The sequence below is a fragment of the Malania oleifera genome, chromosome 6, assembly GCF_029873635.1.
Source record: "Malania oleifera isolate guangnan ecotype guangnan chromosome 6, ASM2987363v1, whole genome shotgun sequence".
Lineage (NCBI taxonomy): Eukaryota > Viridiplantae > Streptophyta > Magnoliopsida > Santalales > Ximeniaceae > Malania > Malania oleifera.
The window spans coordinates 2,839,472-2,904,136 of NC_080422.1; the positions used below are offsets into that span (position 1 = coordinate 2,839,472).

The window sequence follows — 64,665 nt, forward strand, 5'->3', positions numbered from 1 at the left end:
ATAAAATAAATAGTATAACATATATAAATAGATTAGGTGATAGGATATATATAACAAAAGACAAATCTATATATATATATATATATATATATATATATATATATATATATATATTGTACTAATAAAATAATATAAAGTGAGATATATATAAATATATACAAGTCTCCTAAAGCTTCAGAATCAAATTAAAATCAAATCTGAAGAACCTGCCCCCCCCCCAGGCCGTGAAGAACTCCTCTCTCTCTCTCTCTCTCTCTCTTCAATTTCTCGATATTTCTCGGCTGAATCAAAAAACGAACACCATATCTAGGTCCTAGCTCTGCTCCTGAACACTTTAACCGAAGTGGATTTGTCGTTTGGACGTTGTAGGCACCTCTCCAGGGTTAAGGTAGGGGGAATATATTTTGTCAGTTATTTCAAAAAATTTAACCGATTAAATTGTAATATTTAATTATTAAATTGTAGTATTTGATTATATCATATTTTTGGGAATATTTTGGAATTATATTAAACTGCAGGGATTTGATTATATTAAATTTTTGGGGAATATTTTGGAATTATATTAAGCTGTAGTATTTGATTATATCATATTTTTGGGAATATTTTGGAATTATATTAAACTGCAAGGATTTGATTATATTAAATTTTTGGGAAATATTTTGGAATTATATTAAATTGCAGCTATTTGATTATATCATATTTTTGAGAATATTTTGGAATTATATTAAACTGTAGGGATTTGATTACATCAGTCTTTTGGGGAATATTTTGGAATTAAATTAAACTGCAGGGATTTGATTATGTTGGATTTTTGGGATATAATGGAATTAAATTAAATAGGTGAATAAAATATATTTTTCTAGGCAGATTATTATATTATGAAATATTTACTCAAATGTGTGGCATGAGAAATGACTAAATGATTATGAATAGAATATTTATGATGTTATTCAGCAGGGTATAGTTTTATACCGATTTCAGAAAATGCTATGAATATGATGACAACATGATATGACAATTTTATACAGAAATATAACATGATGATTTATGCAGAGTTATGAAATGACGACTTTAAGCCGAGTTGTGATTGAAAAGTAAGGTGTAGTCGCAAGAGGGGGGGTGAATTGAGTTTTAAAAGTTTCTTTGAAGTCTTTCTATAAATTCTTTTCCCAACTCATTGTATGTTTAGCAATCACACAAGGATGGTTTGGATTTCGATTACAATATCAGCTAGGAATTAAATTCACTTTTAAATCTTTATGAAAGAGTATATCAATTTGATCTTGCAATAATTTAAATTAACACCCAATCAATAAGCCAACACAATCCACAAATTAATCAATTAAACGATGTATGAATTTCAGCAGTGCTTCCAAGATTTCAGCTTTTGAATATGTAACCAACTCAACAAGATAAGCTTGATTTCAATGTGAAAAGAAATAAAGATTCCAACCAAGTATCCAAAACTCATAAATTAAATAAATCGCTTTCAATATTAATGAGTCTTGGATGTTAATCAATCAACGTACTCCCTTATGGTTTCCGTAATATGTATTGATCAACCAATGTACTTCCTTTCGGTTTCCGCAATTCCTAAAAACAAATTAATTTTCAACAATTCAATATTCAATCCACACAGTTGATATATGTGCAGAAAATTAAAGAGAGTAGGGAAGAGAATGAGACCGAGATTTTTACGAGGTTTGCTTATACTCGCCTACGTCCTCGCCTTAGGCAACACACTTAAGGATTTCACTATACCACTCCTTTATGGGCGGAGCAAACCTTTACAACACTCCTTCAATAAGATATAGCCCTCCTTTTCAAGTGATACCCCACTCTTGGTGTAACAATTCAATAGCCCTGAATCGTCATGAAAATAATAAAACAAGAAAAACTTCTTGCATACAAGAATCACTCTCAAAAAGAGCAGATTAGTACAAGTTATAGCACAACTAAGAATACTTCAATTTAAATATCAATGAAGAATATAATTGAAGCTCAGAGAATATATCACCAGAATCTTTCTTTTGATTGATCAAAATCAGAGTTAACGCTCAAAGATAGGTGAAAAATACTCAGCAAGTCTCAGAAAAACTCCAGTAAGTACGTAACCAAAAAGGCTTTGGAAGAGTATGAGAATTATAAGCTTGATTGCTGTTTTGAATTCTTGATGTGATTTGTTTGTGAAATCATGTATTTATAGAGTTAAAAAGTCATATTTTTATGTTGCCCAAGTTACTTGAAGTGTTTCTCAAGTTTTGACAAAGTTTGGGGCACAAATAATATAATTTGGAAACTTTTAAATGTTGATTTAAAATAGCCATTAAGAGGTTTAGGCACCTAGACTCATCGGGGTCAGTCGCTTGGACTTTGAAATTCAGTGTAATATCAAGGTTAGAGCAGGGTCAGGCGCCTAGACTCACAGAGGTCAGTCGCCTGGGCCTATACTGTCTTCCTAATTTTAATTTAGCATAAATGTCAGTGACCTAACCAGTCAAGGGTCAATTGCCTAGGTAGTTAATAGCCTAGAGGTGACATCTAGTGGGGAGATAGAAACCTAGGTCTTGTAGCCTACTTAAGATGTGAAGGCTGAACCACCCCTAGAAGTATACTTAGTTCATGAACTACTGTTCGAGCTTAATTCGCATGGGTTGTATGAAGAAAACAAAAAAAAGTTTAATGATTGTCCTAATTGACCATGAAAAGAAAGAGATTGAAGAATGAGCAAAAAAAAAAAATAGAAATGCACCTGAATGGGGTGAAAGATTAATACCTGCTCTACACAACTACAACAAAAAGTCAGGGACACGACCCGTGTTCTCCACATATGAAGACTCCTCAACCACTTAATGCATTAGAAATATTCAAGGTTGGTGGGTGAATCAATTGATCTAGGGTGATCTGAGGTGGATATGACGAGTAAGAGAGAAGATGCTAGGGTGAAAGACCCGAAACCTCAAACATAGGTTGGATCCTTTCAGACTAGTCCACTCCATACATTTAACATTTGTTCCTTACAATATGTGAGATGTTTGATCATGACACTCCTCACATATGGCGAGTGAACTCATTATTTTTGAGTGTTTTTTAGGGTATACCAGTTAGACCGAGTCAAAACGATCGTTCTATAGGTGTCTACTGGTATCTTGGGTGTAACGAGTTATACACATTACACATGCTTTGAAATTTTCCTATTTATACTCGAAGTTATATGACTTCATTAACTCTAAATTGTAATTGCTGGAAAATTTTATGTGATTAGATTGTTTTTAAGGGTTATATAATGATGAAACTTGCAGGAATGACTTGTTTCGGAATTATGTGAATTGTGTAGGATTGAGTTTGTGTGTAATCTAGTGATCGATATTCCTGTATGTGAAATGATATATTTGGGTCTCATGTGCATTCATTTAATATTCATTGGAATTAGTGTTTGTGGGTACCGCCTTGAATTCATTCATGTTATTTGCTAGAGACTAGCAAAATGTTAGTTGGGGAGATGTGATTACACGTCAAAGTTGCGTAATTAAGTATTTAAATGTATTAATTAAATGTCCACTATTTTAATTAAATACTTAATTATGTCTCATATTTTAATCAGTGAGCTCATTTGATAATTTAAAGATAATTATCTTATTTGTTGGAGATTTACGAATATTCATGTTTAATTATCGTAGGATAGTTTTTTTGAAAATTTGGAGAGGCCATGCGTTCAATGTCTCGGGCCATGCATTCAATAACAAGGAGACCAGACCATGTAGAATGATGTAAATTGAGGCGTTGAGTGCAAAAACGAAGCTAATTGGACGATTATGGACAATTTCAACATTGCTTTGTAATCTATGCGTAACTCTCTCATCTGACCTTTGATTTAGATGATTCAAGATGCTATAGAAAGCTAAGAAAACTATCTACAAACTTTTATGTTTTATGTTTTGATAGATACTGGTTTTCATCAAGGTCGACATTGGACGTTGAAGTTGTTATACGCTGTCTTTATGGACTATTTCGACATTATTTTGTAATCTGGGTATAAATTTATCATCCAAGCTCCAATTGGAGTGATTCATGATGATATGGAAAGCCAAGAAAATTCTTTACAACTTTCATGTTTGGAGTTTTGAGAGATACGAGTTGTACGAAGGTCAAAATTGGGCTTGAAAGTGAAGGGCAACTGAAGCCGAATTGAGATGAAAAAAAACAAAAAGCCCATGTACCCTTGATTTGACCCGGCCATGCAAAAGACATGGAGAGAATAGCCGCACAAGAAGGCTCTGGGGAGTAGGGCTTATTTTAGGGGATTAAAATGTCTTTTTTTTTATTAAAAAAGTTGCTTTTATAAAGAGGCCTTTGTAGGGGTTTTTTCGGCTTTGGAGAGGAGGCAGCAAAGGGGGACGGCAGCAGGCTTTTGGAGAACAAGCTGCAGCTTTGGGGAGTCTCGTGCAAAAAAAAGCATCTCTCTCTCTCTCTCTCTCTCTCTCTCTCTCTCTCTCTCTCTCTCTTCCTTTCTTAGTTTCTTTTTCCTTCTTCTTTTGTTCTCTAGTTTTTTTTCCTTGCATTTAAATACTTGGCTAATCATTATTGTTAATTTTTAGTTGAATTTTAATTAAAGTTGTCAGACCAAGTAGTTAAGGGTCTTTCATTCCTACTATGTTTTGATGACAACAACCCATTAGCATTTTTTCAAGGCTACTAACCTTTCTCTCTAAGTCGTGTTCAACTATACAGAACGGCACCAGAATCAACAAGTCTCAAATCAGTCGAAGCAACTCGTGCCATGACCAAAAGCACAACCTCTCAAAGCTTTCATGGACGCTACACAAAGTGATCTAAAGGATGAGTGTGAAAATGAGAGAGAGACTATCTTGTAAATCCCTTGTACATAGAGTAACTCAAAATTAAGAGCAAGGAATGGGCATATCACACACACACAACAAAAACAAGTAAAGTTATTAAAAGTGTGTGAAGAAACCCCCAAACGGACAAGGACCTTCTTAGAACTTAAAAGAAAAATTCTAAAGAAGAAGGGACTCGTCGACGAACACAGGGCTTCGTCGACGAGTGTAACACATACCTTTGTCGATGAACACATGGTTCTCGTTGATGAAAAGAAATTCAGAGGCACTTGAATTCAGAACCATAACTCATCGACGAACACAGGGCGTCATCGACGAATGTTATGAAGAGCTCGTCGATGAACATAGGGTTCTTGTTGACGAAAAGAAACCGAGAGGTACCTGAATTCAGAACCAGTAACTCCTCGATGAACACAGGGCTTCGTCGACGAATTTACTAAAGAGCTCGTTAATGAATTTCAGATTTCGTCGACGAACGTCGGGCAATAGCGTTCATTAAATGCCGCAAAACGGCTAGTCTGACCCTTGTCTTACATTAATAAATGTCCAATGGCTCTCCAGCATTCCTCTCGTCTATTTGGTGTTTAAATAGGAGTTATTGCATTTACTCCTTACCAAGAAAGTTAATATTGTATCAAGATCATTTATTGGTGCTTTCATTTATAGGGTTTGCTCATACAATCACTTGCCCTCTTCTTGCTGCTCTTAGTTTTGTTTCTACTCTATTGATAAGAGGATATTGAGTGAGGATATTGTTGTGATACTCAGCTCAAAGGGAGCATTCAAATTCGTATTTATTTCTCATCTACTTTTTGTAAAGAAAGGCTCTTTGTGAGCCATCGTAGGGTGTCTCTAAGTGAGCACCTCGTTGAAGCTCTTTATGAGTAACTGTGTGTATTGGCTTCTCCGCCTGAAGGAGGATCATAGTGGATTTTGGGAATCCTTGAGTTGGTCTCAAGGCGTGGACGTAGGCGGGGTGCCGAACCACGTAAATATCGTTGTATTAAGTTTCTCTTCTCTCATATCTCTTTTATACTGTCATTGTGATTTCCTGCGTCTTTACACTGTGATTTTATGCACTTGTTCTTGATAAGATTTTTCTGTTTGTATAAAGTTTGCACATCCGTGAAAAACGTCCATTCACCCCCCTCTAGACGTTCAACCGGGCCAACAAAAGTTTTAAACTTTTAAATTCTTGTTGGGTTGTTATTATTAAAGTCAATTCATTTTTTTTCTCTTCTTATTTAGTATCATTATTAGAGTTAATTTTGGTTGGGTTATTTTTCATTGTTAAAGTTCGAGTTGATCTCTTTAAAAAAAATCTTCTTTAGGATTTAAATTTTGTTGGGTTTTATTTATCTTAAGTTCAGTTTATTTAAAGTCTGGATTTTTATTGTATTTTAGTTTATTGTTAAAGTTGTTAAAGAGTCAAGTTATCCTTTTTTGTTGGATCTGCTTTAATGGTAACTTAAGTTCTTGATTGTTTTAAATTTTAGTTTTTTTTTTTTTTTTTTTTGTGTTTGATTGATGATTTTAGGATTGCATGTTTCAGTTACGTGATAAAGTTTTCATTTTTTAGGCGTTGGTCTGAAATTTTTAACATAGGTTATATTTCTTGTCAGAATGGTTTAAACGTAGGATTATTTTTTTGTAGTTAATTTTGTTACCATCTATTTTATTGTGCTTGTTTCCTGTTTCTTGTCGTTAATTTAGTGCGTGTTAGGTTTATAGTTTAGTTTTTATGTCGTTTCAATTGCATAAAAAATATCTCAAAAATCTTATAAACCAAATCTGAACTGTTCAATAAACTTTTATTTTCTTAATTTCTTTTGGGATTATACAAAGTTTGAAATTAAACTGCATTCCCAGAGTAGACGATTTGGCCCTTGGGCTAATTATTACACGACTGAACTCCTATACTTAGGATAGCTTACGAGCTGCTCATTTTTAGAGTGAGTTAGTATGACATCTGAATTGAAGGATCTCTTAGTGCAACAAAGGTTTTTGCAGAATTTCAACCAGATAGCATGGATGCAACGACTTGGAATGAATTAGGTGCAATGATTTTTTTTTTTTTTTTTGCTAAGGACATGTTGTATCACGTCATGGATGAGAATTCTTCGGCATTAGTTTGGTGAAAAACGAGAACGCTGATATATGTCTAAGGGTTCGTCAAAATCTGCAAGTGTAGTGGAGGAAGACTCAAAATGTAGTGTTAGAGATATGCTGCATGTTTCATCGGGTTCGGAGTGCCTCACGGGTGATTCTTGGATCTTAGATACCCGGATGCTTTTATTCTAAAATGGTTTGACATCTACAGGTTAGTTTATATTGGTTCTATTTTGATTGAAAATTATATTTCATACAAAGTGTTTGTTATTGTAAATGTCAAAATCAAAATGTATGGTGATGTTGTAAGAACCATATGTGATGTAAAGCTCAAATTGAGTCTAAGGAAGAATGATATTTCATTGGGAACTTTAGACTGTAATGGATATTGTTACGAGTCTGAATGTGGAGAAATGAAAGTGTGTGAAGGTAACTTGATAGTGATGAAAAGGAAAAAAATAGCGGGAAATATCTATGCACTGCAGGGTGTTACGGTTGTAGGTGGAGTTGCAATTGTTGAATTTGAGTCAGGTATCCTGTGGCATATACGGTTAAAGCATATAGGTGACTACATGTATTTAGATGTTTGGGAAGCAATGATGATAGAATCAGGGGATAGACATATGTATTTCGTGGGATTATCACGAAGGGTCTTGGTGTACTTCATGCAGTGGCTGAGGTGGAGAACCAGATAGGAAGAGAGATTCTTAAGTCAAATATTGGGATTGAGTACGCTGGTTTCATTCAAGACGTTTGTGAGCAGGGTAGATCATATGCAGAGCTTGCATGGTACTTCTTAATGAAGTCAGTGAGTATGACGTGTTTCTCATGTGACTGATTGCCAAAGGTATCGCTAGATGGGAAAGTTGTAGGTGAATTGTGGGCAGGTTTTGCGGTAGACTGCTCGATTGTGAGTGGATGTCCACTAGTGCACTATTCTAGTGATGGAGGATCTAGGCTTGGTATTATCTCTAGATAATACATCTTTTTGGGTTATAAAAAAGGTGGGTGCAAGCTGGGTGATCCTATGGCAAACAAAGGGGTGATCGAGGACATGACTTTTGGTGATAGAGTCATGGGGCAGCATACTCAGGTAAAGGAAGAAAAACAAATGCTAGAAAACTACGATAATAGTAATCATGTTATTCAGGTGGAGTTAGAGACTCAAGGCAAAAATGTAGGGAAATCTATCTCGGGTTAACAGAATCACGGTATGAATGGACATGTGATATAGGTGGAGCAACAGACTAAGGCAGAGATGACATAATTCACATTGCAAGGAGTTTCAGTTTGGGAGACCAGTAGAATCACGGCGGGCCCATGTGCACCATCAGACCACTACTCAAGTGAGTTGGTGAGGCTTCCAGTTTGGAAGAGGGTGATAGGATGTCGTGGATTGATGTATCTGTTGTGTGTGAATAACATGTTATTGGCTGAAAAGTCTTTGATTGAGGCTGATTAGTTGGATACTATGTTGAAAGGTTTTGACATGAATGTGTTGGGTACGACCAAGATGGGTCTTGGTTTGCTGATTCGCATAGACAAAACTACAAGGAGATTAGTATTATCTCAGGGTGGTTTTGAGGACAAAGCTTCAGGGGGATTGGTGTTATCTGAGGGTGGCTTTTTGGACAAAACTGTAGGGAGACTTTATTTGCTGTCTCAAGGGGGTTCTATGGAGAATCAATATGGAATGTCTACTGTTTGGTACCCAAGGATGGGTTGTGATGTTTGTGATATGTCAAAGGTCCTCCATGATTGTTTAATGGAGTGTTTTAGTAGGCAATAAAGTGGACCATCAGTTGTTAGTTTTGTTGAAGACTATGCAGGGGGCTTTGGTGATATAAGAGTTGCAGCAGCTTTTGTGTTTATTGTTGTGGGAAGGTCTTATTAGAAGCCATGGGTGAAGTCTTCGGGTGTTACATCTACAGCTGTATCGGGGTTGATGGTAAAAGATGAAACTGCCATCGACAAGTTCAATGTTGCTTGGACAAGGTGCATGTCTCCAAGTGCTAGAAGGAAGATGGTCCCAATCGAGCATTCCGAGTTCAAGGTGGAGCAGTCAGATATGTTTTTTGGGTTCTCCTAAGGGGCGTATAATTGCTAAGGTGGAAATTGTTATTTATGGTGTGGCTCTTATACTTGGAGTTTATAAACAAAGAGAGAAAAACATATGGATGAGTTCTTAGTGCAGGGCAGCAGCAAAGACTTGTTGACGACGAGGAGATACCGAGAGCCAGAAAATCTTAAAGTTCAAAGACTCTTCAACAAGTGCTCTGTTCTCATCGACGAGTGGTTACTGGGCTGTGAGAAAATATTTAAATTTTGAATGTAAACGGTGTGATGGTTGAGGATTCGGAGGGAAACCTCTGAGGGCTTGCTATATATTGTGGGCATATTTTGACAGGTAAGAGAGTGAAAGAGGGGTGAGAGAAGGAGAGAAGGAGAGAAGATCATTGAGTGCGTATCTTTGATTTTCATAGTAAAATCCCTTGCCAATTGTTTCCGTGGATGTAGGTTTTGCCGAACCATGTAATTCTTGGTGTCATTGCCTTTATTATTACTCTCTTTATATTTCTATGATTGTGGAATGATTCTATATTTCACCATTTGATATTGTTGCAAGTGTATGTGTGATCCTTTACAACAATTTTGTCATTCTACTGCACATTGTTGGAAGAGGCCCTATTTGCACAACATCTTCTAATATTTCTCTTTTCACCTCCTTTTCCTCCTTCCTTCTATAATTACTACAATTCTCACTATTCTATCCTTACTCCCCTGACAGAGTTAGTATAATGAGGATTTGTCACTTGGATGAATTATTCTGAGTTATGCTCATGTGGCAGAAGCTGGAACATTTTTTTTCTTGCATGACCTTTTCTTGATTTTTTTTTTATTTTTAAATTTGAAATATGTAACATATCTATATGATTGTAGAGATTAACAATATTGTAACATATTTTGCTTGAAATTTATTAAATGATTTGAATCTTTCAATATTTCCAACTATTTCATCTTTTAATTATGTTCAAATAATTATTACTTAATTTCTTTATTCACTCTTCACTTTTTAATTTAAGTTACATTTGATACTTTCCACAATTTAGTTATAATTACATTTCCTTTTTTCAATATATGTTTTTTCTAATTTGTTTCAATTTAACAATCTCTCAAACAAAATTTTCATTTGGAAATACAAGGAAGAATTTTATTATGTTAATACCTTTTGGTTGGAGCACTCTAATAGTTTTATTTTTGTGATCACTTAACACTTCATCTGCAAAGTATTGTATCCTATCTAATATTGAAATCAACATCCATTCTTACATTGATTACTAGCAGAGACTGTACGATATGCACAAATTAAAAATGCAAATTCTAAAATTAACTTATAAATTTAAATATATAGCAAAGTTACTCTAGGATTGTATTGAAAATAGATTTTTTGTACTGCAATTAGACATAAAGTTTAGAGTAACTTAATATAAATTCTTACTCTAGAGTTTTGATTGATGTGCTTAATTCTCCCTAAAAAAAAATCAAATAAAACAATTTATTTGGTAGTATTTCAAATTATACACTTAAATTTGTAACACATGTAAGTGAAATCCTTCCATTGATTTGTGAAGTAAAATCTAATAATAAAAATAATTTTTTTTATAACCACCAATAATAATGTATTAAAACATTCTATAACTGCTAATATTAATTGTATTAATTTTTATAATTGCTAATAATAAATTTATTAAATTTCTATAACTGTTAATATTAATTGTATTAAATTTTCGTAACCATTGACAATAATTGAATTAAATTTGTATAACAAGTAACATTAAATTGATTAATAATATTTATAACCACTAATATATAATAATTGATTATTCATTAAACAAATAACTAATAATTTGTTCTGGTAGAGACTCACTTATTGCATGGAATATACCTTCATAAATAAGCTTAAAATTGAACTATAATGATCTACCCATCATAATATCCATTAAAGAGTCACTAAAATTAAAAGTTATTCATCATAGGTACAAATATAACTAAAACAAAGAGGACATAAAGTGTAGTACTAGGGTTTGCCAATCTCTAAAGTTTACCCTTAAATGCGAGTGAAAGTTTAGGGTTTCTGATGGTTGCTACTCACAACATGAGAAAGACAAAAGAGAGGGAGAGAGGCGAAGGTGAATCAAATAAAAGCAATATTCCTCGTATTAAAATTAGTTTCGTGTTCAAAGTGTGAATGAGAATGACCATGAAGTGTCCAAAGAATTATGCGACTTGCCACCATAATTTAGGAAGCAGAGGATTTGTGTGAAGATTTTGCAAAATCAATTGAATAGATAAGAGTATTTTGTGTGTGTGTGTGTGTGTGTGAGTAAGCAAGAGGGAGAGAGAGAGAGAGAGAGAGATTTGCAAGAGGGATTCGGGTGACAGATAGAGATAGAAAGAGAAGGCAAGGGAGATTTGTGTGGGATAGAGAGAGATAAATTGATTTGTGGGTCAATAGAGAGATTGAAGATTATTTATTTTTAAAAAAACATGTAGCCAACAACATTCAAGAGAAAAATATCAACCAATGAGAGATTAATTTAAAATTTTAAAAATAAAAAATTCTAGAATTTAGGAATAAGAGTTTGGAGGCTTCTCGAGCCTCAATGTTTTATTTTAATATGTCAACTAGTAGAGATCTGTGACATGCAGGAGAAGGACTTCAAAAATAAATAAATAAATAAATAAATAAATAAAAATAAACAAAGTTCAATTGTGAAGTTTAACTAAGGCGTGTGAGTAAGTATTTTCACAACCAACATTTCATAACTTTTTAACACATAAAAATTGACATTTATTGAATAATGCATAAATAATATGAACTTTCAAAAAGACACAAAATTTAATAATGAAGTTAACTAAGTATAGAGTACAAAAATTCGATATCGCCCCTTTCATATCTCAAGCATTCAATAAGATATTTAACTAGCAAACATCTATATGAAATTATATATAATTTTAAATACTATCCATAATATTCCCATGAATATAAAATTCCCTTTCAAAGTTTTCTAATACCCATATTCTAGTCTTTAAAAACAATTATTAAAACCCAATATAATATTTGAATATATCCGTCGTTAAATTGTTTCAAAAATCATCATTCACACAAAATAAATTTCAAAATCAAAAGTCTCGATCATATTAATTCTTCCCACTTTCTCTTCCTTTCTTTTCACTTTTTTTTGTTCTGTATTGACCACTACCCACTAACCAATGAATAATAATAATAATAGTAATAAGTAATTTTTCCAAATGACGTAAATAAAATAAAATAAAATGAAAGTATACTTTGCAGTAAATTATCATGTTTCGCTTAGTTTATTGTTGGATACTGCAACTATTTCAATTATGCTCCTCTGCTCCATAATCCATAATCAAAATGCTTGTGATGATATAAATATATAGTATTAAAATTAATTAATTAACAGAAATCAAACCTAAATATCATACGAACAAATAACAAAAATAAATATTTTTACTTGTTTTTATCAACGATAAAGTAGGACTATGGGTTTATAATCAAGACCTAAAAATTGATATTCAAACTCATATTGCAGGTATTAAATGGAGGAGAAAATCACTTTCATAGAAGAAGAAAAGTGATGAAGAATAAAGAAATTACATACATGAGACTTCATTGATTAGAGCGGGAGATCCATTGTGAATATTATGTGCTTTGTGCTTTCAACGACATGTATTCATAATGATTTTTTGTTTTTGTTTTTGTTTAAGGTGATTTCATTTTTGAAGGTTGTAATTAAGGCATTTTGAAACTTTTAAGACCGCAAAATAATGTTGCATTGATGGATAGAGAGAGATTAGGGAGCATACCTTACTTGTTTAACATAGAGAGAGACAGGGATGGAGAATGTGTGGAATCAAATATACGAGCAAATAAATTAACTAAACTGTTAAATAAACCGTTATAGGAGTCCAAAAGTTAAAAATCAATCAAGATAATTATATTATGGTTTTTGAGGTATATGAGAGCAATGAGTCTGACTTTAATATATAAGTATGTTTTTTTAATTTATTTTATTTTTCAAATACATTGTCATGTGAATATATGTTACGCCATCTATTTGAAAAACTTCTTAGTTATACTACATTCGTATAATTTTATAATATTATATTCGAGTTAGTCTATCAGAATTTTATTATTATATCTGCTTCATTAAATACTTAGTACCTTGTATTTATACGAAACACAATAGAGTTATTGAATATATCGGGGCATGTTGCATTAAATAAGAAAATATTTTGAAGTTTAGATGAAACTCATATATTGATAAAATATTATTATTATTATTATTATTATTATTATTATTATTTCATTCATAACATTTATAAATTGAATATATTATAAAACTTAACTTATTATCAAAAATAAATTATTTAAAATATAGGTATATGATATATATATATTTTTATCTTGTTCAATTCCATTTGTTAAATTATTTTCACACTTCATTTTGAATATTAATTGATGGAGGAATTAAGTCAAAATTTATGATGATCAAGCATGTGAAAAAAGTAAGTACAAATAATATTAAATTTTGAAGTAAGTGCATTTTCAAAAATACAAGAAAAGTGTGTGCCTATTTTCAAAAAAACCTCGGGCATGTTTTCACTATTTACAATTATTCATTATATATATAGATATATATAGATCGGTGGTCAACGGTTCGACGACATCACAATGAAATGATAAATCCTCGAGAAATTATAAGGGAAAATAGGGCGCCGTGCGGATTACAGAGAGATCTCGGAGTTGTTCGGGATTAGTATGCGAACCGGTTTGCCGATCGGACAGGGTGGTTTACCGACGGCGTTAAGAGCGGTTACCAGACATGGGGAGGTTGGGGACCGGCCAGAGGAGCTATTCCGTGAATCCTTCGGACTACAAGCTTCTCGAGGAGGTCGGTTATGGCGCCAGCGCCACCGTCTACAGGGCGATCTATCTTCCTCTCAATGATGTTGTTGCCATCAAGTGTTTGGATCTTGATCGGTGCAACAGCAATCTGGTTCGTGCTTTCTTATATTCTGCCGATGCATTGCATGCGTTTTTAAATTAGACTATATGGATGTTCTTGTATTGGTTGATTAAATGGAGTATGAGCTGAATTGGTTAGATTCGAGAAGCGGTTGAGCGATTTTGTCTGCTGCTCGGTTTGTGATTTGATATGGTTGCTTAGTTTGTTATCTCGTTGTTTGCTTTGCTTTGATCGGTTTGATTGACCGTTTCGTGTGCGAATTGTGCGCGGATGAAATCGTTGATTTGATTCGTGAAGTTTGAAGCTTTGGTGATTGAGATCACAGAGTTATTTTTTATTTTTATTTTTTCAGTTGGAAGCGACTCATTTCGGTGAACTTGTGTTTAGGGGAGTCCAGAATCCCCAATTGTCTCTATTGATGAACTATAGCGAATACTGCCTGAGCTAGTGAGGAACTTATGTGTCATAGTGCGAAGGGTTGTGTTCTTGATTTCATAATATCTAGAAATAATTGCAAGAAATAATCCTTCTGTGTTCTAGAGCATTAACAGTCTTGAAAGCATGCCCCCGGTGGAGCTGAAGTTGATGTTGTGGAGAATAGGTGTAGAAGCTGGAGGAAAATGGGTTTTACCGACTGAAAAATATTCCATTTTTCCTAAAACTATTTTCAGACCAAACAGCTTTTAAGCTAGCATACTGGAATTATTTCACAAAATGATAAAGACTTTCATCTCTCAGCATACTCACCTTTCTTCTTCTTTCATGGAGACTTATTTATGCGTACTTGGGTACAATCAAAATTGTTTTGTACAATTGGGAGCTTTAAATTTATTCAAATCTTCAGTGTTGTAGTTGCTTATTTATGTGGAGGTATGCCTTGATTTTGGAAGTATTTTTTTTCCCGCCCGGGGGGGGGGGGGGGGGGGGGGGGGGGGGGGGGGAAGAGTTGCATCGGTACACTGGGTGAAGGTAAGCTTGCATCTATAAAGGGGTGGTGCCAGTTCTTAATAATGACTTCTTGGCAAGAAAAGGAATGGTCTGGAAAGCATACAATTGGTGGATTTTCCCCCGTTGTTATTTCATTAAAAAAATATGATTACCTCGAACACAATAGTTTATGGTCACACCTAGAAGGTTCTAAATTCTAGTATAATGCCTATTCTATTTTAGTGAATCAATTGTTATTTCATTAAAAAAATATGATTACCTCGAACACAATAGTTTATGGTCACACCTAGAAGGTTCTAAATTCTAGTATAATGCCTATTCTATTTTAGTGAATAAGTTTGTATTGAATTTTATTTTATATGATCTGCAATAGTCTCTGAACCAATTGATTTGTTTTGAATTCGTAATATTATTTTTTTCAGACATATTGGCCATTTTATTTCTAATAAATTTTGCATCCGACATTCTATTTCCTTCTGTTCAGTCAACAGTTCCTGGTTTTAATTTAATTGGTAACCTTGCTCCTCTAGAAAAAGGGGGGGGGGGGGGGGGCTTACCAGCCGCTTGGTTTTAATTGGTCACCTTCCTCCTCTTGGAAAGAAGGGTCTTGCAAAGCCCACTTGAGTTTATGAGGAATGGACTTTGTAAACTTTGTAGATTTATGGTGGTTTGAATGTGTTTTGATGCTGTTGAGTAGTTCTTGTTGATAAATTATGTTCTTCATCAGGATGACATACGAAGGGAGGCTCAAACAATGAGTTTGATAGATCATCCAAATGTAGTAAGGGCATATTGTTCATTTGTTGTTGAACGAAATCTTTGGGTGGTCATGCCATTTATGGCAGAGGGTTCTTGTTTACACCTCATGAAGATTGCATATCCAGATGGATTTGAAGAATCTGCGATTGGTTCGATCCTGAAAGAAACTCTTAAGGCTTTGGAATACCTCCACCGTCATGGACATATTCATCGTGATGTTAAGGTCAGTTGAATGGTAAAATTTTATTTTAGTTGTCCAACCATGAAAGGGAAAAATATTTTCTAGGTTGGAAAGTCATTATTCTAGTTATTTTTTTCTTGAGATTTTATTTTTGTTTCAGGCTGGAAATATACTACTTGATAGTAATGGGGCAGTGAAGCTTGCTGACTTCGGTGTTTCAGCCTGCATGTTTGACAGTGGTGATAGAAAACGATCAAGAAATACATTTGTGGGAACACCATGCTGGTGAGATACATTGTGATTTGATCCTTAAGATGATTTGGTGCTTGACGAGGCTACATATTTGGTTCCTCAAATATAGGGCTGTCGTAGTTGTAGTATATACCTAAAAGGTTTAATTTCATCTGCCTATATTGGCTAAAATATATCTTAATTCCTCAAATATAGAATTTTCACAAATTGGTCCCTTAAATTTTAAAAAACTTTCAGTTTCATTCCCATCCATTTTTCTTGAGTACATTTTTGGTTCCTGAAATAGAGCCTTGCCATGGTGTCTTACTAATTTAAAAATGTTAAGAAGAGTAAATTAGCTTTTGATATGACAACTATATGATGGGTAGTTGTTTATTTCCAATCCTTGATCTTGGTCAATGCTATCCATCTATTCTAGCCTTATTTTCTTGCTATGTACTTCTTCAAAATGTATATGATGGTCCATCCAAAAGAAACTAAAGATTTGGCTGCCGGCCCATTAAAACAGTTTTACATGTGCGTGTGTGCCCATTAAAATGTAATGCTTTTGGTCTCTCTAATCATCATAACTCTGTCCATTCCTTGTTTGTTCCCTATATTTATAATTGAAATTTATTAAATTTGAGGGACTAAATTGCAACAACCCTATATTTAAAGGACCAAAATGTATATTAGCATATTTATTGGACAAAATTGAAACGTTTTAAATTTTTATGGGCTAAGATCTTGACAACCTTATATTTTTGGGATTAAAAATATATTTTATCCTTGTTTTTTAATAAGTAAAATGGAGCATTTTAGCATCATCATTAATATTTGTTAGTTTGTAGTACATGTATCTATTTTTACAAAAAAAGTATTAATTATAATTTAAAAAATAATCTGAAAGCGATAGACAAAAAGATGGAGAAAGTAGAAGAAAAAGGGAGAGTTTGAAATTTATGTGCATGTGAGAGAGAGGGGGATGGCCCTTATGAGAACACATGGAGGAACTGTGGTGGGAGGGATTCGTTACATAGTCTTTATATGGTTAATAAGTAATTTGACAACAGCATGAAGTTTTTTGAATTCCTAAAATATTTTTGTAATGGATTGCCTTCTCTAAAAATTAGGAAAATAAGATTTTTTTGTTTAAATAATTCTTATCTACTTGCTTTTATGAAAAAAAAAAAAAAAGAAATCTTGAAGGTTTGATCTATGCACATTGTGTGCCGCCATGGCTAGTGTGTGTGTGTGTGTTCGTAAATATAGAACACTTTCATAGATGGTATATTTGTAGTTGTTCACATCTGCCTAAAGAATCATATTTCTTTATAGTTTATAATGTGTATAGATTTAGTAGTGTTGTTGCTGTTATTATTATAATTGCTGCTGCTGCTGTTCACAGATTTTAAATTGATTTTTTTTTTTATAATTATTATAGGATGGCACCAGAAGTGTTGCAGCCAGGAGGTGGATATGATTTCAAGTGAGTATTTTTCTAAACATGAAGTATAGAGACAGAGATGAGAACTGAGGGGCTTTAGGTCCAAAGTAAACTTGTCCATTTTATTTTTCCGTTTATGTCACTTTAAATATATTGGGGAATCCTGCACTGCCACTTTCCAAAAGACTGTTGACTTAATATTACTTTTTCTGGCTGCCAGATGTCAGTGCACTAGTGCAGAAATACCAAGTCTAAACAACCATTTAGTTTGCCTGTGAGAGTTAGGGAAAAGCTCTATGCTGTAACTCACCAGAAAGGCGGGGTGACATTTTTTATTTCACTAAGTCTTAGTGATAAAATGACTTCCCCATCTTTGGATATTTTGCCCTTTGCTTGCTTTGGGATGAAATTCAAAATTAGGGAAGGGAGCATGGATTTTTTAGAATTTGGCTTAAGAATTTGATTTGATATTATTGCAGATCTGTTACAGGCATGTGCTTTGCATATTTGTTGAATTGTATATATTTGTTCTGCTCCTTTGCCTATGGTTCTATGCATGGAATTGCCTTCCTAGTTGCTTTTAACCTTGTTTGGGTGTTCCAAGGTAAAAAATGTTCTCACATTGACCAGGGAAGATTGATGTTCAATTGTTGAAAATGCCATCTCGTTTTCCAGTTTTCCACATTTGTATATTGTTTTCCAACTTCTCCAAATAAATGTTAGAAAACTGGAAAACAAGGTCGTATTTGTGTATTTCTTGAAAAACTGGATATGGAAAATGGAATCTGTTTTCCACAACCAAACAGCCCAAGCTCCCCCCCACACCCCCCTCTTTTTTGAGAGTATGGATCAGCTAATAACCATTATGTGGATAAACACTGTTGCTAGATGAGCGGACAATTCATGCTGTCTTACCCATGTCATGATCCTATTATGTTTCTCGTTTAGAAACCTTGGATAAGTTAATCGTGGTGATGGCAAGGTTTTTTCTTTGCCATGTTGTTGATGGATCTGATGCATATTGATTGCATGCCTTTTTTTGGAGAATGTTCTCCCTACTAGTTTTTGGATGCAACCTTGAAAAATGGAAATTTTTTTTCTTAATTTAAGCATCACAGTTGTTAGTTACAGCATTTTTGGGTGCTTCTGCTGTTGTAACAATGTCGTATTAGTTGCAATACTTCCTGAACTATTGTGGCTGTTGCTACAATAATCTGGGAAAGAACAGGAATTCATTGGTTTGGCTGAATGTTCTGGATGAGAATAAGGAATAACAATACGGAATATTATGGCAGTAGTATGGCTTAATGACTCATTTTACATCTACAGAGAGACACACATGTATGCGTGGTCATTTTTCATGTGCAAACTTCAGAGTGGATTGTTGTCAAACTTGTGGTGTCCATAGAATCATATAATGGGGTTTTACAGTTTGGTCATGCTTCAGTCTCTTTTTTCCTTGGGTAGAGAAAATTTTCACCCTCTTACCAACAATGTGCAGAATTGAGTCAAATTTATATTAGCAATATTTTTCCATGTACCATAAGTAGAAAGAATGTTAGATTTATCACTTGTTTGCTTATTGAATCATTCTTTTGCAGAGCTGACATCTGGTCATTTGGAATAACTGCACTTGAATTGGCTCATGGTCATGCACCCTTTTCAAAATACCCCCCTATGAAGGTATTTACTTTTGTCTGTGAGGATTTAACAATAACATGGTATGGAAAATTCGTTGGAAAGGCATGACAGAAATATCTGACGTGCATCTCTCTTCCTGCCCATAGGTTCTACTGATGACCATACAGAATGCCCCTCCTGGACTTGATTATGACCGTGATAAAAGGTTCTCTAAGGTATTGTATTCCTTTTGGCTGGTGAGAAAATATTTAGGTTGCTCATAATTTATTGTGATTTAAACTATTGAATCAGCTTCAATCGTAACTTTGTCTGTAGGCAGGTCAAGAGGCTATAATTATAGTTGTTTAGTTGGCATGCTGCATTTTATTTCTCTTTTAGAGCAATGTTCTAATCAGAGGATTTCCAGTTGTGATCAGTCTTTTAAAGAAATGGTTGCAATGTGCTTGGTGAAAGATCAAACAAAGAGGCCGACTGCCGAGAAGTTGCTTAAACATTCCTTTTTCAAGCATGCAAAGCCTCCAGAGCTTTCTGTGAAAAAACTTTTTGCTGAACTGCCACCCCTCTGGAACCGTGTGAAAGCCCTCCAGGTGCACTGCCATATGGTTTTGATGCATGAATTAGCCCTCATTTCTGCCTGTATAATGTTTAATAAATTCACTCACCCTTTTCAGCTTAAAGATGCTGCACAATTAGCCTTAAAGAAAATGCCGTCAGCTGAGCAAGAGGCGATATCACAGGTTGGAGAAATATCTGGGTCATAAACATTTGAATTCAACTTTGATTTTTCTGTGGTTAGGTCTGTCTAACTTGTAGTATCACTTTCTGGTGTTTGCTTTTCATTATAGTTTTTGATTCTTTGTAGGCCTTCTAATGGGAAATAGTCCAACAATTACAAGTATATACACTAGTGAAAATAAGCACAATTTTTGTATGAAAGAACACATGACATTATCTAGAATGGTCACTCATTGAATCTGTCTTGCGCATAATGAAAAGGTTGAATAAACTAATAAATTGGTTGGTTTTGACAAAAAAACTTGAACACATGCATACACTGATTTAAAAAATGCGATAATTTGGCGGATTCATGATATTTAGAGGTCACTGAACTTGTGTGTGTGTGTGTATGGGCTTGTTTGTGGGTACTAATGTTGTTTTGTCTTTATCAGAGTGAGTACCAGCGAGGTGTTAGTGCCTGGAACTTTGATATTGAGGATTTGAAAGTCCAGGCATCACTGGTATGTCTAGATTTATTATTTTATTTGTTGAAATTCATCTTTTTAAGATGTTGATATTCTTGAATAACGTGCTTCTTTGACTGTTCTCTTTCTTCAAACTGATCTGATTTTCCCACCTTCCTGGTAGGTTCAAGATGATGATGAAATTACAGAGGCACGGGAAGAAGATGAAATTGTGAAATCTTTTATTAATTATAAGGTCATGCTAGATACCATTTATGTGCTCTTCCATCTTCCTGCTACTGTGCCTGATTAAATGCCATGTTCTTAACATTTTGGCGTTTAACTTTTTTCTTGGAAAATTATCCTGCCCTACTACAGACTACTAAATAGTTTGCTTTTGCAGGACACAACCGTCTCCAAATTTAGCTTGGGTAAATCAGTGAGCACTAATGACCTTGTTTGCAGGTAAATGTTCCAGTGCCCATAATTGCTGAAGCCTGGAATTCATAAATATTCCAATATTTACTGCCTTTATTAGTATGATTTTTTCACATTGAATTGTGCATTTTGATTTTGAGATGCACAATGAGATGTGTCTGATAGAAGTGACACTATTTGTGTGCATGCAAATGCTTAAAGTCGTCTTTGAGATAATAGATATGCTATTTCAAGATACAAAACATGAGAGTTATGTATGACAATGAAGAGTAAACATGTCCATATGCTTTACAGTGTGTTGCAAACAAAGGATTAGTACTTTATAAGTAACTTCAACTTTGGCTGGCATTTCCTGCCATTTTGTGTTATTTGCCATTTAGGAAGTGAAAAATTGATATAGTGTTGCTTTTTCCATCGATCCAAAGTTACATTTAATTTTTTTTTTTTTTAAATATGGAATGAAAAGTTGGAAAGATTGTAAATTTGGGGAGGACGTGGTATAGATAAATAAAGATAAGCAATTGTAGGGTGAAGGCTTATGTTAAGTTTGGTTTAGGGTGTTCTCTTAGTATCCAATAGGATAGCGGGGGAGGTAGGCTGCTCACCTGTTCCCTCAAAAGTAATGTCTTTGAAGCTCTCTCGATCACATATGAGTAACCACCGAGGATCTAATGAGCATACATCTTAAGCTCGGGAAAGCTACCAAAGTACTGTCCAAATAAACATCAACGTCATAGAGACATACTGAATCCATTCCCATGATAATCAAATCCATGTTAACCAAACTTGTCTCCAAGTCAAAATAACATACGAAAACCATGTGTCATGGTCGTAAGACTCTAAGACTGTGACACTTGAATCTATATTACATCTCATTTCGTAAGTAAACCTCTACAATATGCAGACCATCTCTTGTCTAGGTATTGCCATGTTGGTTACTGAAGTAGATGATGTAGTGGATGAATTAAATCATTAGCTCTTGGCTGAAAAATCTGCACTCTCACAATTTCGGTATATTTCTTAGCATTCTACCAAAATTCTCGATGGATTTCCCATACAAACTAGTCTTCTAAAATTCTTCGACATGAATAAGAGACTCTCACCATGGATGGATTTTAGAAGAAAATCACTACTTTTATTTTATTTATTTTTCTTTTATGTTTTGACCTGTTCTTGAATATTTATGGCATGAATGTCTTCATGATGGATGTTAATACGTGCATTTTAGATATTTCACTAAAGCATGGAAAGTTGTAGCACTGCTTCTATTTAAGTGGGGATGTGAAATATTATCAACTTGCTTTTAGTGATCTAGTTGCTCCTGGGATTGTCTAGGATATATTAAAGTTGATTTGGCTTCTCCTTGAAATTTGTCTGGGCAGGCATGCTCAACTTAGCATTGCTTAGTCTTTACTAAATGTATCTAAACTCTGAAAAAAGTTGAAGTTTGGTTTGTTTGTCCTTTTTATGTTAGGGCATTATTTTTATTAAGACTTTCTCTTCTCTCTCCGCACGAGACTGCAGTCTTTGGAATCTTCCCGTTTGCATATATAATTTCTTCTATTTTTCACACGCTGCTCACAATAATTATGTTTCTTAAGCATGACGATGTTTTGATAAAATTTGTTTTAATCATTTTGCAGTGATTAAATTTCTTTCTAATTGTTTTGAAAGGTTTTGCAATATTCCTTTGTATTATAATTTTGATGCATTCAATCATGTGAAGCATAACTTTGTTTTGCATCTATGTCAAGACTTAGTTAAGACTGATCAAAGTGTGTCCAATCTGCAGCGCATCCATCAACGATCATTTGATGTTTGAACTTTCAATCTACTTGAGATAGTATTAGCTTTGGCATATCTATTGATTGCATGGTGAACATGTCACACCTTGTGAAGGGCTGCACGGCACTAACTAACACTCTTGCTTAACTAGTCAACCGAAGGTGTACCGTGGTTTACCACAATACCACGTTCACAACCATTGAATGCAAAGTAAGCAGAAGCAGTAAGCAAGCATGTAAGTAAATGAGAATCATACGTTTGACATTAAAGCAACGCAATTCATTATCAACACTTCTATAGGAGAGGTGTTTAGTGAGTGAGACAAGTAGGCTAAACACGTTTACAAATGCTAATAGTAAATTTTACAATGATTAATGAACAGTTACCCTTTCTTAAAGAGCTTTATATGCTATTCTAGCTTTGACACTAGGAAACATCAAATTGACCAAGGAGTCATACTCCCACTTTACACTAAGGCGTAAACATACTTGAATAAATTCTATACTACCATTTACATCATGATTGTTGTCACAGGGTCAAAATTCACCACTTACATTGTGATGGCACCAAGTGATACACTTGGTTTAGCCAATGTCACACACACACACACATAAATTCGTTGGTTAACTCCTGTAAGTGTATAGTAATTGAAACAACATTCATAAGGCAGCCAAATTTACAGGAGCAACACCTCCCAACATTTTCTTCTATTCAAAGACAAGGATATATATTCTAACATGTGCACGAACACACTTAGCTTGTTCCTCCTTTCTGTCCCATGCCACCCACATGTTAAATTGATACACAGTAGATATCCTAAACTGCCTTGGGCCTGCAGTTGACAACCCCAACTGCCTAGGTTGTGGTGGATGTAACTAGAAATTGCCAGCAAGGCTAAAACATGTTATGCTTACAAGTAAATTGTTAAAAAGATGCCCAGATATCAGCCCAAGAATTTATTCACTAACCAAGCCTGTCTGTCAGCCATACAAGGATAAACTGCCAAGTAAATGCCCTGTCTGGTCAACTTGTCAACACTGAAAGCAATTAATATTGACACTGTATACTCCCACGAGTCAACATTTGTCTAGCATGGTTTCTCCTTAACCATGACTTGTTCTATGTCCCAACAACAACAAATTTCAATGGGGCACTTGATGTAACCAAGTTAACCATCCAACCATGTTAACCGAAACTAGCCACTGCAAGCAACCTTGTCAAGGACCATGACCCCAACCATGTCCATCCCTGACTCAGTCAAGTAGGCAACTTCACATCTATGTGCTCCTTTAGCAACATAGATTAACCAACCAAGAAGTATCAAGACAACCCATGACAAGCCGTCTTAAGTTGCTGCCTTGGCTCATGGTCTGCCCATGTTGGCGCCTTGGCAATGTCAAGCTACTCAAGGGTTTGACAAACTACTTCCACTAGAAGGCACCAACGACCTCGTTGGGAGGCTGTCAATGTAATCCCTTATTTGTTTTTCAAATTGTGATAAAGTCACATCCCACTCCCATGTAGTTTCTGCTTCTGATAAACCCTTCCACTTTACTAGATAATGGGTTCTTCTATTCTTCTTACTCTATCCCTTCGTTCTATGATCAAGTCAACATCCTTGTCAAATTGTTTCCTTATCACTGGTGGAGCTCTCTTTGCCTGCCTCCTATTCTCATTTAAGAGGCCTGCATAGTAAGGCCTCAAGAAGCTCATATGGTAGGTTGGGGAAGCTTTCATTCTATCAGGCAGCTTCAATCCTTAAGCAACATTTCCCACCTTCTTTTGAATTTCAAATGGGTCATCATACTTGGGGGTCAATTCCCTATGCAATGTCTGCTACTAATCTTCCATATCTGAGTTGTTAGTTTCAGAAGAATCATATCTCCTTCTTGAAATTGAACATCCCTTCTCTTTCTGTCTGCATATGTTTTCGTCCTCCAGGCTGCCTTAGACAAGCTATCTCTTGCCTCTTCAAGCATCTCCTATTTACTGCTGGCTAATCGGTATGCAGCAGAACATTTCCCATCACTATGTTGTATAGGAACCTCATGTGGAGTGAGTGGCTGAAACCCCAAAGCCAACTCAAACGGATTCATTCATGTAAGTTGTAGCAGAACTGGGCAATATCAAGTAAATCAACCCAATTCTTTTGACTTGCAGTCACATAGTGTTTTAGATACTCCAGCAAAGCCTTCACCCTCTCAGTTTGAACATTGGTCTGGGGATGATTGCTTGTTGAAAACTTCAACTCAGTTCCCATCTGATTGAACAAGTGTGTCCAAAATCTACTCGTAAATATGGTGTCTCAGTCACTTACTGTATCATCTGGCATCCCTAAGTGTTCCATGACATGTTTGAAGAACAATTCTGCAGCCACCTTTGCAAGAAAAGCATGTGGTGTCGGTATGAACACTACATACTTGGAGAACCTGTCACAATCCTAAAAATGGACCACCTGTCCTTTACCTTTGGTAAACCCACAATGAAATCCATAGATACATTTCTCCATGTGTTTTCTGGAATAGGAAGAGGTTGCAGCAACCTTGCCTCCCTTTGTCTTTCCAGCTTATCTTTTGACATATATGTTTTGACATAAGCTTCAACATCATCTTACATTTTAAACGAAAAATACGATCTAGTTAATAGTTCCAACATTCTTTTCCTTCCTGGATGACCAGCCCATTGTGCATCATGCGCCTCTTGCAGTAATTCATTTATGAGTTCACCAGTAGAAGGAATGTGTATTCTGCTACCTTTTGTGTATAACAAACCTTCCTACAACTAATACTGGCACAATCCCATCATTCACTATTTGCTGGAGTCTATTGAACTCAGAATCTGTCTTTGCAGCATCCCAGGCATGGTCTAAGAACTTGCATTCTAACTATGTAAGGGTTGTGACAAATGCCTTCACTTCTTTCTGACTCAAAGCATCAACCACCTGATTCTACCTTCTTGGTTTGTGTACCCATTCAAAGTCGAACCGAGCCAGAAACTCTTGCCACCAAGCCTGCTTTGGTGAGAGTTCTGAGTTTTGAAGTAAGTGTTGGCCACATTATTAGGCACCACAGTAAACTGAGTTCCAAACAGATAATGCTCCTAGTCTCCAAATGATGCACCACTGCGGTCATTTCTTTTTCATGAGTGGAGTACCAAGTCTCAACCTCTTTCAACTTTCTACTTTCAAAGGCCACAGGATGTCTCTCTTGCGCAAGAATTCCTCCAATGGCTCTATTTGAAGCATTTGTATGTACCTCAAAAGGTAGATCAAATATAGTTAATGCGGCACTGATTTTGATGACATTGCCAGCTTCAGGGTTCAGGCCATCAAAGGAATTTTGACACTTATCTGTCCATGTCCATTTGTTGTCTTTCATCAACAAATCTGTCAATGGGGCAACTCTTTTTGAGTACTCTTGAATGAACTTTCGATAATCGATAGTAGTATCCAAACTTAGAAATGAACGTAACTCGGACACCTTTGATGGTGCAAACCAATCAAGAATGGCCTTTATCTCTTCTATTCATCAATGCACACCTGCCCTTTGCTAACCCAATGTCCCAAGAACATTACTTGACAACAAAATTCACGCTTCTCCTTCTTGACATACAGTTGTTTTTCCTTCAGCTTAGTGAACACTTTTCTCAAGTACTACACATGGTCTTCCAAAGAATTGCTGTAAACAGCAATGTCATCCTAATAGATAACAACAAATCGATCTATAACTTCATAGAAAACATCATTCATTAAATTACAGAAAGTATTCTAATAGATAACAACAAATTGATGCACAACTTTATAGAAAACATCATTCATTAAATTACAGAAATTTGCATGGGCATTAGTCAAATTGAATGGCATTACTAGAAACTTGTAGGAACCAAATTGAGTCATCACGCCATCTTAGACTCATCCTCCTCTACAATCCTCACTTGCCAATAGCTTAACTGCAAGTCTAGCTTTGTGAAGAATGATGCTTTTGCCAATTGATCGACTAGCAACTCAACATTGGTGTGATCCCAAGGGGGGGGGGGTGTGAATTGGGTTTTAAAACTTTTCGGCTAATTTAAACTAAGTGTCGATTCACCAAATATTATTTCCCTTTCAAAATATACACGTGTATGTAAAACAATTGAACAATGAATACATATATACACGAGTGCCGCAAAACTCATTTAAATTGAATGTGTGCATGCAAATAATTATAATTATAAATGAACAGACATACACATGAAAATTAAAGTGCAGAAATTAAATGAGATAAGGAGAGAGAAACAGACGATATTTGTTATCGAGGTTCGGCCAAATGAGCTTACGTCCCTGCCTTGGGCATACTTCCCAAGGATTACATTATCCCTGTTCGCTTAAATGGGCGGAGCATAAGCCATTTACATCATTTCCTTATGGGGCGAAGAAAACCCCAGTTCAATTTTTGCATTGAACCGAACAGGTCTCACTTACAGGGTTGAGACTCTCCAGTTCAATTTCCGGGCTGATCCCAACCGGTTTCACTTACGGGGCTGAGACTCTCCAGTTTAATTAACGGACTGAACTTAACTGATACATTAAAAATACTTTTGTGCATATAAATATGCTTCTGAATACAAGCAGAAATGTATAACATTAAAACTCTTAAATGCACACTCCAATGATATAAAATTTGGCTCAGTGGAGTAAGGGTGTTTTTCTAAAAATGATATTTTCATTCTTTCAAAAGATGTATATGATAAACACTTAAAGATTTAAACTCTATAAAACATTTTCTCCAAAAATGTTTATCAATCAAATAAATGGGAAAAACTCAAAGATTTACTCTCAAAATGATTTTTTAAAAATGTGAGTTTAAGTGAGAGCAAATGAACTTTGATATAAAAATGTATGCCCAAATTAAATACTCTCTTAAAAAATATTTCAAAGAAATAATCAAAGAGAGTTTAAAGAGTGTAAAGATTTTTACCCCAAAAAAAGGATTTTTGAAATAAAAATGTGTTTTGGGGGAACTTTGATTAGAATAAAATTAGAGAGAAAAATTGACTAATCAAAGTTGCTAATCAAAGCAAATAAAGGGGTATTTATAGTTTTTCAAGAAATTTTGACCGTTGGGGACACGCTCGGTATTTTAAAAAATGTTTAATTATAATTAAGACGTGATTAGCACTGAAAAACTAACCCAACCCGAGATGTTCGGTCGACCGGTCCTTAGGGTCGGTCGTCCAAACACTCAAAAAGAGTAAGAGTGAATTCTTGGGTTTGGGTGACTGAATGCAAGTTTGGGTGGCTAAACCTAAGGCGGTTTTCCATTCGTTCGTGACTTCGGGTGCTTGGTCCATGGTTCGGGTTGCCGAACTTCACTAGCTGGTCGCTCGGGCCTATTTTGAACTACAAGTTCGGTCACGCGTGGAAGTTGGAAAAAGTCAAGACTAAGGTTCGGTCAACCGTGGAAGATACTTTCATTTTTGGTTTGGTCGCCCGAGGCTCAGTCAACTATTTGACTTTTTGGCCAACAATGTGTTCGGTCGACTGAGGGCTATAACACATATATCGGTAGGTCGCCCGAGGCCTTTAATTAAGCCTAAAAACCTAACGTCGGTCGAACGAAGTCACCTAAAGCTGTTCAAAAACCTTTGTTTGAGTTTAGTTTTTATGAAAAGGGTTTTTAGTTAAGCTCTAGATGCCCTAAGGTCAGTCTATAGTTTTGTCCGAGCATTCAATTTATATTATGCAGATGCATGCATTATTACAGACCAAAATATAAAAACCTAAATGCAATTTACAATAGAAATGAACAAATGTCTTCTTTCTTCTTTGCTCTTTTGTGTGGAATTCGCCTGAAATGCATAATCTTTAAGTGCATTAGGCTTCCATTTTTTCGTATCTTATGTCCGTGCCGAAATGTAAATTTGTTGAGACCCTAAGTGCACACATAAGATACAAATGCTTTGTCAGCATCAAAAAAAGGATCGGACTTAAAAAGCTAACAATTGGGGACTAGTTATGTGTTTTTTATTGTAACCTTGTTCAATGCTCAATAATCTACACACATCCACAGTGAACCGTCTTGCTTCTTTTAGAACAACATTGGTGTACCATAGGGAGCCTTGGAGGGTTGAACAAGTCCTGAACTCAAAAAATCATCCAATTGCTTTCTTAATTCTGCCAACTCCAAAAGTCCATTTTGTAAGGGGCTTTTGTAGGAGATCTAGCACCAGGCATCAATTCCATTTGATGATTAGTTGCATGTCTGGGTGTAAGAATTTTTGGGATTTTAGCAGGCATGACATTAGAAAATTCTCCCAAAAGTTTTGCAATCACATCGGGAACCTCCACCATTTGGTCTGGTTTGATCTCCACAAGTGCAGCCAAGAATGTGGAGGCCCCCTTAATCCACCACTATGCATGGCTGAGATGACACCCATCTTCCTCTTGCCACACTTCTTGGTACACCACGACAGCTTAGTGTCACCACTTAAAGTACATTATAGCCACGGGTTGTTTGGCCTCCTCTGAGTCGGTCCTTGCCGCATGAAAGTATTGTTCCATGTTTGGTAAGAAGTTCTCCAACTCACAAGAATCATGGGCACTCCGGTTTCGACACCTTTTTTAATCCATACTCTATCCCATATAGTTGGAATTTCCTGTAGTATGAACCATCAAGTTCATCTTAGCATTTAAATCCCCTAACTGGATCTGTAAAGCTTCTACTATTGTGTGGAAGTCCTCTGGCATTTCCACAATGATACCTTGTTGATATTTTTGTGATTGCTCCAATACATCAACATGTTCAGTAAGTTTGACCATCTCTAAGGCTAACTGGTTGGCTGAATTAGCTTGCACCTGTAGCGCATTAATTCTATTTGGTATTGGTTGGCTTGGTCTCTTACTGATCTTTCATGCAATCCCACAATATGAATGCATGGTTTGCCCACACCAGTTGCCTTGGCAATGTCGAGCTACTCAAGAGGCTGATAGTTACCCATCCCATGTACACAAGGCAAGCTGTCACAATCAAGCATAATGACTTGAAAAGCTTGGTTCGTGACAACTTGGGATTTGGGTCCTTCCTCAGGCCGCTTACGCTTTATTGTATCATCTGGTTTTTTTGGGCTACAATGTGTATTTTTATGCTCCTATAATGATTGATATGTTTGTGCATGGTCAGTTTGGGGCATGCTATGACTATAACTCAATTTTATTTTTTGAGAAGAAAGAATAATATTGAAGATGCATATATAGTCAATGAGTGTTCATGTCTTTGCAAATTATGTCATGGTCAATGCATTAGATTTTGGCTATAAACCTGGTGCCTGGTTTTCTTAAGAAATGACAAACATTTGGACTTCCTGCTCCCAGTTCTTTACAGAAAACTGCAGACCCCCCTCTTCCTCTCCCCCCACACACGCACGCATCGCATCTTAAACGTTGAGGTTTCCAAATGTGTAGAAAAATCTAAAACCTTTTCTACAAATTCTTGATTGTCTATTTCTTGAGTTATATTTGTATTTGTAGCACAATCCAAAATTTGTTTTCCATTAAAAAAAAAATATTTAACATGCCAGGCACTTTTATTTCTTGGGTTTGATGAGCTTTGCTTTAGTTTTTTCATTTACTTCTCTGGTTTGTTCTTTGCTTTTGCTTATTAGCTCTCATTGTCTGTTCTTTCTCTGACTCGATAAATTCCTGGTCCAGTGGTTCTTGTGTGTTTAATGCTGTTTATATGTGTAGCTTGCCATGTTTGATTCTATTGTAAATTGATCTTTTCCTCTTTTGACATATTTCTATGGCAGTGGACAACAATGTAATGATGATTTACCGCTGGCTGAGTGCTTGAGCAAGAAAGGCAAAATTCTGGGTAGTGATTTGCCAGAATCTGGGAGTCAGGAGAAAATTATTCAGGACAGGGATGCACAGAACACTGGGCTGATACCGTCTACCTCGGATAAGGAAATGGTGTCATCCAAGACAAGAACTCAGTCGCTTAAAAGTCGCCAAACTCAGAGTGGTCCTCTCATGCCTGGTGTTGTGCTTGGTAATTCATTATCAGAAAGAGGCCGTATCTCTGAAAGGTTCATAACCAATATTTAGATATATGCATTTAGTATTGTGTTTATTGGCTTGAAATAATGTTTAACATAGCTAGACAACCAAAGATTGATTTTCAGTCATAATTCCTTATTTTGGTCATTTTAATCTTCTTACTGCATGAATGTGTGTGCATGTACACGTCGTTACATTAATCAGGTTCAGGCTGAGTGTTTTTTTTTTTGGTTGGGGGGAGGGGTGTGGTGTGGGACAAAATTATCCTGTAGGTAGTTAAAACTGAAAGAGTTACCATATTGGTTGTCTGCTTGTATTTGGCCTTGAGATTTTAAATTGCTTATATAAGTTACTTGGTGGCTGGTGGATGGAAATAAAATTTATCACTGTTGTGATTTAAATGGCAATAGGTGAATATGAGTGATACAGGTGAAAATGAAGCAAAAATTATTAATTGCTGTACAAGTCAAATAGATCCCCCCCAAAAAAAAAAAAAAAAAAGGATTCAAAACTTTATTAAGGAAGAAAATGTTGGAAATATTTTGTATTTCTTTTCCTGAATGTAAAATTAGCTTTTACATATTTGTCTATATGTGTTTGTTTGTGGCCCATTTAGCTTTTACGTAATTCTTTTATTTATTTTATGTTTAGTTATGACACTCATGGTTAGTTTTTTTTTTTAGGTGGGAGAATGAAGTCCAACCAACAAATGAGAGAGTCAACCGTGATGCACGGAGAGCACCAAGCTTTAGTGGTCCATTGATGCTTCCAAACCGTGCCTCAGCAAATAGTTTATCTGCTCCCATAAAATCATCAGGAGGTAATATTTGTTTAATGTGCATTGAAGATAGTATTATTATTATTATTGCTTGTGGAAAATTTTTTTCTTAGGCTACCTTATTAGTTATTACAATGAAGTTAATCATTGGCTAAGAATAGTTAGCACTAATGTTTCTTTTCTAAAAGGATTCCGAGATTCTTTAGAGGACAAGTCAAAGACCAATCTGGTGCAAATAAGAGGGCGGTTCTCAGTGACTTCTGAAAATGTAGATCTTGCAAAGGTAGGGTGTTATTCTTATGTTGCCTTTGTTCTTAAAAGACTGCCACTGACTTAAAATATGTATCCTAGGATATTCCATTATGTACAGTTCCACGACGTTCTTCACAGGTAGGTTGCTAATCATTGCAATAATTTTTTTTGAGGTATCTAAATTCAGTTGTATAGTTCTCCCTTGATTCCCACGCGTCCTTTGATTTTTCAGGGATCCCCACTAAGGAAGTCTGCTAGTGTTGGTGATTGGTTGTATGATTCTAAACAAATGGTTTGTATACCTTCCTGTTTGATGCATATACTTATATATTGATAGATTTAAGATTGTGGCCTCAGTAATGCGGGGGAGGGGGAGGGAAGCCCCAAAACAAAAAGTTGATTATGCTTCCCCTGGGGTTGCCCTCTTGGATTTGCTATATAATACAATCCAATTAAATGTTAGGTTAGTGAATCTCCACTCTCATCTAGTTTGTATAAGCTCTTCATGGTGTATTTACAAACCGATAGATGGGCAAAACTAGTTGTTGTGCAAATAAAACACAATGCATGATGTGTCTTGGTGTTGTACCCAGTGTCTGCATGCACATGGTTCTGCTAATGGAAACCTGGCAGTTTGGAAGCTGTACCATATTTTTCTCCATTTCAATTATATACTTTATTTTTGAAAAAATTTGATGCTATGAAAATGCATAAACAGCCAAGCAGTCAGTCACCCAAGGAGATTAGCAATTGTAGTCTACCAGCATCATTCCTTGTACCTCACCTTCAGAATCTTTTTCAGCATACCTCCATTCAACAGGTTATACTGAATAGAGTTATAATTTATGCAGCGATTTCTTGTTAGATTCTTCCGATGAAGGATTTATTTCCTTTTAATGAATGAAGTTCTAAAACTACTGTTTTAAAACCCAGGATCTTATTGTGAATTTATACAATAACTTGCAACCAGCTGAGGTAGTAGAAGGTGAGTGGGAGGTTCTTCCCTGTACAGTATCTAGTGTAACTATGCTAGTGAAATAGAATATCCCTCACTGTATAATATTTTGTTTCAGCTTCTCAAAATGGAAAGTTGCCTCCACTGCCTCGCAGTTCAGAAATCAATGGCAGTGTAAGTACACTCCATTTTTTTATATTGGCCGGTTCATCCTTTTACTAAAATGTTCTTTTTTCTAAAAGGATATCTCATGATGGCTGTGTATGTTTCCTTAGGCATGCAGTCACTTAATGTTCGCTTAAGTCCTTGGATGCTTGGGTTATGGGAATTTCTAGATAATGCACGTCATTTTGTATTTTTTTTAATGATTGGGCCATTTATCAGTGGTGGTAAATTGTCATCCTTGAGGTTATAAGCGCTGCCGAGTTTCATATATCTAGATTTTGCATGGGTGATGTCCATTTTTATTTAAGAACTGGCAATTTGTTTAGATGGTCTAGTTCACTTAAAATGATTTTTTCATTGATTAAAGCCTGCTGTTTTCTAACATTTGAAACGGAAAGAGGAAGTGGGTAGGAGGTTGGGATGTGCAATTATCTTTAGAAACTAACTTTATCCATGCCCTTTTGGCATTTCCTATTTTTCTGGAAGGGAAAAAATGGAAAAAGAAAAGGAGGATATTTCTGGGGTTGTGGGGGACAGGGGTGGGGTTGGGGATGAAAGGTCGTCCTAATTTGGGTTTTTTGTGTCCTTCGACTCCAGCTCTGTTATAAATACTGAATATGTATTCCGTTCTTGACTTTTCTTTTCAAAACATCTCCTATCTTATGAGGTCCATTTGTTTTTGTCAGGTTGAAGGAGCTGCTTCTGAAAGGGAGCGTTTACTGCTTTTCAAGATATCAGAGCTTCAAGCTAGGTTAGTGGTTATCAATCTGAACCAAGTGTCTGTGTTGAGTCTTGTTTTTATATTTGCACATGGCTTATCTCTCTCTCTCTCTCTCTAACATTTTGCAGGATGACTAATTTAACTGAAGAACTTACTGCTGAAAGGTTAAAATACATACAAGTGAGTAGCTTTGAGGGTTCATACCGAGTTCTACTTCCTTTTCTGGCCATGTTTAATGAGATTTTTTTTATATAGCCTAATATAATGATTTTCCAAAATGCAAGAGTACATCAATTTTGTGTGTATGATGGGCGTAATGGTGATGTTCATTGGTTGGTCTAGGCCTATTATTTGTAGCTAAACATGTCTAGTGATGGGCAATTTGGCTCGTGGGCCTGCTCACATGCAATATACTTTTTTTATTTTCCCAGCAGAATCTTCCGTTTCTTATGTTTTCTTTTGAGAGGGCTTTCTTCCCCTGCTGGGCTGGGGTTACTCTTCTAGCTAATTGCATGTGTTTGTGTTCTCTGTTTTCTTGCGGAAAGATATTTATTCATATTGGCAAGTGATGATTTGGTTACTTTTTCCAGTTGCAACAGCAGCTGAATGCCGTGTCTGGTCGGGAAGAAGACGGGGCTTCTTGAAAACTGAAAAATTTTAGTCAGTGTAAAGTCAAGCTACAATGTACATTCAAGTAAGAGCTGTCGATCCTGTAGAAAACTGTTTCTCAAGAGTCTTCCATCTGCTGAATGGGAATCTACTTTTTGCCGTAAGTTATAGTAGAATGGGTAGCTTCCAAGCTTCTTCATTGAAGAATTCAAGTCACCTTGTGTCAGATAACAAAAGAAGTAAAATAAGCAGCTATCGGAGATCATGTTATTTCTTCTCATTTATTTGGTCCGATGGAAATGAGCTCTCCCCTCCCTCCACTTTCGTGTTCTAATTTCTAGGTAGGAAGATCTTTTGAGCCGAGTAATGAAGAGGAAGAAAGAAAGGAAGTTATGGGCATGTTGGTTTGTATTCATCCCTATGGATCCCATGTTTTGTCATATTTGAAATTTAAACAGAAGTTATGATTTTGTTGCTTTTAGCTAATTGTTGTTTATCGTTGTTGCTCTTTGTTTTCGGTTTTATCCGTAATCATTCAATAAATAATAGTACCAGAGAAGGTTGAAGCCATGCCAAGAAGGGTTGTGTAGCTGAGAATTTGAACAGGGTCATCTGGTGGTTTTTCCGTTAAATTTTGGCAGAAAAAGTGGAATAATGTTTTTTTTAAAAATAAATTTTATCATTTATATTCATTTTGTATTTTTCCAGGGCTTTACAAAAGATTCCGATTGTGGTAAAATTATTGCTTTGAATGATTTTTCCTCCCAAATCATTTTGAGAGAAATTTTTGAGTTTATTGGGCACACATATGTTGAGATAGTGTTTGGTATATATATATATATATAAAATACACTCATAGTCTCGATTTTACTAGTAAATTAGATTAAGAATACTCCCTATATTAACAACCATCAAATCTATGTTTATTAAATTTTGTACCATGAATGTGGTGGAGAATTCTATTGTCACACAACTTATACCTTTCTTTTTATGGGATAAATACTGTCCATCAAAAACTAATTAAAGCAATATAAAATTATTTTCAGCTTTTGATACAAAAAATTATACAAAATAGAAAAACTAAACTTACAATAGAAGTAAAAGTTTTATACAAATATCAAAGTCCCGTAGTTATATGATAAAAGTCAAATCAATATGTTTGGGAGCTTGTATTTTAAATTTTAGATTTGTATTTGATCGAAACAAAATAAAGTACAAAATTATGTTGTGTTTTGCTAACATTCACAGAAATTTAGTCAGCATCAATAGAAATTTAAATTTAACAATTAAAATTTATGCTCTCAAACACAATCTAAATATAAATATCTCATATTTAAAAACATGAATTTTGGACTAATTTGGATTTGTGTGAATTTGAATAATTCAATATAATAATAGATAATTTTAGACTTGAAGGTATATTTTGGGAAAAATTATATAAATATATTGGGTATGTATATTTAATTTAATTAAATAAAAATTTTGATATGTAATAAAATTATATTAAATTCCATATATACAATATATTTAATATCAAATAATTTCTCGTATTTTGTCTTGTTATATGATTCTCCTCTCCTAGTTGTCAAAGCTGAGGTGGTGCACCAGCAGCGGCGAGCACTGTTTCCGAGCTTCGAGATCAAAGTCTCGAGCAAGGTTCCGAATCTATGGCTCCGCGCTCCGTCTCAGAAGAGAACACGACACTGCCCGGCGCACGTTAGAACCCGCCGCCACCACGCCGGTATCCTTCGAGCGATGATCTCTCTCAGTCCCAGTCCGAGTCTCAGTCTCGGTCTCACCATCAAGCCTCTCGGCTTCTCGTTTTCGCCCCACAATCCTAAACCCTCACTAAACCCCAGGAGAAGGCCCAAACAGGTACGTAATCTGAACCTCAACAGCCTGCTTCGATTCGTCTCCGAACGATCTCGAGCGAAACCTTAGTTGGGTTGTTTTTTGCTGCAGCGAAGGATCGGAAGGGGGACATGCCGGGCAGAGTTCTCGCAGGACGCGCCTTTGGCCATTGCCATCGGGGCTTGCATGCTCAATTCGCTGGTTTTCCCCATTCCTTCTTGTCCGGACGGTGATGGTGACTCCGTGATGGATTCCACCGATGCGAGGTTCGCTGTCATGGGGGTCATCAGTTTTATACCCTACTTCAATTGGCTGGTGAGCTCAGTTCTTGTTTTCAGCTTGTTTCAGAACAGTTGCTTTTGGAAGTTCACTGCTCAGTTTTTAGAAATGTTTTATGTTGCTCACTGCAAATTTGTTTCTTTTTCGAATGTGATCACTCTAAATTCTAAGTCGTTGCAGTTTTAGTGTGCGAGTTCTGAAGGTTGCAATTTCAGTCTAGTAATCAGACTCACACATGAATTGCAACGATTTAATCATTTTAAATAAAAAAGAAAAAAGTTTGAGTAGTGACCGGCGTATAACATTTAAAAAAAATTCAATGATCAACTTAGCATTAACTTTTTTTTTTCTTCTGCTCTCTTCCTAGTAGAGCTGGGTATTTGCGTGGCTGGACACTGGTAAACGGCGCTATGTTGTGTATTCAATCGTGTACTTGGCTCCCTATTTGAGGTCTAATTCTTCACTTCTTATGCCTTTGATTTTGAATGTGCTGTATTTCACTTGGTGCAGATGGCTCCCAATGAAATAAAATGACTTTATTTCTGTTCTTGAATTTTAAGTTGTTTTTCTGTACATTTAATTTCTGCTGAGTTTGAAGATTTTGTTTCCACATAGGACCAATGCTTGTAGATTCAATTCCAAATCAATTTATATAGTGCAGTTGGAGTTTCGGCCTTTATTATTTCAATCTCTTCCATCTCTATGATCACAATTCTATTTGTTCAAGTGGAACCCAAGTAATAAGTTTGTCCTGTAGTGTTTCAGCTGATGTAATTTGGACATCTTATTTTAACAACACACTCTCAATTCGGATTTATGTCTCCTCTCTGTAATGCACTTGTGGATGTTATCTTCAAAGTACCAATGGCTGGGAAGGATTAAAGGTGGTATCTAAAAGAATTCATTATTTGTTTTTAGGTCAAGTCTCAAGTGTAGCATGTATTTAGTTTCATATTGACAATTTTCATCATACCTACTTCAAATTTTTTGGTTATTTCTTCATTGACTTGTCTCTATCCCTACATTTTGAGCTTGATTCTATAAGGTCACTTGATCCTCCACTTTCAAAAATTTATGCAGATCTTCTTTTCTTTGCAGAAAGCAGTACCCATTTTTCTTTTAATTGCTCCTATAGGATGAAATTCTCTTTTAGTGCTGTAGTCATTTATATGATACAACACACAAGGAGAGTTGTGGGCAATATTCTTCCATTCTATGTGAGATGCCACAGGCTTTAATGCATTCTTTCAAAATCCAGCTGCATTCAGCACCATGGAAGTACCATATCATCAGAGTTAGATTTAACGTCATTATTTTTATTTAGTCACTTGGACTGAGATTATGACACATTAGTAAGGGGTAGTTGGTTAGTTGAGGCTGTAGAAGGGGAGGGATAGGCCTAGAATATCTTGGGCTGAGATATTAAAGATTTGACAAAAGGAAATTTCTGTAACTTGTGTGAAATGGCAGGAGAGGATTTCATGTAACTGACCCCAACTAGTGGCTTAATGCAGCATGTAATTTACCTGCCACTTTACATTAGTAATTCCTGTTGTTGTACTGTTGATCTATTGCAGGTCTTGAGCATATATATATATATTTTTCCTTTTTGTTGATTTTCAGAACTTGTAGCCATTTTTTCTGCCGCTGCTTATTAAGCTTGTTTGCTTAGTGACTTGCCATCAGTATGACTTCTTTAGAAGTTTTCAACCTCCTGGAAGCACCTTTATTTTCAAGTTCCTAGCTGATTCCATGAAGTTAACCTCTGTAATATATTCATTTTTTGGGCCTTAACACCCCTGCACAATTCATCCTCTCTCTCTCTCCCTCCCCACCCACTAGTGTTGGCATTCATTCTCTGCAGGGTACGAATGTCATGTGGATCCAGATGGCTTGTATTTGAAGAAGCACTGGACATTTATTTTTTCATGGTTGCTATTGTATAGTTGAAGAACCTGGCATGTGCATCTAGTAGTTAATTGAAGCATTGCCTAGCAATCCTGGGTAATCTGAAATGAATTTATTTTATTACGTACATTTATATATTTGGAGGTTGGGGGGGGGGGGGGGGGTAGTCAGGGGGAGTAGTTCATGGCTGTGATAAATTAACAAAGCTTGGAATTGATTGTTTTACCTTCTGATTCTTTTAATGCATCTTCTGTGTCATTGGCTATATATATATATATATATGTTGTTTTTGTGATGCATGTAACATTTACAAGTTTGCTATGAACATTAGGTCAAATTTGTCACTATCACCTGAAGAGAGCTGGCTGCCTATTGCTAGTATTGTCTTCTGCATTATTCACGTTCAGGTACAATTCCCAGTCTGCACTATTCACATTCAGATAAAAGTTTGCTAGCTGCTAGGGTGCATTCATGGGACCAGGGGGCTGGGCAGGCCATGACCCCACCACTTTAGAAATTTCTCTTACAGTATATTGGGAGGGTTGCTGTTCTTATGCGAGTTATATAGTGCAGGGTCCCTGTCCAAATATAATCTAATAGATTCTCAATTCAGAGTTTTGTATTCAAGCCTATTTGAGTTGATATTTTGTGGCGTATGCCATTACATATTTTTCTTCTACCTTAATTTTTGTGGTATTTGCTCTCCCAGTTTATTTATCTCATTTTAAATTACTCTTGGATTTGACCTCTTTAAAAAAGATTACTCTTGGATTTTTGTTAATATATGAATAAATATGAAATATTAAAATTTTTTTTTCTCCTTACTTAGGGCCATGGATGAGAGAACCCAACTGTCATCTATGGCCACTAAGGCAGGCTTTTATTGGTATACATGCAACTAGAGAAACTAGTATGACACTATGACCATACATACTAGTAACAGGCGAAATGAATAATATGTGTAAACATGCTTCAGGTATGTTACATGTAATTTATGAACTAACATGCCCTTGTACACGTGCATACACATCAACCCCAAGTGCATGTCACTGTTACAATGCATCCTACACTCGAGAGAGATTTGTGTGGGATCTCTTTTCATTTTACCACTCAAAAAAGAAGGGAAATATCATCGTAAAGCTGGGGAGGGAGAGGGTATGCACATACCTCTCTCATTTCGTTTTCAATTCTCGCTGAAGGAACTTAAGGGTATGGGAACTATATTAGTACTTTTAATTCTCAGAAAGTATTGTTGATATAATACGAGTTTCGTACTTGGCGGCATATTGATTTCTAAACAAGTTTGAACTATAAGCTTACCATTCAGGAAAATATGAGTTTGCAGAAGCTAGACAGGGACAAAAAAAAAAGACATGCATCAGTGAATGTCTATTCACTGGATTTTGGAAAGGGTTCATTGTCATTGAGATGGCAGATGTGTTGCAGTTGTGCCTCCATATTCATAGTTTTTTTTCCCGTGACAATATTTTTCCATTGCAGCTGGAGGCAAGTATCAGAAATGGAGATCTTCAGGGTTTTCAAATATTTAATGAGGTTGTGAAGTATCTTCCCTTTGTTGTTAGAAAGAAAGATGGTCATCCGAAGAGCCAAAAGATATCGGGGAAGGTATAACCACATAAAGTTTACCTCCCCCCTCTCTTCTGCCTTTCTCGTCTCCAACATATGGTTTTTTTTTTTTTTTAAAGAAGGTACATTAGCGCAAAAGTGGGTACAGACAATTACAACAATTAAAAGAATCAGTCAAAGCATCTAGCATTACTACACTAAGTTTTTATATCTACATAGATGACACCCAGGTCATCTACAGAATCTGTATTAAAATGGCATTTGATCATATAGGGAGGGAATTCTGGCCCTCCATGTGGTAAACAGAATCTCCCCAAAAATGCTTGCTGATGGTGCCAAGGGAGTTCTTTCCCAATGAGGATGGTCAAGAGATTTTATCCTCCCAACAGGAAAATGATCTTGAAATGTTTAGAGCAGGAGCAGCTTCAACAGTTGAATTAGTAGATAATTCCTATCTTCAAACATACTGTCAACTTAAATCATCTTTGTTTTATTTTATTTTCCCTCTCTTCATGCTTTCACTAATTTGCATTCTCTTCTAATGATGGTCTTTTAACTTTTGATGTGAAGGGAAGGGTGGGGGGACATAGGAACCTACCTTCTGCTGATGAACAATCGAGAAATGAGATCGAAGGGTGGGGAGTTCCTCGAGAGCCCTCGAAGGATCCCAAACACTTGAATAAAGACCAGGGTGATGACAGACGAAGTAAACATTAGAAACCATAGAGCTGCTTATGGGTGAGGTTGGATGGCAAACACTGTATGTTGTAGGTTTTTCCCCTTGAATGCGGAATCGTATAGCATCTCTTTGTTCCTTGGATATGAGCTTAAAACACCAAAACCATTAGCGAATTGAGGTTGGATCATACAACTTTTAGAACTCAACTTCTCTCAATTGTTGTAGAAGAAAAGAAAACCCACTGTTACCTGTTAATGCAATTGGTGATTTAGCCTTTTCTGATTCTGTCAACAGAACTTATTGAATACATGCTTGTGGTTAAGAGTGATTTTCTTTTTTCATATTAGAAAGAGAGTTTTAGATGGGCTAGGAATGAAATGGAGATGTAATTGATTATTTTAGTTTTATGTTTTTAATTTAATTATTTTATTTTATCTTACAAATCAAACATGATACTAAAATTGATATTATATGTTATTTGGAAAATAATTTATTTTTTTGTTCAGTCATGAGTTTGGATTACACCATGGAGGGAACTTAGCTCTCATTTCATATAATTTCTTATCGCAGAGTTGAACAGAAGATTCTCGAGATGTCTGCCTAATCATTCCCACGATTAATTTATAATTCGTGCTAACATGTGCTCTTATTTCAACGTTGCTGCATTGATTCCTCAGTGTTTCCATTTTATGGTCAGCATCGTCATTAGAACTAAAGCTTGTAGATTTTATTATGGGATCTTGGGTACTTGATGGAAGGTAGAAGAGTGGCTACAGAGGCGTTCATTGAGAGGACCACTGGACCTTGGTGGCTTCACAACCAGACTCTCTCGTTGTGTTCTACTCTTTCCATAATCTCTCTCTCCATATCAGAAATCTCTGAAAGAAAAATTAGCTTAGAGTTCTAGGTTTTCCATAATTTGCTTTTGTATTTTGTTTCAATCTTTAAGGTGGCGTTTGTTGTTCTGAGAGGATTTAAATTTCACTCAACTATGTTTATAGTTTCTTGCTGTGGGTTACCTCTCCTGCATGTATACCCATTTGATAAAAATAACAATAATAATAATGGAATTTGAAGGGGAACGATTTGGTACTTTAGATTTGATTTTGTATGAATTTGAATAAAATATAATATAAAATTATATTAAATATTATCTAAATTTATATAAATTCAAATCTAAAATTCCAAATTTGTACTTCTAAATACCATCTTAGTTTATAAAATTGAAAACTTAATGATGGTAGAGATTGACTCAATGATACGATATTGATAATCTCTCGACATATTCCATCTATAAATCTCTACAAATTGTAAGGGTACTGTTTGGGAACCATGAATTTTAGAATTGGATGAGTCTCACTCTTGACATTATGCTTATCATAAGTAGACTTGCCATATATTGTATTTTATATTGTAAACAAGAAAGACAAAAACGTGTGGAGGGATAAATATATTCTCTAATTTCTTGAAATTTTGTATTCTAGTGTGTGTACAAGACACACGCTATGACAATTCAATTAATTACATGGAGACGAAGAATGTATCTATCTAGCAAAAGAAGAAAAAAAATTGTGTATCCACAAATCATTTATCACTTAACAGAACAGATTACAGACTAATTCTGAATTACCAGTACAGAGAAATCAAAATCCGAGTTGGCCAGCATCTCCCCCATTACCCCTAGCTCCGGCGACTCGCTCCACTCCGCCAGTCCCAACGTCATCGGCGACTTGGGATCATGCATCCTCCCCACTATGAACAGATCAAATTCTTCCTCCATTGATCGAATTGTCTGCGTCGTCCCTATCCCATCATTCACAGTCTCCTCCTTATACACAATCTTCTCCTTCAACGACGCACTCGCCCGTAAATCGTACATCGTCTCGCTGTCTAAAAACTTCTCCCTCTCGTCCCCTTCCCTGGCGTTACCCAACGACATCAGCCACACAACCGTGAGGCTGATGTTGGGATGTCCCGCCATGCGCTTCGCGTACTCCAGCGCCGCCCGGTCGTCGGCGCCGCCCAGGAAGGGCATGGCCACCCGGTACAGCGACTGTTCGGTGAAAACAGACCAGCCGTGCCCCACTGGTCCCCGGTCGATGAGAACGCCGACGGAGCAGGGTGCCTTCTCGATCACGTTCTGGTTCACGGCCTCGATGTTGGAGAAGCTGGCTTCCACGGATCCGTCGATTCCCCATTTTTTGTGGTAAGGGATGATGATCATGCTGGACTTCTTGTCGAGGGCGAGGTTGCAGATGTCGTTGTGGATGCTGGCGTAGGGGGCTATGGCGGTGAAGTGCTGGACCACGACGGGGCCCTGGCTGTGGCGCTCGAAGTACTTGAAGGCGTTGACGATTTGCTCGGAGCGGGTGAGCTTGGAGCGGGGTTTGTTGCATTGGTTGAGCGGGGCGAGAATGGCGGAGGTGAGGCCATTGAGCTCTGAGAGCTGGAGGACGAAGACGGTGACGGGGCTGCTCCGGGTCGGATGTGTGGCCTCCAGGAGGTTGATCATGGTGGGCACGTTCTCTTCGCTGTGAACGCACACCAGCAGCCGCAGATCCGCCGTGGGCTTGTGCCGCATGTTGATGGACCGCCTTTTGTGTTCCATGTACCTCTTGGACGGATCGTAGATGTAGCTCAAGATCGGCGAGATCAGCCCCGTCGCTATCACCATTGTCATCACCAGAAGCGCGTACACTTGATCGTTTATCAACTGATGATCACGCAGATCGATACGGTCAGCTATAACTAATTCAGAGAGAGAGAGAGAGAGAGAGAGAGAGATACCCCAATGTCCCTCCAAAGGGCATATGCTGCGATCTCAATGATGCCTTTGAAGCACATGATGAGAGCGAGGGAGGAGGCGTCCCTGAAGGGGAACTTGAAGTACAGAGAAGCCAAAATTGTACCGGTGAATTTTCCAAGATAGCCCATCACGATGAGAGCCTCTACGGGCACCGACGACCTCTGCCGCACCGTCGCCAAGTCCATCCTCAGCCCGCCGTTGGAACAGAACAGCGGGAGCAGAATCCCCACGGCCAGAGTCCCGAACTTCTGCGCGAACACCGAGCTTAGCGGCGGCCGCGCCGGCAAACACACCCCGAAAATGAAAATCCCAAACGCCCAGTGCTGCCCGATGTAGTCCGCGACGAATGCCAGCCCCAATATGATCGTCACCACCCCAATAAAGTGGCCCCTCCTCATGGGCTCCTCGTCGTCGTTGATGGCGAGCCTCACCACCAGCGGTCGGAACACGCCAATCATGGCGCTGTAGTACGTAAACATGACCAACACCGAGACGAGCGGCGCGGTGCCGGAGAATTGAAACGCGGATTGGATGTTGGGCACGATGGCGGCCATGAACCACCCGCAGGCGTCGCTGACAATGGAGGTGGAGGTGGCGAAGCGGCCGATCTCGGAGTTGAGAATGTTGAGGTCGGTGAGATAGCTGGAGATGACGATGAAGGAGGTCATGGCGTTGATGGCCACCATTAGGTGGAGGCCGTAGAGGACTTCCTCGTGGAAGTATAGGATGATGTCGTTTTGTAAAACTGCAAAGGTGAAGCTGCCGAAGACCAAGGGGAAGAGCGTGCCGGAGAGGCCGATGATGACGGACTTCTTGCCGATTGTCTTGAGGGAGTTGGCGTCGAATTGGAGACCAAGTATGAAAGCGTAAATCATGAACCCAAAGTTTCCAACCATCTCAAAGTTGAATTTAGAGTCCGGCGGGAGCAGCCGGGAGCGGAAAGCCTCGTTCTTCGCCAGAAGCGAGGGCCCCATGATTATACCAGCCTGGTGGAAACTAAAAACTACATGTTATTTACACATTAATTTGATTCAAATTGTATCTGGATTAGATAAAATTTAAAGAAATAATTCAGATTCAATCAAGATCTTTTAAACATGGGTTAAAACCGATAGATCGAAATCAGAATTAATTAATCTAAAAAATGGAATTAAGGGATGGAGAATTAATTAATTAATTACCAGAATCTGAGCAGTCATCATGCTCTGGCGGAAAGGTCTGATAAAGAAGAAAATGGATCTGGTGAGGGCGAAGATGAGGACGACCTGAGCCATGAAAACAGGGAAGGAGTAGTTGAAGAGACCATTGCCGACCCATATGCCTCTGGAGGACACCATGCCAGTGTATTGACATATAATTTTCTCCTTGTTCTGCAACAATCCCGTTACCTTTGTGATTCCCAAAATGTTGCCTGACCTCGCCATGGCGGATTGGCTCTCGCCGCTGGCTAGAGTTAGGTGATGGACCTTTAATGGTGCGTCCATCATTGCAGAAAATTAACCAGGTAATTAATCAAACCTGAAGTTGAAGAAGATAATCCCATTGCCGCATGCCATACCAGTGCTGCTTACTTCTTTTGTTTCTGCACAGAGAGAGAGAGGGAGAGAATTGGAAATTAGTTGGGAGTTTGATGGTTAAGAAGAAACAAGATGATTATCCGTTAAAAAGTTAGTTAATAAACGGATTAGTGAAAAATTGTCATCCTTAATTTTTGGAAATTTGCCAGGTTAAGATTGCTCGGAGTATTTGCCCCATGCGATTCTCTCATTTTAAAAAGACAATTGCACAGAAAAGGAGTAAAAAATTAAGTTCTATGAGAGTGTTGTACTTCATTAAAATTGTGCTATGTATGTTTCATAGGGCCAAACGGCTGCACACAATTTTAGTGGAGGGGACATGATTCTCTATAGTTAAAATTGTGCTACATACTATTTGCATGATGTCAAACTGCTTTCATCGCACAATTTTAGTGGAAGGGACATGCTTTTTTGTGAAATATATGTCCTCTGTCGCGAAAAATATCTCTAAGCAGGATGTGAGAAGAAGATAAAAAATAACTATTCATACTTTTGTTTGCATGTAATAGAAAGGACATATAATATTTTAATGTTAAAAATATTATTAAGAACTTGTTTGATTGTGGAATATAATTTTTATTTATTTTTATTTCAAATTTATAAATAATTATGAGTATGCCACTTTGTTCTTTAGTTTTTCAAGATATATATATATATATAAAATTTAGAAACCTCCTTCCAAGTATCAAAATATGTGGAACTCCCATGAAAATTTCCTGCCTTTTATGCATCAAATTTGGATGGAACCAGTTGCAAACATAAACCAGAGGAAAACGGAGGAAAAACCAAATGATGACAATTAAAGACGAAGGCTTGAAATACTAATCTTATCCATACGAATAAGACCTCTCTCATTTTACTCGATCGGCAGCACATCACCTAGGAAATATCTGCTCGTGTTGCATCCCTCTCCTTGACGAGTCAAGAAATTCGCCACCTGATCACCTTCTCTAAATTGGTGCTTTATAGAGAATTGAAGACCTTGTAACTCCTCTTCTAACAATTCCCAAAAGTCCTATAAGTACCAGGAGGAACAAATTCTAGTTGTGAGCCATCCCACCACCAATTCCAAGTCACTTTCAATACAAATATTTTGATCTCCCAACTCTTTACAGAGTCGTACACCACTAGTAAGAGCCCTTAACTCCGCTCCATTGTTAGTACCGGACTCAAATTTTTCAAAGAAAGCGGCCTTAATGTTGAGTTAGTTTATTATTTGTAAGCCATTGTTGAAGTTTAGTTATTTTTTTAGCCACACCATCTCATCTCTCTCTCTCTCTCTCTCTCTCTCTCTCCATGTTTGAATTTAATATTTGTTTGAGTTATTTTTATTGTTGAGTTTAGTTTGTTTTTATTTAAAGTTATTATTGGAATTAAATTTTGTTTAAGATATTATTGTGTTGAATTTATTTTAATGTTGAAGGATTCTCATTCTCTCTCTCTCTCCCTCTCTCCCTCTCCTTTTTCTTTTTCTATTTAGTTCTTTACTTTAGTGTTATTTTAATACTTTGTTTGAGTTTATTTTTTTTAGCCATTATTGAAGTTTAGTTATTTTTGTTGAAACTATTGCTAGGATTTATTTTTATTCAAGCTATTATTGCGTTGAGTTAGTTTATTATTTATTGATGGAGGCTTTAATTTTATACTACGCTATTGGTGTTGGGAGTTCTTCCCTTTTTAAAAAAAAAAAATAAATTAGTGGCGGTGTTGTGTTGCTGGTGAAACTCCATATTTGCTCCAATTTTAAATTATTTTCTAAATTTGAAATCATAATTAAATAGCATTTCTACATTTAAGATGTTTTTTTTTTTTTTTCAATTTTTAAGTTCCACTGCTAATAGTATGTGAAATTTGAAAATACATGGATAAGATTAAGGTCACTAATGCCAACACCTGCTTCATCTAAGGGTTTACAAATCTTTGACCAAACACACCATTTCATTTTTGCCCTACCATTACTCTCTCCCTAGAGAAAAGAAGAGAGAATTGAATTAATATTTCTTATCATCACCAAAGGAATTGAGAGAACCGTTAGTGTATGAGTTGCCATGCATGATAAAACATGTCGAATAAGGATGAGATGATCTCCTTGAGATAACAACCTCATCTTCCAACTTGCCACCTTACTTCGAATTTTTGAAAGCAACGGTTTAAGCATTCTAGTAGTAAAACATCCGGAAATCAAAGGAGCCCCAAGGTACATTGCTAGAAATTTTCCTTCCGCAAAACCCGTCAATCGAAATAGCCCCCTTCTTCTGGAAATGTTGATCTTGTTGGACATAAAGAGAGTTAATTTCTCCTTGTTGATTAATTGGCCATAGCAACTTTCATACAAATCTAATGTCTTCAAAAGCATCTTTAAAGATCTTCTTTCTCTGTTAGAAAAAACAAGCAAGTCATCCGCATATAATAAATGAGAGATTAAAGGAGCTCCCCTCAGAAGATAAAAACTTTCAATCCTGCCTTCCTCAAAATTATTTTTTAATAATCTAGAAAGAATCTCTTCCATCAAAATAAATAAATATGGAAATAGTGGATCACCTTGCTGAAAGCCCCATTGGGACTTGAAAAAACCCCCATATATACCATTCATCATGATCGAAAACCATAGAGTCTTAACACACTCTACTATTAAGTTACAAACTTGACTAGAAAAACCAAAACCCTCCAAGACCCAAATCAGAAATCTCCAGTCAACCCGATCATAAGCCTTTGCCACATCCACTTTTAATACTACATCTCCCCCTTTACTCTTTCTGTTGATTGAGTGAACCATTTCCTGCGCTAGGGTAATATGTTCACAAATACTTCTACCAGGGAGAAAAGTCCCTTGCTCTAGAGAGATAATTCTATTCAGGAATTGCATCAATCGACCTATAATAATCTTTGAAAAAAATTTATATGCAACAGAACACAGGCTAATAGGTCTAAACTTTTCAAAGCTTCTTAGATCTTTCACATTAGGGATAAGAACTAAATAAGAAGTGAAAAATCTGGGGAGAGACGCTCCACTGAGAAATTTCTTGGTAGCTTTCAAAAAATCCTCTTTAACAAAGTCCCAACAAGATTTGTAAAATCCTGAACTAAAACATTGGGTCCTTGACTACTATCTTCTAGGATATAATTTAGAGTTATTTTCTATAACGCTCCGAACCCGCCAAGTGGGGCCCAGGGTATTATAAGACCAATCAGGTGTCTCTGATACCATTCACGCAACATAACTAATTAAACAACCTCAAACAAAATATCAAAGTTCTATATACATACACACACACACACACACACACACACACACACACACACACACACACATATATATACAAACCCTTAAAAGAGTATACCGAATTCTCCATATTACAAAACCAAGAAAATTTTAACATAAAACTGTTTATAAACCCGTTCTTGTATCCACTCACAACTAAACCTCGCCCCAGAGCTTTCTAAGCTCGATCACCTGAAGGACTTGAAAATGATAATAATTTGACGGGGTGAGACACCTCTCAGTAAGGAAGAAAAAGTTATAAATAGTGTGTGGCAGAGAGTTTGATACATACCAAAAGTAATTATCTGATAATCAATATCATAGAAACTGTGAAGTCACATCACTAATAATCACACTATCATATGATATTATACACACAACCAAAGTTATTTTTACTGATAATTCCCAAGAATAAGGAAGCTTACCCGCCCATACAAGTAACTTCCCTCTACTTTAACAATAATACTATGACACTCACCTTACTCAGTAAGCCCTCGGATTATGTATCCAGGTAAAGTTTATGAGAATAGAGAAGTTTACTTGCCCATACAAGTAGCTTCCCTCTACTCTGGTACCCACAGAAAATTTTCAGGGCACTCGCCTTCCTCAGCAAGCTCTTGGGTGGAGAATTCTACTTTACTATAAATACTTATGTAATTATAGTTACACGCATCCAATGCTATTATTTCACAAAGATTCACGTATATACACATACCACAACCAATCCACACAGAATACACACATATTTCATGCACACCCATAAAGGGTCCATAACCACACAAGTGATACAGTCCACATAGGACCCACATCCACACAGGAATATACACACAGTCTTCATTCACACCCATACAGGGTCCATATCCACCCAAAATATAACGTCCACATAGGACTCTCATCCATACAAAACACACGGTTCACAGAGGATTAACACCTCATAGTATTGTATTGTGGCCCACATAGGCACCACAACCACACAGGTTACAAATCCACACACATAACCCTGTTCATAGTAAATTGGTAAAACAAACTCCTCATTCCACTACCAATGTTTTACCCCCTCAATATAAATGTCCATATAATGACCTTCTCATACCACTGCCAACGTTATATGACGATTTATATCAGGTATGATATAACGACCTCCTTATACCACTGCCAATACTACATCGCAATTTTCATGAACCACATTACACATCTTGATTGCGCGCTTAAATTGTGTAATTAGGTAGTTTAATTCATTCATTGAGACTTACAATTTTAATTAAATACCTAATTACTCTCAATATTTTAACACTGTATCTTATTTATAATATTTGGGTTTTATTGTGTAATTTATGAATTTTTGGTATTTTTTTTTATCGCAGGGCAATTATTGGAAGCTAAACCAACACTGCGTCGTAATATGCGTGTAATTTTCTCGTTTGAGCTCTGATAGAAATGATTCAAAATTTTGTGGAAAGCCAAGAAAATTATCTACGACTTTTGTGTTTAGAGCTTTGAGAGATATGGGCTCTAAGATGGTCAAAATCATCCTCGTTCGCTGAGAAGCAAAAAGAAGAAAAATGGGAAACAAGAAAAGAAGAAAAAAAAAAAAAAAAAAAAAATTGGGTTGATGTGACCCGGCCATGTAGCCGGGTCCGTCCTCCATGCGCTGGGTAGGGCTGCCCCCTCCCACTCCTTTAAATTGCTGTTTTTTTTCTTCTTTAAGGAAGCAGCACCCCGAGCTACTTTTCTTCCCTTCTCCTTTTTCTCTTCTTTCCTCTCTTCTCTTCTCTCTTTTTCTCCCCTCTCTTGGCCACGCAGCAACATGCACCCCTCACTTTCTCAACTCCTCTCTCTCTCTCTCTCCCTGCCTCTTCCTCTCCCTTCTCTTCCCTATTCTTTTCTCCCTTCTTTCCCTCTCAGTTATTCTCTGTTGCTTCTTGATCCTCTGCTGCAACCCATGACCTTCCAGCCGTGAGGACCCTGCTGTGTAGCCTTTCCACCCGAGAGCCCCTGCTGTTCCACGGCCAGCTGCTGCCTCTTCTTTATGCTATCTGCTGTGTCGAGAAGCTCCAAGCTGCTGCTGTTGCTCTCTTATCCACGACCACTCCCTGCTGTGTGTTGTATGGAGGAACACCCAAGGACCCAAGATTGAAGCTCTTCAATCTCCACGACCTACTCTCTCCCATCTCTCCCTCTCTTATTTTTATTTAGTTACTTTAATTTATTTTAACGTACAGGGTTGGAACTTTATTTGGATTTGAGTTTAGTTAATTTTAATTTAAGGTTTTGTTTAAGTTATTCATATTGTTGATTTTAATTTTGTTTTTATTTAAGGTCTCATTGTTGAAATTTAAATGCTTGCTTTATTTACATTTGGTTGTTCAAGTGTGGTTTATTTTCTTTGAAATCTTTCTAGAGAATTTAAATAATTATTGGGGTCCAATTTGTGTTCTAGTTTATCACTTAAGTTGTTAAAAAATCAATTTTGATTTCAGTGAAACTATTGTTAGGTTGAGTTTAGTTTTTATTTACGTGGATTAAGTTCAATTGTTTAGTTGATGCTTAATTTTAAGGTTGAATGTTTCAGTTAATTAATAAAGTTTTGATCTTTAGGCTTTTGTTCGGCTATTAAACATAAGATTTCAGTTTCTCAGTGTTCGTTTAGTGTGCTTTCATATTTAGGAATTAAATTGCATGTTCTTTTAATCGTCAAAAGAAAATCTCAACATCCAGAAAAACCCGAATTTGAACTGTGTTTAGTGCCATTTTGTTTCTTATTTTCTGATTGAAATTACGTAAAATTTGGAGTTAAATTATATTTCCTTAGGAGACGATCTGGCCATTGGGTTAAATATTATACGACAAAACTCCTATACTTGGGATAGCTTCCGAGCTGCTCATTTTTTTGAGTGAGTCATGTTTTTGGCGCCATTGTCGGGAAATGTCAATCTTAGTTTCAAATTAGTGTTTTTCCCATCATTTTAATTTTTCTCATGAAAAAGAAAAAAAAAAAAGAAAAAAAATTGAGTTTTGAAAAAAACTATGACTGCACCTACAACACGCACGCTTATAGATTTTTTGCAGCCCACACGAATCACGCAACCATATTGCATCATATTGCCTAAGAATACATCATATTGCTTGAGAATGCACAAAATTTTAACATTAAGCCTAAAGTGATATCTGTGATATCTCAATTTTATGGGATGAAGTGTGAAAATCCATATAAATATTTAACTGATTTTAAGCTTGCATATGTTACATTCATAGATGAGGCTGCTACTAATTAGGCAATTAGATTGCATCTATTTCCTTTTTCATTGAAAGACAAGGCTAAGATGTGATTTAATTCTCTTAGGCCTAATTATATTTCTAGTTGGACTGATATGCAAATAAATTTCTACATAAATTTTTTCCCTTACAAAGAACTCAATTTTTATAGGAACAGATCAGTCGATTCATGCAAGGAGTTAGTGAGACATTTCATGAAAGTTGGGAGAGATTAAGAGATCTGGTTAACATGTGTCCCCACCATAGATTTTATTGACCTTATAGGTCACACTCGGTTTTTATAATGACAAATACTCATTGTATTTAATGCATGTTTGAGGTTATGTGTAGGTACTCAAATTAGCAGATTATGATCATAGCACAAAGAGAGAGTGAAATTGAAGACCCAATATTTATGTGTTGAATTTCATCTCATTATTATTGAAAGGGTTTGTTATAGTAATTAGGGCTTGGTTTGTAATAATCACATACACATCACCTGTATGATCTAATGAGTAAGTTCAAAACCAAAAATGACTAAAATGGACCTTAGGGAAGGTCGACCGACACCGGATTTTTTCGGTGCCTTCAAAAGGACTTATAAATGACCCTAGGACACTCACTCACTCACTTGTATGTGTTAGACTATTGAATAGGGTGTTTGTTAGATGAAACAGGACCGAAATGTACAAAATGTGCACCTTTGATCGACCGACCTATGTAGTTTATTCTGGCCCCGGTCGACCGAACTCGGTCCGGGTCAACAAGTTGACAACAACTTGGTCGACCGAACTTCTATAGTTCCATTGACCCTAGTCAACTGAACCTCCATGAAGTCAACTTTATTGGCTTCCTGGTCAATCGAGTGATTTTTGTATTGCACCAACCTGGTCGACCAAGTTCCCACGTGTGAAAACCCAACGGTTTGGTCGATTGACCAGTCTAATTCAAATGGCTCTGGTCAACCAAACGTCGCAAAATGGAAAAATCACCTTTGGATTTACAAGTCTAGTCGATCGAACATGCAGTTCATTTTAGTCTCGGTTGACCGAACCTCGCAAAAAGGCTTCAAATTTACAAGTTCGGTCAAGCGAACTCACAGTTCATTTTTGGCCCGATCGACCGAACCCCAGGAACTTGGGTCGACCGAACTTGTCCTGGTCGACCGGCGCTCTCGGGTTGGACTTATTTTTTTATCGTGGTTAACTCGGTTAAACGGGGTTAAAGTAATTAAAAATCATTAAAACTTTTCTAATTATTCCAACCATGTCCCTACCGGTTATATTTCAGGGGAAGTCTATAAATACCCCCTCATTTGGAGTAGTTAGAAAAGGGGATTAACAATCTTGATTAAGAAAAATTCTTTGAAATTCCCAAATCCCATAATACTCATTTTTAAGCCCCATTCACTCATACTTACCTTCTACTATTGCCTAAATCTTTCGTAAGTTTGTTTTGAGTGTTTGTTAGCTTAAAAAGGGTTTGCTCTCTTTTGGTTTGTGATTGCTTGATATAATTTTTCTAGAGAGCCAAACCTAAGTATTCTTAGGAGACTTTGTTAATAAGTCTATCTTAAGAAGACTTTGTTAGATCTTCTGAGATTGCACCTTCATTGCAACATCTTGAGAAACTCGTATTTTATTTTGGTTGCAAAATCTTTTCAAAATCATTTTCAAATATCTATTGTTTTTTATCTTGAAAAATATTCGAAGAGATATTTGTTTATGATTTAATAAATCTTTGTGGCAATATTCATTGAGTTATATCTTTTACTGGATACAAATGATTAAAATTCTTTTTGCAAACCCAATTTATACGGTGCTTAAGCTTTATACTATTGAGAAGATCTGCTAGTTGAAATATATATATAAGGATTGTCTGATATCTTTGTTTGAACATTTATATTGAATACATTTTGTGATACAAAGATTATACTGGTTTGCACTCTCATGCACTGATTACATCGATTGCAAATATATTTGAGAGTTGATATATTAAACCACATTGAGCTTACTCATTATATCTTATTGGTGGTGTATGTGATTGCACGTAACTAGGTACACATCTGCTTTGAAACGACTTGCTAATAAAATAAAATCTTTTTCCCTAGTTTTAAATTCAATCACTAATCTAAACAATGGAAGGCGAATCATATAAAATAAAATCACACATAATACAATACCAGAGTGTCAAATCATCCCACAATATACAAACATCGCTATTCTCTTGAAAACTACCCTTACAGATACCAAGGGTTTACAAAACTTGCCACCCAAAAATAATACTCACTCTCAAAAAGGGCAGTACAATAGCCTCTCTACCTGCGAGCTTACTTCGCTCACCTAACTGATTCACCTGAAAAACAATTCAACACTGGGATGAGCCAACGCTCAGTAAGACGAAACATGCTATTACTAGTGTGTGGCTGCTGAGTTATATTTCTGTATAAATAATCCGTTTTAAAAATAATATCATGAATAACTAGAACTGTAAATGCTGGTATAAGGAACATATGTTAAAACTATATAAATTTACTTTTCATAATACTACTACTATTTCTGGAAATCTACTTATACTTATAATATCTGAGAAAACTTCCCTGGATGGCTGTATGTCATGATTTAACCCCTCATTACAGGGTTGTGAGACCCGAAGGCGGGACCTATCCTGGCAGGCCTATCAGGGTAAGTCAACTGAACTCCGACAGTCTGATCGGCCCCCTCAATCCATATCTGATGGAGAGCCTGTCCCGATGTGGGCATGATCGACCTCATACCACTTATTATCTGAGTAAAGTGGTTACACTCTGAATTGAATATCTATAGCTATGATACCGTGCTCCGTTGTCTGATCCATCAGGGTCTGATACTATATAGGTAACTGATATCTGTAATATACTATTTTTACTGTGGTTTCTAAAATAACCATAACCCTATAGAATTTATCTGAAATTCTAAATAAACTAACTGAAAATCTGTTTTCTGTATAACTGAACTGTTGTCTGAATATCTATATATTGGGGCATTATGGTACTGATAAACATGTTATTCTAGAATTAAATGTTTTTTTCAAAGTTTACCTAATTTGATGTGGAAGTTGATCTTTTAAATTGCCTATAAATACCTCTTTGGGTAATGAAAAAACACAATACTAGAAAACACAAGAAAAGAGAGAAATCAGACAAAATTTGAAATTTATCTTGTGCTGAAATTCTTCTGAAACTCTTCTTTGCTCACATCTTTTGCTGGAGAGGAATTCTACAACTTTGGTTGATTGAAAAAATCAAAGTTCGGTTCCGGTTGCAATTCCATTTCTCTTTTAAACGAACCATTGGTGACTTCTAAAAACTTTAGAGCTTCATATATTCTATTTTGCTTTGGTTTTTTGAAGTACAATTTACATTTCAATTTGTACAACCAGCTCTAAATTTTGGGAGTATTTTTTGTACGTAGAATTTATATTATATTCTTGTAGATTGTGACGATTCCAGGTTTGCTGGATCGTTGGCTAGGCGAGGGATTATCGCTTAGAGAGGTGCTGCTCTAGCCTTCTGAAGGAGTGTATAAAGGTATTGTTCCACCCGGTAAAGGAACAGGTTTAGTGAATCCTTTGGTGGTTTTGCCAAAGGCGAGGACGTAGGCTGTGTTGAAGCCGAACCTCGTAAAATCCTGTGTCTCACTCTCTCTTTACCTTCCTCTTTATTTTCAGCATATTTATATTGCGTGGATGGTTTAAATTTGAAATCATACACACTACGTTTATTTGGAAATCAAACAAACTTAAAGTTTAATTTTGATTCGGGTTGCGGAAACCGAAAGGGAGTACGTTGGTTAAACCATACTTTGCGGAAACCATACGGGAGTACGTTACTTGGTTAAAACACCTAAAGAAAATTAACTAAGAGTTTATTTGAATTCTGAATTTTGGGAAAAGTGTGAATGTGTGGTTGTAAATCATATGAAAGAAGCAAATTTATTTTAACAAGCATATCATTCAACTACAAGGCTTGATTCATATTTATAAGGCATACATAAACAAACAACCATCCTAATTTCTTACTACTGTATATCTTAATTTTGGTTTGATTGTTTGCCTTCAAATTGTGTTTGATTAGTTTGGATAGTGTGATTAATTGAAAGGTTGATTGGTGATTTAGTTGTTTAAGTGCTTGTGTTGTTGAATGTATAAAAGAAACCAAGTTATTGTGTGTTTGACAAATTAAACAAACAAGTAAAAGAATTAGATAAATAATAAAAGAAGTTAAGTATTTTTAAAAGGGATTAAAAAGAAAGTTTTTAAATTCCCAATTCACCCCCCTCCTGCGAAGCTATCCTAATTTCAATTGGTATCAGAGCCTAATTATAGCAAAACCTAACAAGTAGCTATATAAAGATCTAAATGGCACAAATAGGCGTAGCTCCCTTTGGTGAGGGTCAATCCTCAACTAGACCACCAATTTTTTGTGGAATAAATTACACCTTCTGGAAGGAACGAATGAGAATCTATCTTCAAACGATGGACTGGAAGGCATGGAACGTTGTAACAAATGGAAATCTAATCCCCACTAAACTACTTGATGGAAAAGAGGTACCTAAAGAAGATAAAGAACTAAACGATTCAGATTATAAAATGTTGCAAATTAACTCAACTGCAATAAACGCTTTATACTGTGCACTTGATGCAAATGAGTTCAATAGAGTAATGACATGTAAAACAGCCAAAGAGATTTGGGATAAATTAGAAGTAACCTATGAAGGCACAGTAGATGTTAGGGAAAGTAGAATCGATATGTTAACCAGTGAATATGAAGCCTTTAGGATGAACTCCGATGAAAGTATAACAAGCATGTACACTAGGTTCACCCATATCATAAACTCATTAAGTGCCTTAGGAAAACTTATTCCACCCATGAGATGATTCGTAAAATTCTAAGAGCACTTCCACCTATTTGGGAACCAAAAGCCACAGCCATTACGGAAGGAAGAAATCTTAAAACAACTTCCTTAGATGAACTCATAGGATCTCTTCTAACCTACGAAATGATGTTGAAAGAAAGAAGCACTGAAAACAAAAATAAGAAGTCTATAGCTCTAAAAGCTTTGAAAGAATATTCAAGTGAGGAAGATAATGAATCTAGTGAATTAGAAGATGAGGATTTAGCACTCATAACTAAAAGACTTGGAAAATTCTTAAGGAGAAACAAAAAATTCACTAGAAAATTTAACGGATCAAAAGCTGAAAAAGGAGAAAGTAATAAAAAAGAATACAAAAACAAAAATGATCCTCCCACTTGCTATCATTGTAAAAAGGTAGGGCACATCAAACCGGAATGCCCACAACTCAAGAAGGACAAGAAGAAAAAGAAGCCTGCAATGAAGGCAACTTGGGATGACACTAGTTCGAGTGAATCGGAAAGTGAACCAAGTGATCAAGAAATAGCAAACATGTGCTTCATGGCGCATAACGAAGAGGTAAACTCTTATTATTCCCTCTCTGAAGATTCGTGTAATGAATCTTGTAGTAATTCGTGTGAAAGTATGTCCTCTTACAAAGAACTTCAAAATGAATTACTCTTTTTACATAACAAGTTTATTAAAGTATCAAAAAGAAACATTAGTTTGAAACAACAAAACGAGGCACTTAAAAATCAACTTGAATCTACAAAACTTGTTGAAGAAGAAAAAGATTTAAAGATTGAAGAACTTGAGAAGAAAGTAGATAACTTATCAAAAAAATTAGCTGAGTCTCAAGTGAATGAAGATAGCAAGATTATGCAAGAAATAAATAATCTCAAAAATCAAATTCAAGAGAAAGAAAATGTCATCTATAACTTTACCAAAGGTAAGGATAACTTTGAAAAGATGGTAGGACAACAAAGGATGACAAACAACAAAGAAGGAATTGGTTATAATGGAGCCTCAAACAAAAGAAAGAAAAACTTGTATATGGGATATTTTGTAAATCAATCTAAATATAATGCAAGTACTTCATCAACAAATATTCATGAGCACACCACATGCTACATGTGAAAAAAGAAAGGACACATAATGTTTAATTGTCCACTTAAGAAAAAGTATACAAAAGTAAAAGATGAGTGGAAGATAAATGCTAAAAATAGACAAAATTTAAAGAAAATTAAGAAAGTTTGGGTTCCAAAAGTAACAACTTGAATCATTTCTTGTAGGTTTGCTTTAGAACCACTCCGTCTAAGGATAAATGGTACTTGGACAGCGGATGTTCAAGGCATATGACGGGCGAAAAATCTAAGTTTACCTCTTTCACTCCAAAGGATGGAGGATTTGTAACCTTCGGTGACAATGCAAAAGGCAAGATCATCGGAATAGGTAAAATAGGTAAAGACTCTTCATTTTCTATAGATGATGTCTTGTTAGTAGATGGTCTAAAGCATAATTTACTAAGTATTAGTCAACTTAGTGACAAAGGATGTGAAATAATGTTTAAGAGAGAAAAATGCATAATACGAGATTCTAAGAATCAAAAAACGTTATTCACTGCACTTAGAATGAACAATGTTTATTGCATAAATTTTGATAGTTTAATCTCTCAAGACATAACTTGCCTAGCAGCCATGAGTGAAAATAGTTGGCTTTGACATAGGAGGTTAGGACATGCTAGCATGGATCTTATATCCAAACTCTCCAAAAAGAATTTAGTTAAAGGCTTACCTAAAACAAAATTTGTCAAAGATAAAGTGTGTGATGCTTGTCAATTAGGAAAACAAACCAAGAAAAGTTTCAAAAAGAAGAAACATATATCAACTAGTAGACCCCTAGAACTCATACACTTAGACTTGTTTGGTCCTACTAGAACCCAAAGTTTAGGAGGAAAACAATACGCCTTTGTAATTGTTGATGATTACTCAAGATACAAATGGGTGTTGTTCCTAACTAACAAAGAAGAAGCTTGCAACTCATTAATCACTTTATGTAAGAAGCTTCAAAATGAGAAAGGGTATTATGTCTCAAATATTAGAAGTGACCAAGGAAGAGAATTTAAGAATCAAAATGTTGAAAATTTTTGTAATGAATATGGCATAAATCACAACTTTTCGGCACCTAGAACTCCACAACAAAATGGAGTTGTGGAAAGAAAAAATAGAACCCTCCAAGAAATGGCAAGGACCATGCTTAATGAAAATGACCTACCAAAATATTTTTGGGCCGAAGCTGTAAATACAGCTAGCTATATAATTAATAGGGTTTCCATTAGATCAAACCTAAACAAAACACCCTATGAATTGTGGAAAGGAAGAAGGCCTAACATAAAGTACTTTCATGCTTTTGGATGTAAGTGTTTCGTCCTAAATAACAAAGACAACTTAGGAAAATTTGATGCTAAATCGGATGAAGGCATTTTCCTTGGATACTCCACAAATAGTAAAGCCTATAGAGTTTACAACAAAAGAACTCTAACCATAGTTGAATCCATTCACGTAGACTTTGATGAATCTAGCCCTCTTTTAAGAGATGTTAAAAATGAAGAAAAAGATTATGTATTCAAAAAGGAGGATGAGATAGAAATCAAGGAGGAAAATGAAATAATCAAAGAAAAGTCAAAAGATGAACTCATAGAAAATATGGAATTTCCAAAAGAATGGAAATATAAGAAAGATCACCCTCAAGAACAAATTATAGGTGAACCATCTAGAGGTGTGACTACTAGATCTTCACTAAAGAACCTTTGCAATCATTATGCATTCCTATCCCAAAATGAACTTAAAAATATTGAAGAAGCCCTTAAGGATGAATCTTGGATAGTTGCAATGCAAGAAGAATTAAACCAATTTGAAAGAAGTCAAGTATGGAAATTAGTACCCAAACCGGAAAATCATTCGATCATAGGAACTAAATGGGTATTTAGAAATAAAAAGGATGAAAATGGTATAATCACTAGAAACAAAGCTAGACTTGTAGCAAAGGGGTACAATCAAGAAGAAGGAATAGACTATAATGAAACCTTTGCCCCTGTAGCTAGAATGGAAGCTATTAGAATGTTGTTAGCCTATGCTTCCTACAAAGAATTTAAGTTATACCAAATGGATGTCAAAAGTGCATTCTTGAATGGATATATCAATGAAGAGGTATATGTTGAACAACCCCTTGGTTTTGAGAATATTGAAAATCCTAACCATGTATTTAAACTAACTAAGGCTTTGTATGGACTTAAACAGGCCCCTAGGGCTTGGTATGAAAGACTTAGTGGATTTCTAATTGAGAAGGGATTTTTAAGAGGAAAAATTGATAGCACCTTGTTCATTAAAAATAAGGACAATAATATACTTTTAGTTCAAATCTATGTAGATGATGTAATATTTGGTGCTACAAATGAACATCTATGTAAAGAATTTGCAAAATGTATGCAAGAAGAATTTGAAATGAGCTTGATGGGGGAATTAAACTATTTTCTTGGACTGCAAATTAAACAAACAAAAAATGGGACTTTTATAAGTCAAACAAAATATATAAAAGATATGATACAAAAATTTGGTATGGAAAATAGTAAACCCATAGGCACGCCTATGAGTGCCTCCATCAGCCTAGACAAAGATGAAAAGGGAAAATCCATAGACACAAAGCACTATAGAGGCATGATTGGAAGTCTATTATATCTAACAGCTAGTAGACCTGAAATAATGTTTAGTGTGTGTATGTGTGCATGTTTTCAATCAGCACCTAAGGAATCACACCAAATTGCTGTTAAAAGAATCCTAAGATACTTAATAGGCACAATGGACTTAGGACTATGGTATCCTAAAGACACTAGCTTTGAAATGATCAGTTATTCAGATGCGGACTATGCCGGTTGTAAGATAGATAGAAAAAGTACTAGTGGCACATGCCACTTCTTAGGAAGATCTTTAGTTTCTTGGTTTTCTAAGAAACAAAATTCCGTGGCTTTGTCAACTGCTGAGGCCGAATATGTAGCAGCTGGTAGTTGTTGTGCACAAACTCTTTACATGAAACAACAATTAAGAGATTTCAATTTAAACTACACAACTGTACCAATCAAGTGTGATAACACGAGTGCGATTAACATATCTAAAAATCCTATTTCACACTCAAGAACAAAGCACATTGACATAAGACACCACTTCCTAAGAGATCATGTTCAAAAAGAAGACATAAATCTGGAATTCATCCATACAAATGACCAATGGGCTGATATCTTTACTAAACCACTCTCAGAAGATAGATTTATAACCATAAGAAGAGAACTTGGCCTACTACATAGTAGAGAAGTAAACTAAAAGGAACTAGACTTAAAGAAATATCTACAATCTCTAAGATCACTTAGGGTTTGTCTCTTTTAAGTGATCAAAATTTGTTTTGGCATGTACTTCGATGTGTTGTATAATTCAACACTGAGTTTGAATTGCTTTCCTTGTCTCTTAGGCTCATGATATGTGATATGCAGCATGCTACATGTGGATGTTTAAAAAAAAAAATTGGTATCTTTAAATTTATATTTTGGAAAATCTAAGCATCAAAATTACTAAGTTGAGCACCATATGCATGATTGAAAATTCAAAAATGTCACAACACATATGAAATAAGAATGCCCAATTTGAAATATGATGTTGAATCTTGGCATGATTAAGGAGTATGTGGTCATATGTACATTTTAATGTTTACCCTTTTTGATTGATGTCAAAAGGGGGAGTAGTATTTGAGCAAAATCTTGGCATGATTGTAAGCTTGATGGGGATGATAAAGATTAAATTGATTAAAAGCATGATAAAGCATGATATTGATAGTCTGATATTGAAACTTGAGCATGTTGAGTATGATTAGAATGAAAAATAAAAGCGATAAGAAAATTGAGCAATGAGCATGATTGGACTTGAATTTACAAATTGTTAAAGAAATGTTTATCGTAAGGGGGAGTAGAATAAAGCAAGTTGTAAGGGGGAGATTTTTTATGCTTATTCATATTTTTTTGCTCCTCATTTGTCATCATCAAAAAGGGGGAGATTGTTGACTTAACTGGAGTTTTCAATCCTATTTTGATGATAACAAAATGAAGGATGCTTTAACATATGATGTTAAGTGATGTGTTTTAGGTAAAAGAACTCTTAAGATTGATAAGTTGAAGCTCAATGTTAATCTAGTGAAAGCGCCTCAGAATATTGAAGGCAATGAATAACAAATAAAGAAGCTTAAGGGCAAGCAAACTCAAAGTCAAAAGTGAACCTCAAAAGGCTGAAGGAGGCTAAAGGATTTAAGAAGACCATTATTAGAAGAACTGTTGTAAGTACTTCAAACTCAAATGTCATTTAGATATGTGAAGCTCTTATAAAATCAAAAGAAACTAAGAAACACTTTGTTTTAAAGAGCTTAAAACATGTTTTTGAAATTAAAGTGACAAAGGCCTTAACGGAAGGAAAGTGTTCAAAATAAAAAGTGAGTTTCTGATAAGCAGTGCACCTGACAGATGACTGGCAAGTTAAAGGGTTTAATAAAAGTATTCTGGGTTTAAATTTTAATTATGACAGATGACTGCCATGTCATGGCAGATGACTGCCATGTGGAGCAAATTTTAGATCTCAAAGGGAAGCTTCTTGTTAAAATTTTGAATTTCAAAATTTAATCAACAATTTAATGTTTTTTTCAAAGTTTACCTAATTTGATATGGACAACATCTTTCAAAATTTAATCAACAATTTAATGTTTTTTCAAAGTTTACCTAATTTGATATGGACAACATCTTTCAAAATTTTGAATTTCAAAATTTAGTCAACAATTTTAATGTTTTTTCAAAGTTTACCTAATTTGATGTGAATGTTAATCTTTCAAAATTTTGAAATTCAAAATTTAGTCAACAAATTAAATGTTTTTTCAAAGTTTACCTAATTTGATGTGGAAGTTGATCTTTTAAGTTGCCTATAAATACCTCTTTGGGTAATAAAAAAACACAATACTAGAAAACACAAGAAAAGAGAGAAATCAGACAAAATTTGAAATTCATCTTGTGCTGAAATTCTTCTGAAGCTCTTCTTTGCTCACATCTTTTGCTGGAGAGGAATTCTACAACTTTGGTTGATTGAAAAAATCAAAGTTCGGTTCCGGGTTGCAATTCCATTTCTCTTTTAAACGAAACATTGGTGACTTCTAAAAACTTTAGAGCTTCATATATTCTATTTTGCTTTGGTTTTTTGAAGTACAATTTACATTTCAATTTGTACAACCAGCTCTAAATTTTGGGAGTATTTTTTGTACGCAGAATTTATATTATATTCTTGTAGATTGTGACGATTCCAGGTTTGCTGGATCGTTGGCTAGGCGAGGGATTATCGCTTAGAGAGGTGCTGCTCTAGCCTTCTGAAGGAGTGTATAAAGGTATTGTTCCACCCGGTAAAGGAACAGGTTTAGTGAATCCTTTGGTGGTTTTGCCAAAGGCGAGGACGTAGGCTGTGTTGAAGCCGAACCTCGTAAAATCCTGTGTCTCACTCTCTCTTTACCTTCCTCTTTATTTTCAGCATATTTATATTGCGTGGATGGTTTAAATTTGAAATCATACACACTATGTTTATTTGGAAATCAAACAAACTTAAAGTTTAATTTTGATTTGGGTTGCGGAAACCGAAAGGGAGTACGTTGGTTAAACCATACTTTGCGGAAACCATACGGGAGTACATTACTTGGTTAAAACACCTAAAGAAAATTAACTAAGAGTTTATTTGAATTCTGAATTTTGGGAAAAGTGTGAATGTGTGGTTGTAAATCATATGAAAGAAGCAAATTTATTTTAACAAGCATATCATTCAACTATAAGGCTTGATTCATATTTATAAGGCATACATAAACAAACAACCATCCTAATTTCTTACTACTGTATATCTTAATTTTGGTTTGGTTGTTTGCCTTCAAATTGTGTTTGGTTAGTTTGGATAGTGTGATTAATTGAAAGGTTGATTGGTGATTTAGTTGTTTAAGTGCTTGTGTTGTTGAATGTATAAAAGAAACCAAGTTATTGTGTGTTTGACAAATTAAACAAACAAGTAAAAGAATTAGATAAATAATAAAAGAAGTTAAGTATTTTTAAAAAGGATTAAAAAGAAAGTTTTAAAATTCCCAATTCACCCCCCTCTTGGGAAGCTATCCTAATTTCTGAAATTAGGATAGCTTCCCAAGAGGGGGGGTGAATTGGGAATTGAAACCCAACGGTTTGGTCGATTGACCAGTCTAATTCAAATGGCTCTGGTCAACCAAACGTCGCAAAATGGGAAAATCACCTTTGGATTTACAAGTCTAGTCGATCGAACATGCAGTTCATTTTAGTCTCGGTTGACCGAACCTCTCAAAAAGGCTTCGAATTTACAAGTCCGGTCGACCGAACTCACAGTTCATTTTTGGCCCGGTCGACCGAACCCCAGGAACTTGGGTCGACCGAACTTGTCCTGGTCGACCGGCCCTCCCGGGTTGGACTTATTTTTTTATTGTGGTTAACTCGGTTAAACGGGGTTAAAGTAATTAAAAATCATTAAAACTTTTCGAATTATTCCAACCATGTCCCTAACTGTTATATTTCAGGGGAAGTCTATAAATACCCCCTCATTTGGAGTAATTAGAAAAGGGGATTAACAATCTTGATTAAGAAAAATTCTTTGAAATTCCCAAATCCCATAATACTCATTTTTAAGCCCCATTCACTCATACTTACCTTCTACTATTGCCTAAATCTTTCGTAAGTTTGTTTTGAGTGTTTGTTAGCTTAAAAAGGGTTTGCTCTCTTTTGGTTTGTTATTGCTTGATATAATTTTTCTAGAGAGCCAAACCTAAGTATTCTTAGGAGACTTTGTTAATAAGTCTATCTTAAGAAGACTTTGTTAGATCTTCTGAGATTGCACCTTCATTGCAACATCTTGAGAAACTCGTATTTTATTTTGGTTGCAAAATCTTTTCAAAATCATTTTCAAATATCTATTGTTTTTTATCTTGAAAAATATTCGAAGAGATATTTGTTTATGAGTTAATAAATCTTTGTGGCAATATTCATTGAGTTATATCTTTTGCTAGATACAAATGATTAAAATTCTTTTTGCAAACCCAATTTATACGGTGCTTAAGCTTTATACTATTGAGAAGATCTGCTAGTTGAAATATATATATAAGGATTGTCTGATATCTTTGTTTGAACATTTATATTGAATACATTTTGTGATACAAAGATTATATTGGTTTGCACTCTCATGCACTGATTACATCGATTGCAAATATATTTGAGAGTTGATATATTAAACCACATTGAGCTTACTCATTATATCTTATTGGTGGTGTATGTGATTACACGT

At 35.8% G+C, this 64,665-nt stretch overlaps 3 protein-coding genes and 1 pseudogene across 7 annotated transcripts; 3 read left to right on the forward strand and 1 right to left on the reverse strand.

The window, feature by feature from the left end:
• The first annotated feature begins 13,661 nt into the window (after window positions 1-13,661).
• On the forward strand, window positions 13,662-34,719 carry LOC131157360 (serine/threonine-protein kinase BLUS1-like). 2 transcript variants are annotated; one of them, XM_058111439.1, is made up of 22 exons: window positions 13,712-14,053; window positions 15,699-15,953; window positions 16,072-16,196; window positions 17,587-17,631; window positions 19,191-19,272; window positions 19,377-19,445; window positions 19,647-19,817; window positions 19,902-19,967; window positions 20,400-20,468; window positions 20,596-20,667; window positions 20,815-20,876; window positions 30,420-30,698; window positions 31,353-31,489; window positions 31,636-31,730; window positions 31,799-31,837; window positions 31,932-31,991; window positions 32,418-32,519; window positions 32,633-32,684; window positions 32,773-32,828; window positions 33,506-33,570; window positions 33,669-33,720; window positions 34,131-34,719. In XM_058111439.1, the coding sequence occupies exons 1-22, from the start codon at window positions 13,880-13,882 to the stop codon at window positions 34,182-34,184; spliced, it is 2,181 nt and encodes a 726-aa protein (XP_057967422.1). In that variant the 5' UTR covers window positions 13,712-13,879; the 3' UTR covers window positions 34,185-34,719. The 2 variants fall into 2 exon arrangements, with proteins under 2 accessions (XP_057967421.1, XP_057967422.1); XM_058111438.1 differs by having other exon boundaries at window positions 13,662-14,053; window positions 33,669-34,719.
• A 77-nt stretch (window positions 34,720-34,796) lies between these two features.
• Window positions 34,797-41,535, forward strand: LOC131157361 (uncharacterized). Of its 4 annotated transcripts, XM_058111441.1 has the most exons (7): window positions 34,797-36,024; window positions 36,112-36,315; window positions 36,650-36,729; window positions 38,519-38,594; window positions 39,688-39,813; window positions 40,345-40,517; window positions 41,024-41,535. In XM_058111441.1, the coding sequence occupies exons 1-6, from the start codon at window positions 35,905-35,907 to the stop codon at window positions 40,489-40,491; spliced, it is 753 nt and encodes a 250-aa protein (XP_057967424.1). In that variant the 5' UTR covers window positions 34,797-35,904; the 3' UTR covers window positions 40,492-40,517; window positions 41,024-41,535. The 4 variants fall into 4 exon arrangements, with proteins under 4 accessions (XP_057967424.1, XP_057967426.1, XP_057967423.1 ...); XM_058111443.1 differs by lacking the exon at window positions 39,688-39,813; XM_058111440.1 differs by lacking the exon at window positions 41,024-41,535 and having other exon boundaries at window positions 40,345-40,738.
• Window positions 41,536-42,068: 533 nt separating this feature from the next.
• On the reverse strand, window positions 42,069-44,334 carry LOC131157741 (cation/H(+) antiporter 14-like). Its single transcript, XM_058112092.1, has 2 exons — window positions 43,241-44,334; window positions 42,069-43,166 (listed from the first exon to the last, which is right to left on the reverse strand). Exons 1-2 carry the CDS (start codon window positions 44,231-44,233, stop codon window positions 42,069-42,071), a joined length of 2,091 nt encoding a protein of 696 aa, XP_057968075.1. The 5' UTR covers window positions 44,234-44,334.
• Window positions 44,335-55,787: 11,453 nt separating this feature from the next.
• On the forward strand, window positions 55,788-60,603 carry LOC131157742 (uncharacterized; annotated as a pseudogene).
• Window positions 60,604-64,665: the final 4,062 nt, after the last annotated feature.

Excerpts from the sequence above, each read along its gene's own strand:
- LOC131157360 (XM_058111438.1), top strand. The coding sequence starts at position 13,880 with ATGGGGAGGTTGGGGACCGGCCAGAGGAGCTATTCCGTGAATCCTTCG. Across the intron at positions 31,838-31,931 it reads TTCCACGACGTTCTTCACAG|GGATCCCCACTAAGGAAGTC; the intron begins GTAGGTTGCTAA and ends TTGATTTTTCAG. Across the intron at positions 31,992-32,417 it reads TGTATGATTCTAAACAAATG|CCAAGCAGTCAGTCACCCAA; the intron begins GTTTGTATACCT and ends ATGCATAAACAG.
- LOC131157361 (XM_058111441.1), top strand. The coding sequence starts at position 35,905 with ATGATCTCTCTCAGTCCCAGTCCGAGTCTCAGTCTCGGTCTCACCATC. Across the intron at positions 36,025-36,111 it reads CCAGGAGAAGGCCCAAACAG|CGAAGGATCGGAAGGGGGAC; the intron begins GTACGTAATCTG and ends TTTTTGCTGCAG. Across the intron at positions 38,595-39,687 it reads TCTGCATTATTCACGTTCAG|CTGGAGGCAAGTATCAGAAA; the intron begins GTACAATTCCCA and ends TTTCCATTGCAG.
- LOC131157741 (XM_058112092.1), bottom strand. The coding sequence starts at position 44,233 with ATGGGGCCCTCGCTTCTGGCGAAGAACGAGGCTTTCCGCTCCCGGCTG. Across the intron at positions 43,167-43,240 it reads CCCTTTGGAGGGACATTGGG|TTGATAAACGATCAAGTGTA; the intron begins GTATCTCTCTCT and ends CGTGATCATCAG.